At 36.1% G+C, this 72,089-nt stretch overlaps 1 protein-coding gene and 4 pseudogenes across 1 annotated transcript; all 5 read right to left on the bottom strand.

Moving 5' to 3' along the window:
- Positions 1–34,877: 34,877 nt before the first annotated feature.
- LOC149229728 (sister chromatid cohesion protein PDS5 homolog C pseudogene) lies at positions 34,878–35,273 on the bottom strand (annotated as a pseudogene).
- Positions 35,273–35,940, bottom strand: LOC149229727 (pectinesterase 31 pseudogene; annotated as a pseudogene).
- A 3,515-nt stretch (positions 35,941–39,455) lies between these two features.
- On the bottom strand, positions 39,456–39,851 carry LOC149229726 (sister chromatid cohesion protein PDS5 homolog C pseudogene; annotated as a pseudogene).
- Positions 39,851–40,596, bottom strand: LOC149229725 (pectinesterase 31 pseudogene; annotated as a pseudogene).
- A 24,452-nt stretch (positions 40,597–65,048) lies between these two features.
- Positions 65,049–66,418, bottom strand: LOC149229724 (GDSL esterase/lipase 6-like). Its single transcript, XM_089381115.1, has 4 exons — positions 66,335–66,418; positions 65,889–65,979; positions 65,478–65,602; positions 65,049–65,360 (listed from the first exon to the last, which is right to left on the bottom strand). Exons 1-4 carry the CDS (start codon positions 66,416–66,418, stop codon positions 65,049–65,051), a joined length of 612 nt encoding a protein of 203 aa, XP_089237241.1.
- Positions 66,419–72,089: the final 5,671 nt, after the last annotated feature.

Genomic DNA, 72,089 nt, shown 5'->3' with positions numbered 1-72,089 from the left:
TGGCTATTCGGCTCAAGTGGAGGTTGCAGTTATGGCAGGCGCATTCCAAGGTGAGGTAGTTGAGGCTATAAACCATGTCACTACGTCAGGTCAGGGAATGTTGCTGGTTCTTCCTTCTGGCAGGTCTCTGCAATCTCAGATGCCCTGCCTCTCCGTCTCTGCTGGGATCGTCTCGCTGTCTGTTTGGGTTATTCCGCAGTCTGTTCCTCACGCTGTCTGTTTGGATTATTCCGTGGTCTGTTTGAATTTCCTCTCCTCGACCCCTATAAGGATGGTGAGACCTCGACAGCGTATGCTTAGCCGTCGAGGCACTTCCAGGGGAGGAACCTCTCGCACTCACGTTGCTGATACTTCCGCCCACTGTTGTCATTGCCATAACATTCGCTCCACTGGAGCTAATCCCCTTCATTCAAGTCAATTCATGGACGCTGGTGCATCGAGCTCGGCTTCCTTGCCCGCCTTCGGCTCTGCTATTTTCAACTTTAGCAGTTCCATGAACAGCCCCCAGATTAGTGCGCACATTTCGGTCCTGTTCATTGAAAATTCCCAGGAAGACAATGACTCTCTGGATGAACATGGGCAGGGGAAAGCTGACAACAAGTTGCAAGAAGCAAAGGATCCTGATACTGGCCCGGAGAAAGAAGTAAAGGATCCTACCTCAGACCTGGAGAATGTCTCGAAAAGCATGCTGGATCAGAGGGCGAGGACCAGCGAAGCAGAAGACACTGCCCCCACTGCTGCTGAAAGGGAGGCTTACGGTTGGTGCCGGGTAGAGGAGGTGCAAATGGACGAATAGCGATGCCCGAGCTCAAGGTTTACATGGCTCTTCTGTCTGGTCTTCTGGTCTCTAATGTTGTCTGTATTAGCTTAGTTTTGGCATCTGTGCTTTTTGTTTGTGTCCTAGAAACTTCGTTAATGGGCTGGATAATGTCAGTCTCCCCTGCGTGGGATAATTTAGATTTCTGGTCGGCGCCCCTGCGTGGGCTAGCTCTTTTGGATGGTTTAGATTCTCTGTTTGGTGCCCCTGCGTGGGCTAGCTCTTTTGATTGGCCTCAGCTGCTCCTGGATGATATTCCCAGAGCCTGGTTCTCTCTGTTTTGTTATGATGTAAATTTTGTCTTCTGTACATAATATATTAGCATAGTTTTACCGAGAAAAAAAAAAAAAACAACACTCTACAATCCAATATGGAGAAGTTGATGTTACATTATATTATGTAAAATTACATTAAAATAATAATAAATTACAAGTATACAAAATTATATATAATTCATGTTAACATAACAACTTTGGATAAGAAGGGTGTGCTAAGATTAGAAATGGGAGACACCATTAAGTTCTTTGCAGTGTTAAAACTTTCAATTGTTGAGTCCTTCATTCCTAACATTATTGTCAAAAATAACATGGTCGATATCCCTTGAGAGTTTGAAAAGGGCACTCAAATATAGTCATGAGAGACTTGAATCGCTTCAAATCATATATGTAGTTACTAATAAATGATAGGCTGATCATCAAATGAAGGATATCCAAGCTCTAATAAGCACCAAAAATGGTGAATTTCTCATAGGCATCTCAATTGGTGCACCTTCTTTATCCTATTTTACAATTATGGGCTCAGGAAATGACCTAATATGTGTGCATTGCAAGCCCAATACTAATTACATTGAATTTAAATTGGTTACATGTCTCCATTCCATTAAAGGAAGGAATATAAAGACAAAAAAAAACAAAGGAATAGGCATAGGAAGTTAATGCTTGTAGCTAACAAAAAGATATGTAAATGCTAATTGTCCAACTCTAGAAATATCGACTAGGAGATATTGGATATGAGATGAGGATGAAAGTGAAGGAAAAAAATTCTCTACTTCACTCCAAGAAATGGGATGCATTGTAATTATATTGATTAGCAATGATGGATCCATTTAACCATTTAGTTGTACATATAGAGTTGTAGAATTCCATGTTGAGTTCAGAAAATAATTGTATTCAATTATATCATTTTTTTTAAATTTAAATTTAGATTTATAATAATGATGGTATTATTAATATTTTGAAGTTAATTTATTGATTTATCTTTAACAAGTCTACTGTCATTGTTGAGAATCAAAATCAAAATCAAGGAGGTTGATTTCTTTCCTTAGAATATGAATATGAATATGAATATATATATATATATATATATATATATATATATATATATATATATATATATATATATATATATATATATATATATATATATATATATATATTTCATCATGATCATAATAACATATCTGTGATAATAACCATATCATAATGGAAATTAGGGTAGCACTTATATTAATGATATACAAACATTATAGATGTTCGGAAAGCTTTTGTTCCTCAGGGTCCTTTCAAAGGAAAGAGGAGAGCATACACTTCTGAATATACAAAACGCAGGAAATAGAGCATACAATACAGAACTTAAGGACACAAGAGATGTAGAGGATACATTGACTCTCGAAAAACCTTTAGGATGTGATGCCTATCATGAATTATTCCTCTCCTTATATAGAATTCTTGAGGTGCTTTAGGAAGATTCTCGAGATTCCTTTCATAAGTGGAGTATGAAGCTAGTACAAAGTGGATATTGTACTTTATCATAAAATTCCATAGACACTGAATATTTACACAATGGATATTTCACTTTTCAGATAATCCCATAGACACTGAATGTTTACATATTGGATATTTTACTTTTTGGACAATCCCATGGAAACCAAATATATGCAGTGGAGATTTTACTTTTCAAAAAATCCCACATAAACCAAATATTTACACATTGGAGAATTTACTTTTCAAGCAGTCCCACGAAAACTGAATATTTTCATAGTGCAAATGGGTCCAACATGCTTCCTCATATGAAGATGTTAGTAATAAGCCTCTAGGATCATTGGTGTCATTTATGCAAGGCATAACATACATATTAAAATTCCCGAAGAAAGGTGACATATTCATGCTAGCCACATATTCATATGATGGAACTGTAGTTTCACCGAAGACTTCTGAATCTATAATGAGGAAAAGTAGGTGGTTGTTCATGACTTAGTTCTAATATTTATCCTTAATATCCAATTTGGAACTAGAACCATGCTTCTAATTTTGCATATTCCTCCATATCTTGGTGTAGTGAATAAATGAATTGTGGGGGAGTTAAAGATAAAATTGACTCGTCTCTAGGAAAATATTTGTATACTACAATTTGAAGCCATGTAATCAAAAGGGAGAAGGGGCTTGATACTTCTCCACATGGCTCATATACTGTGACATGCCTATAATTCTTTACATATCTTAACAAAGTGCAATACTCCATATAATTGATATATGGATAAGAAAACAAATATATATCTAGTATAAGGATCATGAGTATGACTATAGATTAATATAATCGACCTATAAAAAAGATAATTCAAGCTCTTATTAACCCAATAGGTCAAAATTTTATGAAGTAATAGAGAGAGAAAACTATACAATGTCTCACCAAAACATGACCAACACGTACTACTGAGAACTCTATAGGGCAGTATATAGGATGATTTCTCTTTCTATGATAATTTCTTGTGATATCTTTTTACTTTTTATTACTTATTAACTTCTTCTCTTATTATTATGTTTGTTTATCATCAAACAACTACCAAAACTAAGAAGAACAGTAGTACACAGGATATAGGCTGCAAGCCAAGGCCAAAACCTCTCCACTTGAGAGGAAACCCTGTAAATCTCTTCTCTTCTTATAGATTCTTCAATTGATGAATTCCAAGACCTCTAGACCAAAACCAATACCCTTCAACACCAAGTCTGACCTCTCCTATTGATGTGATTCCTTTTTTCCAAGTCAAACCTAGTCAAATCTCTTCCAGCGACACAATTTCGACCCCCAACTTCAAAATTTCAGCCTCTATTGTAGGTCTCAAATTTTTGGTCCTCAACAACTGCTATTGTATCCACGCATGTGAGCTCGATTTAGCCTTCCAAGGCATCCCAACAACTTTTCTTTCTTTTATTCCTTGTCTAGGGCTAGAATGAGACCTAGTAGACCCTTCTCCTAGCAACTTTGATCCTCTTTCAACAAATAGAGAATATCAACCTTGAAGCAACAAATCCTAGCCTTCCTTCTTCTCACATGTGAGATAGAATTAGCCCATAAAATTCTTCCTTCATCCTCTTCATTCTTCACTATCCTTTTTTTGCTCCTCCTTTTCTTGAATGAGATATGTGATGAATGTGTCTCAAGGAGGTCGAGTTCCCTCCTTTATATAGGCTTCTCAAGGTGGTTGTGGCTCCTCAAAATAGGTTTACTTCTTAGCTGTCAAATTGACTTGGTATTGAAGGGTATTTTGACACTTTTAATTACAAAAATAATTTCATTTACAAGTTACAATGTGCCCGATGGGGTCTTCAACTTATGATAATGACTCCATTGACTTCTTGACCTAGGGAAAACCCTAGAAACACTCAATGGGTGTTTGAATTCTAAAATAAAATACCTTGAGCATGTAATCCATTCTCCAATAACAATAATAATTTTTCTTTTATTTACAAAATACAAGAATCAAAAGTACATTTCATATTTATGACGATTGAGCCTAGTTACACATTTTTCAACACTCCCTCTTAACTAGGGAGGTATTCATAAATGGTACATGGACATTTTCAATCTGAAGAGATCTCATAAGAAGAGTCGGATTGGTAACCCATCTATTTAGAATCATAACAACCAACATTGTCACATAGTAAGGCCTTGACTAACAACTTTATCTCTTCACAAGATTAGAGCACAATGCTGGTGAGACCAATGATTTATAGACACCATCATCATTGTCTCTCAAGGTACATACCCCACCCAGTTTTTCACAGAGTATGTCCTTCTCGAAATATTTTTATCTTGGATGGCCATTCCTCAAAGAATATCAGTTCTTGACTACTCTTATCTTGGATGCCCTACCTCATCCTCAAATAGTATCAGATGCCAAATGTTTACCCAATCCTCCATTCTATCTTCCCAAGAGAAGACAATCATAATGTGTCTATCTCTCCATCTCAACTAGGGAGGATATATCAATCAGACCAAGCTTGTCTCTCAAGTATACAAGATTTTATTAGGAAGAAATTTTGTCAATATGCCAGCTACCCGCTCATCTGTGGAGATATATTGTAGCTGCAACACACCATGTTGTACTAGCTTCCAAATGAGGTGATACTTGTTGTTTATATGCTTTGTATTTCCATGAAACATTGGTTCTTCAGAAAATCTTATACAACTAGTGTTATCACAATGTGTCACTATAGGGTCCATTGGTCCTTTAAACAGGTTGGACAACAACTTCCTCAACTAGAAAACTTCGCTACTTACTTTGTAGGTTGCAATATATTCAACCTCAACACTACTCAAAGAAATTTATTCTTTATTTCTTCTCATCCATGAGACCATGGAGGATCCCAAACTAAAACATCTTCATGTAGTGCTCCTTCCATCCTACTCACTGCCCCCCTAGTCGAAATCTATATATCCAATCAAGTGGACATCATTCCTCCTTTCATATTTCAGGAAGTAGTGGATTGTACTGTGCATATATCTTATAATGTGCTTGGCTACTACCCAATGATAATTCTTTGGCTCAACTTGGAACTGACTGAGAACATTTACTGCAAAACATATTTCTGGTCGAGTATTCACCAAGTACATCAGTGAGCCAATCAATTGTCTATACTTGGTCAGATCCACTAGGCTTGATCTAGAACTTCTTAGCATTTTTAATTTTGTGATCATCAGGGTTTTTATTGATTTGCAATCCATCATGTCAAACCTATTCAACATATCGATCACATACTTCCCTTGTCCTAGATAGATCTCATCAAGACGCTACCATAATTCTAGTTCCAAATAGTAGTGTATCATCCCAATATCCTTCATATCAAATTATGCTACTAGTTTCTTCTTGCATTCTTGGATTCAACCTTCAACACCTATCAAGAGAAAATCATCTACAGACAGAAGAACATTCACAAGCTCTTTTACAACCTGAATATAGAGATTCAGATCAACATAAATATTTGTGAAGCCCAATCTTTGTAGGTATGCATCCATTCTAACATACCATGCCCTTGGTGCTTGCTGAAGACCATATAATTCCTTCTTCAACCTGAAAACATAAGCCCCTCTATTTTCGAATTTAAATCCCAAGGGTTTCTCTATACATACTTCTTCATCAATTATGTCATTCAGGAATGTAGTCTTGATATCCATTTGACGTATATTCCATCCCATCGATGTTTCTAAAGTGATTAGTGAGCGTATAATTGTATACCTTGTTTTTGGAGCAAATGTCTCTTCATAATCAATGCCTTCTTGTTGAGAGAAGCCCCTAGCCACAAATATTTCCTTATATGTTTCAATACTTCCATCTGTCGGATGTTTAATCTTTTAAATTCACTTGGAAGTTACCACATACTTGTCTTCAGGGTTAGGTATGATCTCCTATACCCCATTCTTCATTATCGATTGATATTCTTCATTAATGGCACCTTTCCATTAGTGATGATGGACAACTTCAAAATTGGATGGATATGCTTATATTAAATTTGTCATATATGTTTCATACCCTGAATATATTTTGGTCTTTTTCCTTTCTCTAAATGTGCCTTTAGCTGCTCCATGACCCTTTGCATCTAATAGAGTAGATTTCAACTAGTTAGGTCTCTTTCTAGTATCGAGAATAACCACAGGTTGTATAGGTTCACTGTGACCTTCACCTTCATGATTTGTTTCTTCTTCCTCCCTTGTAGCTTGCTCTTGAAATACCGAAAGTTATTCATCATCAGAGTCCACAGGGAGATCCTTTGATTTCTTGAATCCAATACTTTCTTCAAATATCACATCTCGACTAACTTCTATTCAATTTCTTTCTTTTATGTAGATCTTATAGGCCTTATAAGAATTAATGTAGCCAACAAATGTTCACTGAATGCATGATGGATCCAACTTCTTTCTCTTGTCCTTTGGTATATGAATATAGTAGGACAACCAAATATTCAAAGATGATCCACGCTTGGTTTCTTCTTAATAAATGCTTCTTAAGGAGTCATGTTATCTAGTGACCTGTGGAGACTTTGATTTTGTATGTATGAATTTGTCTTCGTAGCTTCCACCCACAAAAATTTTGGCAAATCTTGATCATGTAGCATAGTTTTTACACTTTCTTCAATGGACCAATTCTTTCGTTTTGCAACTCCATTTTGCTTGGGATTATAATGGACTATGAGCTCCCTCTTAATCCCAGACTCCTTATAGAAGGCTATAATTTCCTTGGATGTGTATTCTCCTCCATTATCAGACCTTAATATCTTGATTCTCCTTTTTGTAAGGTTCTCTACTTCAGCTTTGAATTCTTGAAATTTGATAAATACTTCATCCTTGGATTTGATTAAGTAAACCCAAGTTTTCCTTGAATGGTCATCTATGAATGTGACATAATATAGATGACCTCCAAGTGACTTTTGAATCATAGGACCATAGACATCAGAATGAATAAGATCCAAGATTTCTTTTGATCTTGAAGCACTACTTCCAAATGGTCTCTTAGTGTTCTTACCCAATGCACATCCCTTGCATACTCCTTCATGATCTTCTTTTTTTTTGGGGATATCATTCACTATTGAATTTAGGGTTTGTAAGACTTCATAGTGAAGATGATCAAATATTCTATGCCAAAGTTCACATGGGCTAACTTCAATGTGAACCAAGGCTTGAATGAGGAGTTAACAATTTGTAAAGTCTTCCTTCATGGATCCCAATCATTTTTCATCTTCTATGGTTGAGTTTTTACCCCATACTACCACCTTTCCATTAATGAAAGCAATTTTCTCACCCTTGTCTTGTAGACATGAAACAGAAAGTAATTTCTTGTGAAAACGTGGAACAAACAAGATTGTTGAGATGAATGTTTTCTTCATTCTCCATCTCAAGTGAAGTTGATAGAATTCCTCTCATAGGGTAGCTTTTATTGTCACCAATCTCTATAGAGTAAGAGGACTTTCCTTTTGATTATGTCTTATTGACGGTGTTGGAAATTCATCAACCAAAGGGGTTTCTCTGATGTGAAGTCCCAACTAGACCTCACATTGTTTGGAGTAGGAGCTCCATTCGGAGTATCGGCCTAGCTGCCATGTATCCTTGTGGATTTTCCCTTGCTACAAAGTTGAACAAAAGAGATTTATAAACATGTATTTTCAGATCAACAAGTGAGTATGCCTTGTGAAATGTTCAACTGTGGAAAGTACCAAGATCATTCTATCGAAAGGGAAGAGAAAAGTGGGCCCTTTAAAAAAACTAATAGTACTAATCTAGAAAAGGCACATGAGCATATTCGAATCATCGATAAACCAATGAAATAGTTCACAAGGAAGCAACGATTGTTAAAGAAAATACAACACACCTTCAACAAGATAAGTAACAAAGCCACCAAAATAGTTCAATTTCCTTAGTATAGAAGAAAACAACATACATCGTAAACATTCAAAGAATAGTCTTACAATATTCACAACATATGCATGAAAGCATGTCGGATGAATGGGCTTCTGAATTAGGTGAAAGTTCCAAGATACATCAAGATAATGAACACGACTAGGACCCAATAGTGGAGCATTAGAGCAGTCACTCGCTCCTCCAAAACAATTATCTTCCTCTCTAATTCCTGGTAGGAGGAGCCAAGGTGAAAATTCCTTTGCATGAGAAAATGAGTGTGTTTTTATATCAAATGGGGTGACCATTCACCTCCCTTGTGACCCTTGGACTACCCTCATGAATGTTTGACTTCTAATTGACCTTTCAACTTCCTACGTGACTTTTCATATTACATGGGTGACTCTTGGACTTCCACTTTACATTACATTTATCTGATATTGAATTTACATAATCCACAAATGATGTGGAAAATAATGACTCGTGACAAGATATGACATGACACTATGACATGGACTTCATGATGAGATGGTCATTCCAATCTGTCCTTCTTTCTTCTTTTTCTTCATTAAAATATGTATCCAATACTTTATCTTCATGAGAGATATGCTTTGTTCTTCATATATTCCCTCCAAAGGGTTGTGAATCATATGGAGTCTTCACGCAATCCTGATCTTTGGTCTTTTGTTGTAATCCAATGTTCCTTCGTCTTCTTGCCTCATGAAAATCTTATCTCCTCATATCCTTAGGTGTCTTCTAGCATGGTCTCCTTCTTCATCTCCATCATCATCCCATCATGACATAATATAATACTTGTGACTACAATCCACTTATGACAAGACAACATCAGTCTGATAATCCCATAGCCTAAAATGCTTCATGAAATTGCTTGTTAGGGATAGGACTGGTGACTAGTTGAGTGACTAACTCAGGGAATGCATAGTTTGAAAGGCCAAGGTTTGGTATTGAGGCTTGAAACTGCACAATGCGTTGTTCAGGATTGCCAAGGTCAAAGGATTGCACAGTTGAGGAACTTAAGGACTCAGGCTGGATGCTTGAGCCTTCAGACTGTGTAATGCACAGTTCAAGAGGCTTGGGCAAAGGGACTGCATAGTTGAGGGAATCAACGGATCAAGATAGAGGCTTTAGGCTTGAGATTGTGTAGTGAATATTTTTGAAGGCTTGCACTAAGTGACTATGAAATTGAGGAACTCAAGAGGTCAAGCTTAAGGCTTGAAGTTGCCCATTGCGTAATTCAAACACGAGAACATGTTGGGAAATTGTGCAACTCAGGGGTTCAATGCCTCAAACTTGAGGATTGAAGATAGAAGCTACCCAATGCATAATTGTGGAGAGAGAGAGGCCAAGTAATTGCGTAGTTGCATAGTTCAAGAGCTTAAGGCAGAGGCTTGTGCTTGAGACTGCGCAATGCGCAGAAAAGGCTGGCTTGAGGCAAGGATTGCGCAATTTTGGAGCTCAAGGATTCAGACTAAGAACTAATACTACGTAATGCACAGTTCCAAGAGGCAAGGTTAGGGTTTGAGGGTTAAGTCTGTGTAATGTGCAGTTCAGGAAGGCTGATTGAAGTCAAGTTGCCTAGCAATGAATTTTTTCAGATAAGGCTCAATGTGGAATTAGTGAGGCTGAAGTGAGCAGAGACAAAACTAGATCATGATCACACACTCAGAACAGTCGATGACACAACATTGATCACTAAAAAAAAATAAGAACAACATGATACCCTCAATGCGACAACAATGCAACATACCTGTCCAAGTGTGATACAAAAGATACACTTTGCGACAAAAGTGACGACACTTGTGCGACAATGCATGAAACTTTGGGAATGAGTGTAAAACATGTATACATTACTAGTAGGATTAATCAACACCAAATTTACCCCTTTAAACAAGCCAAAACTACACTTTACATGATAAGCAGCACTTCCCATGCCAAAAGATGACATTTTCTATATAAAGTGAAAAGTGTGATTGACACTTGCAATATGCGAATCACGGCGAAAACAACACATGCCAGAGACAAGATAACATGAAAACAACAGTAATTAAGATGAGAAAAAGTGAAGGTGACAGTCTAAAACATGAAAGCGACACTCATGAAAGTGAAGGCGCACAAAAGCGACAATTTGGAAAACTCACAAAAACAAAGTACAATCACAGCCAAAAGTGAGATAATATCAATGAAAGTGTGCACTAATTGTTGACATGGGATGATCATTGCACATGCAGAATCTTGATGGACCATGTTATGCCTGCACAAGATTGCATAAAATAACACGCTCATGAACTTGTTCCAGACTGAGCATGTGCGAGAAGGTCACTTTGACACTTATAATCCAAGAGGGAGCTCAAAAAATTAACAAGGAATCAATCGATCAAGAAGTGACTATGGAATGACCGGTCACAAGATCCCCAATAGGCTCTTAAATTCAAGTGTAGGCAAAATTTTGGAGGGTGTTTGTTGTAGCAACAACACTAGTAGAACTCCAACTTCTCTACCATGGTAAACTCTTTGTGCAGGGTCTAGTTCTTCAAGAAGTATTGATTCATTGTTCAGATTAACCCGTCTTCCCCACTTACCCCATGCATAAAAAAATTCCCCTTCACTCCTTCCCAGTTGAACAGAAACATAACACCAGTAATATCACAAATGTTTCAAGATAACGAAAGGGTAATGTAACAATACACGAGTTTTAGATATTCATAGTATAGTTTTTTTATCTCTGGTGTTGCTCTGCTACTAGAAGGCCTGGACACTACCACGATGGTGTCACTTTAGGAAAACAAACATTGCTCTACTGCCAGTGATCCTGGACAGTACCTCAGCGAAGTTGATAGTTTCAAGTCCCTGCACAGAAAGCCTTTCTCTTCTTTCACCCTTTATTTACTTATTTTATATACAATTGTGCACTGGAACTTATTTATTTCATGGGTGGGAAGAGGGATCCCGAATTATTGAGTGCAGAAGAGGTTGTCCTTTAGAGGCGTATGTATAATAATTCTGATATTAATTTTATCATTTAAATTTTCCCCTTATCCTTCTCTACTCAATCAGATCAACATGGAGACCACTGAAACATAAAGAACCAAGTGTAGGCATGAGGTTTCCATAATAGACACAAATATCATGGGTTGAAAATAGAGCTTTCCACACACAAGGATCATATTTTCCATCAGAACATCACTGACCAAAGGGATAACCAAGACGAAGAAGGAGGTTTGCAAATTAGGCAAATGTTATAGTGTCACAAAACCCTTTTCTACTTTCCACATTGTCTTTTGAGCTAAAAGGAACATATTTCATGCAAAGTCTTATTTGACAAAACATGAAAGAAAAGAAAATACATGACAAGAAAATAAAACCAAAAAGGAAAATCAAAAAGAGGGTAGACAGGAAAGAAAGTGCTAGACAAATGTCAGAAAATTCAAAACAAAATACAAAAAACGAGTGCAAGATGAGTGTGCAGGTAAACCAATATGCAACTATACCTACTCTTAAAATAAATGGCTAGAAGGCCACGGTTACATATAATGAAATTTCCAATGTAACCACCATAGCTTCTCCTGACCTACATCCACAAAGATACGAACAATTAAAACAAATATAAAAAAATGTGCAAAGGAAAATATAAGAGCTTGAATAACTTGCACATAAAATTGAAGGTATTTCCTGTTAGCAGAAAAATGTGTCATAGTCACTACTTCTAACAAGTTTGTGATCTTACCTCTTCGATGAAAATAAAAAATATACAAACCTCAAAAGTTTCTTGTGAATGCGCCTTCATATGTTCCATCCTTCTTAGCAAGCATGAGAAAATACCAAAACTTGTTATTCATGACGGAGCTTGCCAAGTAGGATTTCTCCAACCATTCAATGATTGGATCGTAAAATTCAAAATAGTCCTCTTGAGAACCTTGAAATCTTTGAAAAGACGAATTTTCAATTAGAAACATAGGGTTAGTATGAGAATCTTGTGAAGGAAAATGGATCTGATCATATTCAGTTGGCATGTCAAGACAGTGAGGATCTGACATAACCATCAACGAAGGCTGAAGTGCTTCAACTGCTTGGCTAGTATCTCTATATTGAGATGATAAACCGTAAAGATCAAGGGAATTAAAACAACTATCATTTGATGTGCCGATGGGAAAATGGTAAGTTGAATGACAATCATCAGAGATAGAATCATGATCAGATGGGCTAATTAAAGCATTATATTCCCATTTTGCAATTAAATACATTAATTTGAACAACTCTATGAATGCTCTGAAAATAGAACCAACTTCCTCACATGTCAAATGTGACAAAACATTTTCATGTAACTGGTGAAAAATTGTAAACGCATCAAAACCATCGAAATAATTGAAAAGCAATTCTAGTATAGAAAATATAAAAAATCAATCAGGATGTAATGGATGAAAAAGAGGAACTTAATTCAACAAATAACTCAAGCACTTGCTAACACTTAAGAGGATTTTTGGTGTCATGAAGAGATTCACAAGCAAAAATAGAAGCTAATTATTCACCATAGCACTCAACAGATATGAATTCTTCAGCCAAAGGTAATCCTCAAATTGATATGCTTCACAATTCTACACATTCTTAAAATGTATATGCTCCAAACTTGAATTAGATACAAGAGTTTTGCATGAGGATGAATTCACTACAATACTATGATTATAAATGTGATCTCGAGAAATAGAAAAGTCGTAACGAGAAATCCTAAAATCCATCAAGAACGAGTTTGCATCCAGTGAAACAATACAATAAAATAATTCTGCGAGAAAATCAAGATCTGACATGGTTCAAGAATTTTACCAGGATCACGAGAACTTGGCATAACCATCAACGAGAGTTGAAGTGCCTCAACTTCTTGACAAATTCCAGAACTTTGAAAATACAGATAAGGACATTTTATAAATTGAGTCAGACCACAAATTGAATGTGGACAACTGCTATTGATTAAGTTAACATGATCACCATTATCTGTATGGCAACTATCTACATCACTAGTTTGATCAGATTTTACAACTTCAACAAACAAATTACTCAAGTCATAATATTTCTCTGATCGCAAGTCTGAGGATGTATGACTCGGAAAAATATCTTGATCACACTGATTCGACGAGTTTCCCCCAAGAAAAACCAGAGATGTTAAGGAATGGAATGGATACTCTATAATTTCATTACTTTCCTCATGGATAATCTCACTACCTTGTGTCAATTGAGAAGTTAACTCATTGGATGAATAACTTGAAGAGCACGGAGTATCTTTATCGCAAGTTGGTGTCTTACAAACAATAGGGCACAAGGGATAGGGAGGTGAAGAGGAGGAAGTGTTCATAAGTGAATATTCTTTGACCAACACATATTTGAGATATAAATCTTTTGAAACAAAATATTCTTGAGAAGCTGAAAAATTAGATAGTGTACTTGGGAATTCATCATCATATGTATCAACGAAGGAATCCTCATTAGAATAATTTTTGCCCAAGACTTGAGATTGATTAGGAAAAATGATCACATTTGATTGACTACCAAGATTACCAGATTCAATATTAACCAAGAATGAGGAAACACCATCTTCACATGGAGGATTTTGAAAAAGAGAAGAAAGATTGAAAGAACATTCACCTTTCTACTCCTCTACCTGTGAAATGTGACTACCTTGTACTTGATCACTGCTTCGATTTCAAAGAGATTATTTGGGAAGATCAAGGGACAAGGGGTTGTGAAACATAGATGTTAAAGGATGACAGGTATCTGAATCAAATTCAAGAATTAAGTTATGAGCAGTAATATCATCTTGCGGAAAGGAGGAGTTAGTCTTTACCATAGGATTCATGAACCATTCTAGGATTTCCTTCATGGGATCTGAATCATGAAAAATGGAAGGAGGATGAGAAGACGGATTAGGAATTTCATTTTCATATTTCCCAACTTTATTATCATTACAAGGAGGAACCCATATCGGGAATGAAAAAGGAGGAGGAAAAGGAACAAAAGGAACAGTATATTCCTCCTCTGAAATTAGAGGTGTCTCATGATTTACAAGAGCTGGTGAAGTAGAAACATGAGAGGGTTGATGTTCACCATCCAAAGATATATGAATAAAACATTAAAAATTTTGTTCCAATAAATCCCAATCCATACCTTCTTCAAGAAATTCACAACAAAGGTGAAGAAATCAATCAAAGAAATCCTCAACTAACTCATTAGGCTTCATTCTTGACAGATTAATTCTTTTAAAAACATCTCGGTAATCATACCTATCGAAGGCTTGATAAATATACTGGAGGAAAAGGTGAAAATAATGGAAGGAAGAATATGGTAAGGTATTCCACCATCTATTAGCACGACCTTCAATGGCGAGGAAGAAAATCACACAAGCGAAATCTTCATCATTGATTTCGTAAGACTCACAAAATTTAAGAAAATCAGAAATGTGCTTGACTATGTGATAAAGAGGCCCATCAGGGATTAAAAAATGATAAATGGATAAATTAAAGAAACACCTCAGGAGTATGATTTGAGAATGAGCCATTAAAGGTAAGAGATTGAGAACATACTCAATGTGCACAACTTGTCGTCTGCCCCTCCCTCTAGTGCCATTTTGTTGATGATGGTGTAAATCTGTCAACCAAGGGGGTATCCCCGATGTGAAGTCCCAATTAGACCTCACATTATTTGGAGTAGGAGCCCCATCTGGAGTATCGAACTAGTTTCCATGTATCCTTGTGGATTTTCCTTGGCTAAAAAGTTCAGCAAAAGAGAGTAATACATGGGTATTTTCGTATCAGTGAGTGAGTGCGCCATGTGAAATGTTCAACTGCAAAAAGTATCAAGGTTATTCTACCAAAAGGGAAGAGAAAAATGGTCCCTTTAAAGACAAGTAATAGTACTAATCTAGAAAAGGAGCACAAGCATAACATATGAATGAAATGTGGATCAACCAACGAAATAATTCACAAGGAAGCAATGATTGTTAAAGACAATACAACACACCTTCAACAAGATAAGTATCAAAGCCATTGAAATAGTTCAATTTCCTTAGTACAAATGAAAAAAATGTTGGGTGTGGAGCCTGATTATCTTCTATACTCAAAGGTATCGCCACATAGGACCCCAGCTCGAAATGGGGGCGGCAACGCCGCCCGTAAAATGTTCGCTGCAGGGGGGGTCCAGGGGGGGCGGCTGCGACCTTTGGGATCCCCCCCCTGGCGGGGGGTTTTGGGGGCAGCGCCCCCAAAGCTAAAAACAGCTGTAAAATTGCCTTGTAAAAGTATAGTAATTTCTAGTCAATCTGGGCCGTTCATTAGGCGGATGATCTGACGGTAGAACTTATGTTTAGTTTAGGGTTTTTTGCCCTAGAAGGAAACCCCTCTCTTTGTATGAGGGTATTGTATTTGAGGCTGTGTGATAGATGTGTATTCTGTGAGTGAGAAACAGAGAGGTGAGACTGTGAGAGAAAACAGAGGATATTACAGCGGATTTGCTGTAGGTTGTGTCTCTTCATTTTGTTGGATAATAAAAAGGAAGGACTGGCTGTTCGGGGTGGATGTAGCCCAAACTGGGTGAACCACGTATATCTGTGTCTCTCTTGTTTTGTGCGTTTTCTGTGTTTATATTTCTGCAATATTTTATGTGTTCCATTGCTCCGTAATATATAATTTTCTAACAAAAAACACACATCACAAACATTCAAAGAATAGTCTTACAATATTCATGACATATGCATGAAAGCGTGCTGGCTCAACGAGCTTCTGAATTAAGTAAAAGTTCCAAGATACATCAAGACAATGAACACCACTAGCCCCAATAGTGGAGCATTAGAGTAGTCACTTGCTCCTCCAAAACAACTATCTTCCTCTCCAATGCCTGGTAGGAGGAGCCAAGGTGAAAATTCCTTTACATGAGCAATGAGGGTGTATATATAACAAATGGGGTGACCATTCACATCCCTTGTGACTCTTGGACTACCCTCATGACTGTTTGACTTCTTAATGACCTTTCAACTTCCTACGTGAATTTTCATATTACATGGATGACTCTTGGACTTCCACTTTACATTAAATTTCTCTAATATTGAATTTACATAATCCACAAATGATGTGGAAAATAATGACTCATGACAGGACATGACATGACATTAATGACATGGACTGCATGATGATATGGTAGTCCCAAGTTGTTCTTGTTGCTGCTTTGTCTTCATTAAAAGAAGTATCCAATAATTTTTCTTCTTGAGAGATATGCTTTGTTCTTCATATTTTCCCTCCAAAGGGTTGTGAATCTCATGGAGTCTTCATGCGATCTTGATCTTTGATCTTCTCTTGCAATAAAATGTTCCTTCTTCTTCTTGCTTTATGATCATCTTATCTCCTTAGCTCCTTAGGTGTCTTCTAGCATGGTATCCTTATCTATCTTACTCATCATCATCTTTTCATGACATATTAGAATACCTGTGACTACAATACACCCATGACAAGTTGACATCATTTTGATAAACCCCTAGCCTAAGATGCTTCATGAAATCAATTGTTAGGGCTAGAACTAGTGACTGGTTGAGTGACTAACTCAAGGATTGCATAGTTCTAGAGGCAAAGGTATGAGAGTGAGGCTTGATACTATGCAATGCACAGTTCAGGATGGCGAGGGTCAAAGTATTTCATAGTTTAGGGACTCAAGGACTCAACGATGGAGGCTTGAGCCTTGAGACTGCACAATGCGTAGTTCTTGAGGCATAGGCAGAGGGGTTGTGCAGTTGAGGGACTCGAGGGCTCAAGCTAGAGGCTTGATTCTTGAGACTGCACAGTGCAGTTCTCAAGACCTGGGTTGAGTGACTGCGTAGTTGAGGAACTCAAGGGGTCAATCTTGAGGCTTGAAGTTACCCAATGTGCAGTTCATACAAGAGAAAAGGTTGTGAGATTCTGCAATTGAGGGGTTCAAGGCCTCAAGCTTGAGGATTGGATATTGAAGTTACCTAATTCATAGTTGTGGTGGGAGAGAGGCCAAGTTATTTCACAGTTTAAGAGCTCAAGGCAGAGGCTTAATGCTTGAGACTGCACAATGCATAGAGAAGGCTAGCTAGAGGCAAAGATTGCACAATTTTGGAGCTCAATGTCTGGGATCGAGCACTATGACTACAAAGTTCACATTTCAAAGAGGTAAGGTCAGGACTTGAGGGTTGAGACTATTCAATGTGCAGTTCAGGAAGGCTGAGTGAAGTGAAGTTGCCGGAGAACGAAATTTTATGGATAAGGCTATCTGTGGGATCAGTGGGGCTCAAGTGAGAAGAGACAAAACTAGAACATGATTAGACACTCAACACATTTGATGACACAACATTTATCACTCAAAAAAGAAAAAACAACATGATACCCTCAATGTGACAACAATGAAACATACCTCTCCAAGTGCGACACAAAAGATACACTTTGCGACGAAAGTGATGACACTTGTGTGACAATGCATGAAACTTTGGGAATGAGGGTTAAACATGTCTACATGACTAGTAGGACTCATCAAAACCAAAGTTACCCCTTTAAACAAGAAAAAACTACACTTTACATGATAAGTGACACTTCCCATGCCAAAAGATGACATTTTCTATATAATGAGAAAAGTGTGAACGACACTTGCGATATGCTAACAACGGTGAAAACAACACATGCCAAAGCCAAGATAACATGAAAATGACACTAATTAATATGAAATCAAGTGAAGGAGACAATAAAAAACATGAAACCAACACTAGCAAAAATGAAGGCATGCAAAAGAGACAATTTGGAAAACTCAATCAAACAAAGTAAAATCACAGCCAAAAGTGAGATACTAATACTATCAATGAAAATGTGCATTGACTATCAACATGGGTTGATCATTACATAGGCACAATATTGATGGATTGTGCTATGCCTGCACAAGATTGCGTAAAAGAATGTGCTCATGAACTTGTTGCAAACTGAGCATGTGTGAGCAAGTGACTTCGACAATTATAATCCAAGAGGGAGCTCAAATACTTAACAAGACATCAACTGACCAAGAAGTGACTACAAAACGACTGATCACTAGATCCTTAGTATGCTCCAAAATTCAAGTGTAGGAAAATTGTTGGAGGGTTTTTGTCACAGTAACAACATGTCTTTAATTTCTTGTGTTGACTAGTCATATGTCTTGAGGCTCCGCTGTCGATCACCCAAATATTTTCATCTTGAAATGTGCCATTGAGTGCTAACAATAGTCATTCGTCCTTTGTAGATGTCTTGGTAACTTCATTCTTAGAAGAAAATAGGAGATCCCATATTTCTTTGATTCCATTCTTGAATTGACTTTCCACCTTCGAACACTTCTTTAGAAACTTCTTCAGTGTAGTAGATATATTCATTATTCTCTTTTCCAACCTTATCTTTGATACCATGTTGAGAACTCTATAGGGAAATAGATAGGATGATTTCTCTTTCTATGAAAACTACTTTTGATATATTTTTACTTTTTCTTATTAATTTCTTCTCTTATTATTATGTTCGTTTATCATCAAACAACTACAAAAAGGAAGAGGAAGAATAGTACACAAGTACACATGATATAGGCTGCAAGCCAGGGCCAAAACCTCTCCACTTGACAGAAAAACTCGTAAATATCTTCTTTTCTTATAGATTCTTCAGTTGATGAATTCCAAGACCTCTAGACCAAGACCAATACCCTTTAAGACCAAGTATGATCTCTCCTGATGATGTGCTTCCTTTTTTCCAAGTCAAACCTAGTCAAATCCCTTCCAGTAACACAACTTCGACCCCCAACATCAGAATTTTGGCCTCTATTGTAGGTCTGAAATTGTAGGCCCTTATTAATTGCTACTGCATCCACATGTGTGAACTCAATTTAGCATTCCAAGGCCTCCCAACAACTTCCCTTACTTTTCTTCTTTTTCCAGGGATAGACCGAGACCTAGTAGGCCCTTCTTCCAACAACTTTAATCCTCTTTCAACAAATAGAGAATCTCGACCTTGAAGTAGCAAATCCTAGCCTTCCTTCTTCACATATTTGAGATATAATTAGCCCAAAAACTTCTTCCTTCGTCCTCTTCATTCTTTGCTAGCCTTTTTTTGCTCCTCCATTTCTTGAATTAGATATGTGATGAATGTGTCTCAAGGAGGTCGAGTTCCCTCCTTTATATGGGCTTCTCAAGGTGGGTGTGGCTCCTTAAAATAGGTTGGCTTCTCGGCTACTAGGATAACTTGGTCATAAAGGGTATTTTGACAATTTTAATTACAAAAATAATTTTCTTTACAAGTTACAATGCTCCCGACGGGGTCTTCAACTTATGACAATGAATCTTTGACTTCTTGACCTAGGACAAACCCTAGAACCACTCAATGGGTGCTTGACCTCTAAAATAAAAGACCTTAAGCATGAAACCCATGCTCCAATAAATACAAAATTATAATTTTGTATTTACTTTTGATTCTTGTAAATATTTACTTATTTACTTATTTAATGGTCTAGAAATAAATAAATATTCCCTTTACTTATTTATTTAATCTTACAAAATACAAGAATGAAAAGTAAATTTCATCTTTATGAAGATCAAACCTAGTTACACATTTTTCAACACATACAATATCTACATGACTCACAAATGAGAACCCAATGAAAACCATGAGGGGCTTTAGTTGGTATAGAAGTAACCCAATTTTCTCCTATCATTACTTTGATGTCTTTTATTTGTGAGCCTTTAAAAGTGAGTAGATCCACAAGACAATTATCTTTCCCAAATTTGTATTCTTATCAAAATCATACCCATCAAGCCACAAAATACATCGAAGTATTCTATGATTTCCTTGTTCTAGAAATGTTCTATTTGTCAGTGTTCCCTTCATATGCTTTAAATCTATTCTAACAATAAAATTTACTGGTTTCAGGAACAATTGAACCTTTTAATACCATCTTTAACGACTAGAGTTTCTTTGTGTGATGATGGATATCTTATTTATGCATCCTTAAAATCCCTCGATGTATACACACATACATACATCTTCTCTCTTAGTATGTTTCTGCAACAACACTCCTACCCATATTTCATCAAAGACATCAATTTCTAAGATGAATGGGAGTTTTGTATTTAGGAGATGTAGTTGAGGAAGATTTACAATATTTTTCTTTATCATTAGCACTACTTTTTTCATTTCTTCTTTCCACGGGTTACCTGGCTTCAAATTTTTTTGTTGACAATTGACATCTTTGGTTTGATTTTCATAAAATTGGTGAATATAATTGAGACTTCTAAGAAACCTTTGCAAATGATTCTTGTCTTGGATTTTATTTGGAAAATTTAGTAAGGGATTTCAAGACATGATCTTGAATCTCAACCTTTCCTTGTGCTAGTATCAAGATAAGATACTCATTCCTTTTTTTGCCAATGATAAATTTAGATTCTATTTTAGAAAGAACCAGTCCATGATCATAAAAAAATCCTCTCATGTACAATTGATAAATGTTGATGATGTTCCTTTACATCTTTAGAGCATGCTAACAACTCATCAAAATATACAACAAAAAAATTTAAGTCTTGAAATACATATTCCATTATTTATTGAGATTCAGAAGGGGTATTCTTTAGTACAAAAGGAAAAAAACACCATTGGTATTGGCCAAATGGAACAAAAAAGTTTTTTGAGATGATTTGGAGGAGATATCCAAATTTTCCAAAAACCGGTCTTTAAGTCAAATTTACTAAAGATATTATTCTGGCTAATTTTAGTAAATGAAAGCTCTTTTTTTGGAAGAGGATACCTGATGGGTAGAAATGAATCATTTAGGGCCTTATAGTTGATACCAGTCACTTTTTTCCCCTTTTCTATTCTAAATGCTTGTTAACATAAAAAGAAGAACAAGCCCACGAGATTCTTGTTGGCTTGATCAAATTTCTTTTAAGTAGTTTTTTTATTTCTTCCTTTCAAAGCTACAACTTCCGAGGATACATGGAATTGGCCAAATCCTTTTGCGCTCTACCATTAAATCCTTCCTTGAAAGGAAGATCTACAAAATATTTTTCTTCTAGAAAGCATCAGGATATTCAACTATACAATGATGTTTTGATTTGTTACTTATTTCTTTGAATTCTTCCACTCCATGCAATTTTACATGTCTAATCATATTGTTAAGTTTTAATTCGTTTAAGGAATAAATTAGAAAATTATAAAAAATTAATAATATTTTTAGACATGCAAAATTGCCTGGAGTAGAAGAATTGAAAGAAATAGCTAAAAAATTAAAACAAGATAGTATAGCTGAATATCTTAATGCTTTCTGGTTGAAAGAAAAGTATTTTGTAGATATCCCTTACAAAGAAGGATTTAATTCCAGAGCAAAAAAGACGTCAGCCAATTTTGTCTTTCCTCACGAGTTGCAACTTTGCAAAGAAGAAATAAATGAGCTACTTAAATGAAACTTAACCAAGCCAAGAAAAATCCCGTGGGCTTTTCCTTCTTTTTATGTTAACAAGAATTCATAATAGAAAAGGGGAAAAAGTGAATAGTTATCAAATATAAGGCCCTAAATGATGCATTGCTACCCATAAGGTTTCCTCTTCCAAATATAGAGCTTTTATTTTCTAAAATTGGCCAAAATATAAGTTTTAGTAAATTTGACTTAAAAAGTGGTTTCTAGAAAATTGGGATATCTCCTCCATATCATTTCAAAAAATATTTTGTTGTTCGATTTTTCCAATACCAATGGTGTGTTATGCCTTTTGGACTAAAGAATGCCCCTTATGAATTTCAAAAAAGAATGGAAGTTATCTTTCTAGACATAGAATTTGTTGTTGTATATATTGATGATTTGTTAGTGTGCTCAAAAGATGTGAGTGAACGTCAAAAACATTTATCGATTGTATATACGAGGATTTATGATGATGTCCTAGTTCTTTCTAAAATAGAATCTAAATTTACCATTGGCCAAACAAGGATTGAGTATCATTGGCTTGATACTAGCACAATGAAAGGTTGAACTTCAAGCTCGTGTCTTCAAAGGCATACTAAATTTTGCAGATAAAATCTAAGATAGGAAGAAGTTGCAAATTATCCTGGAAGTCTAAATTATATTCACAAATTTCATGAAAATAAAGCCAAATATGTCAAATGTATGTGAAAACATTTGACGCTAGGTAACTCGTGGACATAAGAAATTAGAAAAGAAATGCATGTGATAAATCAAAATATTGTAATAAACTACATCTCCCAAATACAAAACTCCCATTCATCTTGGAAACTGATGCATTTGATGAAATATAGGTAGGACTGTTGTTGGAGAAACATACTAAGAGAGAAGTGTGTATGTATACATCAAGGAATTTTAATAATGCAGAAATAAGATATCCATCATCATACAAAGAAATTCTACCAATTAAAAATGGTATACTAAGGTTCATATTATTCATCAAACTAGTACATTTTATTGTTAGAATATATTTAAAGCATATGAAGGGAATGTTGAAAAATAGAAGGCTGCTAGAATAAGGCAATCATAGAATATTTCGATGGAGTTTGTGGCTTGATGGGTATGATTTTGATATAGAATAAAAACTCGGGAAAGATAATTGTCTTATGGATATACTCACATGTGAAGGATCAAATATAAAAGATATCAAAGTAATGACAAGAGAAGATTGGGTTACTTTTGCAACACCTGAATCCCCTCATGGTTTTCATTGGGTTCTCATTTGTAAGTCATGTAGATATTGTATGTGTTGGTCATGTTTTGGTTAGACATTATATAGTTTACCCTCTCTAGTACTTCGTAAAATTTTAACCTATTAGGTTAATAAGAGCCTGAATGATCTTTCTTATAGGTTGATTAGATTAATTTGTAGTCATACTCACAATCATTATATATATATATATATATATATATATATATATATATATATATATGGATTATTGCACTTTGTTCAGATATGTAAAGAAGTATAGGTCCCTTCTCGCCTTCAAGTCCATGGTTTGAAATTGTAATGTACAAATATTGTCCCGGAGATGAGTCAGTTTTATGTTTAACTCCCCTACAATTCATTTATTCACTACACCAAGATATGGAGGAAGTTGCAAAATCAGAAGCATGGTTCTAGTTCTAGATCAAATATGAAGGATCAAAATTGGAACTAACTCATGAAGAACCATTTGGTTATTCTCATTATAGAAATAGAAGCAACTTCTTCGATGAAACTACAGTTCTATTAGATGAATATGTGTCTAGCATGCATATGTCACCTTTCTTTAGGAATTTTAATATGTATGCTTTGCGTCGGATAGATGACATCGATGATCCCGTAGAATTTTTACTCACATATTTAGACGATGAAGCATGATGGACCCATTCACACTGTGAAAATATTAAGTATTTGTGGGATTTACTAAAAGGTAAAATCTCCACTGTGTTAATATTATGTTTCTAGGAGATTGTCTGAAAAGTAAAATATCCATTGTTTAATATTCAGTTTGCATGGGATTGTTTGAAAATTAAAATCACGAGTATGTAAATATTCAGTGTTTGTGGGATTGTCTGCAAATTAAAATATCCACTATGTAAATATTTAATGTTAGTGGGATTTTCTGACAATGTAAAATCTCCACTTTGTACTATATTCTTACTCCACTTAAGAAAGAAATCTTGAGAGGCTTCCTACAGAACATCAAGAATTCTATATAAGGAGAGGAATACTTCATTATATGCATCACATCCTGGAGAGTTTTCGGGAGTGAGTGTGTCCTTTGCATGTCTTGTGTCCTAAAGTTTTGTATTGAATGCCCTATTTCTTGAGTTATGTATATACAAAAGTGTACGCTTTCCTCTTGCCATTGCATAGACCTTGAGGAACAAAAGTTTTTTGAACATTTGTAATTTTTAAAAATCATTAATATAAGTGATACCCTAATTTTCATTATGACATGGTTATGATATCTACTTTGTTAGTATGATCCTGATGCAATTTCAAAATATTCCAGAAACCAATACATTTTATTGTTATAATATATTTAAAGCACATGAAGGCAATGTTGACACATAGAAGATTGCTAGAACAAGGAAATCATAGAATACTTCAATGGAGATCGTGGCTTGATGGGTATGATTTTGTTATAGAACACAAAGTTTGGAAACATAATTGCCTTGTGGATCTACTCACTGGTGAAGGCTCAAAAATAAAAGAAATCAAAGTAATGACAAGAGAAAATTATGTTACGTCTGCACCACCTGAGTACCCTCATCATTTTCATTGGGTTCATATTTGTGAGTCATTTAGATATTGCATGTGTTGGTCATGTTTTGGTAAGACATTGTATAGTTTAACCTCTCTAGTACTTCATAAAATGTTAACCTATTGGGTTAATAAGAGTCTAAATTATCTTTATGATACATCAATTAGATAAATTTGTAGTCATACTCACAATCCTTATGCTCTATATATATATATATATATAATAGATAAATTTGTAGTCATACTCACAATCCTTATTCCATACATACATATATATATATATATATATATATATATATATATATATATATATATATATATATTAATTATATGGATTTTTGCGCTTTGTTCAAATAAGTAAATAAGTATAGGTATGTCACAATATATATGTCATGTGGAGAAGTATAAGATCCCTTCTCACTTTGGAGTCGTGGTTTGAAATTGTAATGTATAGATATTGTTCCAGAGATGAGTTTGTTTTATCTACAACTCCCCCACAATTCATTTATTCACTACACCAAGATATGGAGAAAGCGGAAAAATCAGAAGCACGGTTCTAGTTCCAAATCAGATATGAAGGATCAAAATTAGAACTAACTCATGAAGAACCACTTGAATATCCTCATTATAGAATTATAAGTAACTTCTTCAACAAAATTACAGTTCCATCAAATGAATATGTGTCTCGCATGTATATGTCACCTTTCTTTAGGGATTTTAATATGTATGCTCCACCTTGGATAGAAGACATCAATAATATCCAAGACTTCTTACTCACATCTTCAATTGAGCAAGCATAATATACCCATTTGCATTGTGAAAATATTTGGTTTCCATGGGATTGTCCAAAAAGTGAAATATCCATTGTGTAGATATTCGGTTTCCATGAGGTTGTCCAGAAAGTAAAATCTCAATTGTGTAAATATTCAATTCCCGTTGGATTGTTCGAAAAGTAAAATCTACATTGTGTAAATATTCAGTGTCCATTGGATTGTTTGAAAAGTAAAATATACACTATGTAAATATTCAGTTTCCGTGGGATTTTATAACAAAGTAAATATCCACTTTTACTATATTCCTACTCCACCTATGAAATGAATTGGCTTCCTAAAGACCTCAATAATTCTATATAAGGAGAGTAATACTTCATGATAGGCATGGCATCTTGGAGATTTCTCAAGAGTCAGTATGTCCTTTGCATGTCTTATGTCATAAAGTTCTATATTGTATTCCTTGTTTCCTAAGTTCTATATATTAATAAGTGTATGCTCTCTTCTTTCCTTTGAATGAACCCCAAGGAACACAAGATTTTTGAACATGTTTAATGTTTCTAGATCATTGGTATAAGTGCTACCCTAGTTTTGATTATGATATGGTTATGATCTCTACTATGTTATTATGATCATGACATAATTGGTACCAGAGCTTAGATTTAATTGTTATTAGTCATCAGTATTGGGAGTAAACATGAAAATGGTGGAATTGTTGTAGGCTATTGCCAAAGAGTTAGAGATTTTTGACCAAGAGTGCCATTGTTGGTATTCGACTCAAGTTTGCAAGTGCATTACTTCTTTCTTTCTCTTATAGGTGTTGGAATTATGATACAGGTGTTGTCCTTGATGACAACTCACTCAGATGAAAGATGACAATACAACATGTCAATAGAAAAGAATTACAGATAAGACTACAAAGCACGAAGAAAGAAAGGTATACGCAGGTTCATCTTGACCAAGCTATGTATACACGCAGGTTTACTGAACACAAGTAGTGTATACGTACTGATCCAAAATGGATCTAGTATAGACTTCTAAGTCTAAAAATATTCCTCACAGAGGAAAATGAAAGTCAAAGGATACTCCTAGAAATAGTCTCATTGCATAGATCTCTTCATTCTGAATCTAAGGCAATTTGAATGGACCAAAATGGACTCTGGATGAAGGAGTTATTGTAAAATGAAAATTGTCCAATGTCCTTAGAAAAGGAGGCAATTTCATTAACCTTCAAACTATATTGAAAATGTTGATTTTTTTGTATAGGCTCATCGGCCAATCCACAGCTGACACATGGCAAGCCAGGATTGGGCCACATGGCCCTGTTTGATTGGTCAAAAAGGAAATCGGGCAATATTATATCGCATCGCAAATGTGCCAAAGGGAAGGACTTAACCATAGGCCTTAAGGCATTGCGATATGTGATTACCGCTTTATCGCATCGCAAAAAAGCCAAAGGGAGGACTTAACCAAAGGCGTGAAGACTTGCGATGGGCCGATTGCGATGAGCATTGTCAGCCATCAGATCAAAAGGAATCAACGGTCGAGATGTGAATGGTGATCACAAATCGAAGAGGCAAGACTGCGGGCCATGGAACCAGTGATATGCTGACCGCCGATATGCCGAAATGTCGATGGGCTGATGCGTCAATAGCTGATGAGGCGCCGATCGGAGTGATCAGAGATCGAAGATCAGATCACAACAAGGCAGAAGGAAGTGCTATACCACGATAAAGGAACGGACCCGAAAGGTTTTATGAACACGATTTCATTTCATTTGAAATCCGGTTTTGGCGTTCAAACAATGTATTTCTTTGTACTTTCGTGGTAATCGGTATTTCAGGCAGGCTTCAAGCGATAAGTGGTATTGGAAGGGCTTCACCCGATTCCATACACCAGCTGACACGTAGCACACCCCAGGAGAGAGAAAACCGTTTTTTCGGGCAGGTAATCTCCGTGCAAGTGTGCCACTAGAAATGATCGTCAGCCGTTGATTATCGTTCACTGATCGGACGGTGGACGATGAACGAGCTATTTTACAAACCCGAGAGGGATATAGATGTGATTCTATATTATTTGAAGTCCAGTTGAATGACTAATAATGTGTTTTTCATGCATTTCTCTGTGTATTGCCATGACGTGTTGGAATTTGGGATGATTGCAGGAGGAGGCCAAACGACCGGGTTTCTTGTACCTGCCAGTGTGTTTCAATGGGAAAATTGATTCTTTAATGAATCAATAGGTCTTCCATGCTTACAGAGGTGAAAAATGATGCACGATAAATACACAGAGAGCACAATTGACAGGGGGTCGCTTGGAGGTCGAGAAAAACCATAATCGCGCGTATGCTGAGAGAAACACAGACAAATAGAGAGTGGTGAATTCTCAGAGGCAGAGGCAGCATGATGCTCAGGAGAAGCCCTGAGAAGCTCATAGAGGCCCGTAATGCTCAGTGAGTGCTTGGGCAGAGCAAAGATACTGGGGAATCCATTGGAAGGCCCAGTGAATGCTTAGAGAGTCAGAAAAAGCAGAGCGCAGAAGGCCAGAGAGTGCAGAGGGCCATAGAGTCCCAGGATTCACAGAGGGCCACCAGAGGTTGGGAGGACAATGAAAGAGCCACCAGAGGTTGGAGGCTCGACAGAGGCATAGCCACCAAAGGTTGGAGGCAGAGCCTCAGAGCCAAAGAGCTCAAAGAAGACTTCTAAGAGCCATGGAGCTGTAATGAAGTTCAGAACAACAAAGAGATCAAATGACCAAGCTATTGCTGGTGTCTGATGTGTGCTGAAGATAGAAGAAGCAATTTTAGAGTCAGTAAAATAATTCTGAGGGAGTTGGTGCAAGCCAGGAGCTCAAGATAGCTCGGAGCACTGATTGAAGGAATCTAGTCCAGAGAAGTCTGGATCTCTCTGCAGAGTATGGACAACCAGCGAGATAAGATGGCATTCTAAACCCATAGGTGTAATTGTAAACCAATGGAGTTAAGTGTGGAACTTGTAAAAGAAGCATTACCATAATCCCAAAGAGCCTAGTCGAGTTGATTAGAGCTCAAGGAGACGTAGCCCAAGATATTAGGGTGAACTCCATATTATATTGTTGTCTTATGTGTTTGTTTATTTGCTGCATTATTTACTGTTATGTGTGTGTAAATATCAGTAAAGTAAATGAACTTAAGGCATTTGGTCAGTTAAAGGTAAACAAAAGGCATACACCTATTTCAAGTTATTTATTCCGCAAATTATCAATCATAAGCATAGATCATGGACATTGTTTAAGATTTGGAGTGGGAGAGGTTCCTGTAAGCATGACAAGAAGCCTTTAGTGCCCCATTTCGGATCAGGTGGTATCAGAGCTGGTTATATCAGAGAAAGTTATACCAGAGCAGGTGGTATCATGATGCTTGATTGATCAAAACAGGATGCTTGATTGACAAAGCAATCTATTTGCTTGCTTAACTTGAAAGGTGTTTAAACAATCGAGGATTGATTGTTTGACTTTTTGTAAACCGACTGTTGTTTGAGTTTGCAAAGGTGAAGGGAAAGCTACTGATAGCTAAGTCTAGGAGAGGACAAGAAGGAAGAAGGGCTGAAGGCATTCTTCTTATCCCAAAGGACCTCAAAGCAATCCTTGAAGCACAAGAGGTTTGTTGCAAAAGGTTGCTTGAATAAGCCCTTTGTTAATATTGTTTGAAGTTATTTTGTTCATTTTGATAATGACTACTTCTACAAGTGAGTCCTCAAATTCTTCCTTCATCACAAGATTCTTTGATGAAGACATGAAGCAAGACTTGTTCATCATGATGGATATGGTGATAGAAATGAGTACCGAACTTCGAGAGCAGTTGAATTCCATGAAGGAAGAGAAGCAGTCACTTTCTAACAAATTGTAGGAAATGAAGAGACAAATTCATAATGCAAATATGAACCTGGAAAGGGTGCATGAGTTGGAGACACAACTCTTTTTTGCCAAAGAATCCTTAGTCAAGTATCAGCTTGAAGAAGAGGTAAATAATTCTAGTTTGTCTTCAATTTCCTCTAAGAATGATTATGTTGGTTCTTTTGAAAAACATACCAGAGGCAAAGAGTCCAAGTTAATGTCCAAAATGGGCTATGAAGGAAAAGGATTGGGCAAATATGCATAGGGTATTGTTGAACCAATAATGGTTGAGGAAAGGCATAAGTATTTGGGTCTTGGCTATGGACAATCTTATGGAGAAAGTTCCAAAGCTACCACGAAGACAATTGAAACAATTCCAAGAAGGAGTTTCATTTCAGGTCTTCTACTTCAGAAGTGTAAAGATTGTATTCATGGGGAATACAATAGCTTGAAACATCATTTGCAGGAAGAAGGTGTTCATAAGCATACACTTGAACTAGAGAGTTATGGCATTGAAGAGATAGATGGTGTTCCACAGGGAGCTACTTTATTTGATTCACCTCCTCATAAACGTAAAAGAGGTGAAAGAGAAAGGTATAAATCTGGTTCTAATCATATTCCTTCTAATTATGTTAAGCATGATAAATTTCCATATAAGCATGGGAAAAGAATTGCATGTTCCTTTTGTGGTTTGGTTAACCATAATGTTTCTAGATGTTGGAAGAGAATGGCCACATACCAGAAAATTTTGAAGGAAAAGAAGCAAAGAGCTAAAGGTCCATTGGACAAGGCAAATCATGCTGTTAAGAAGATGCACATTTGTTGCACTTATTGCCATAAGCAAGGACACATTTCTGAAAAGTGTTGGACTTTGAATCCAACAATGCTTCCACGAAACTTAAAGAAGGTGGAAAGAGAGAATGGCAAGAATGGAAAGAAAGATTCCATGATTGATGTGTTTCAGGATGATTCACATGTTGATGCTGATGTGCAGAGAAAGGTAGGACCTTTGAAATGGATTGGTAAGAAATGGTTATAGTTCTTATCCAATTAAGGTTGCATGTCTTTTGAAAATGCATCAAATCAATAGAATGCATTTCTTTGTTAATAGAATGCAAGTTGTAGGGTTTTACCAAGGAGGTGAATGGAAAAGTTGAGTAGGAGACTCACTTTATTGCTGCAACATTATGTTCATTTCAGCTTCAAAAATGCAGTGTACTTAAGCGAAAGTTGAAGGATGAGATGCATGCATGAGAATGATGTGCATGAACACAGGGATGTTGATGATTTCCTTGTATTTGAACATGTATGTGTAATTAACTTGAAGGTTTGATTGCTTTGTTTCTAAGCATGCATGTAATGTTAACGTTGACTTGGAAAAAGTTGATTTGGTCTCCAAGATGGAGATAATGATGAAGTGTTTCATCTTTGAGAAAATAATCCTACAATTCTTTTTCTATATGCTTGACTTGAAGGGTCAATGGTCTTAAAGGCATGTTTTGTTGGCTTGTTATCTAGTCAATCATTTGTATGCAGATGTAAAGACATGGAGGTGTTCACAAGATGTGAAATATGTTTCTTTTGATGAAGCAAGAGTTTAGGCCATCCAATTGTTTTTCGTAATTCTGTTGTTGTTAACAGTTGTTGTTGGCAATATGTCAAACAGATACAAATGTAAATTTTTGTGAAGAAGATGTAACTTCACATTTGTTTGAGCCACCTTGGATCAATGACCAAGGAAGAGAAGTTCAAACTACCTTCTGTAACCTTCTTAGCAAGAGTTCTTCATGAAGTCAAGGTGCAAGATACTTCTTCCCAGGAGGACCAGCACATCTAGGAAGGAAAGTGTTCAAAGGCTTTGGTTCATAGGCACTATGCAAGGCAAGTGTATGGAGGCTGAAATAAGAGGGTGACGTACTCTCAGTTACTGTTCAAACCAGTATATTAGTATTTTGGAGTCAAAAATCTTTTTAGTGGGAAGGTGTGATCCAAAATGGATCTAGTATAAACTTCTAAGTCTAAAAATATTCCTCACAAAGGAAAATGAAAGTCAAAGGATGCTCCTAGAAATAGTCTCATTGCATATATCTCTTCATTTTGAATCTAAGGCAATTTGAATGGACCAAAACGGACTCCAGATGAAGGAGTTATTGTAAAATGAAAATTGTCCAATGTCCTTAGAAAAGGAGGCAATTTCATTAAACTTAAAACTATATTGAAAATGTTGATTTTTTTGTATAGGCTCATGGGCCAATCCACAACTGACACATGGTAGGCTGGGATTGGGCCACATGGCCCTATTTGATTGGTCAAAAAGGAAATTGGGCAATATTATATCGCATTGCAAATGTGCCAAAGCCTTAAGGCATTGCGATATGTGATTACTACTTTATCGCATCACAAAAAAGCCAAAGGGAGGCCTTAACCAAAGGCATGAAGACTTGCGATGGGCTGATTGTGATGAGCATTGTCAGTCATCGTATCAAAAGGAATCAACGGTCAAGATGCGAATGGTGATCGCAAATCGAAGAGGCAAGACTGCGGGCCATGGAACCAGCGATATGCTGACCGCTGATATGCCGAAATGCCGATGGGCTGATGCACCGATAGCCGATGAGGCACTGATCGGAGTGATCGAAGATCGGAGATCAGATCGCAACAAGGCAGAAGGGAGCGCTATACCGCGATAAAGGCGCGGACCTGAAAGGTTTTATGGACGCGATTTCATTTCATTTGAAATCGGTTTTGGTGTTCAAACAATGTATTTCTTTGTACTTCCATGGTAAATGGTATTTCGGGTGGGCTTCAGGCGGTAAGTGGTATTGGAAGAGCTTCACCTGATTCCATACACTAGCCAACACGTAGCATGTCGTAGGAGAGAGAAAACCGCATTTTCGAGCGGGTAATCTCCATGCAAGTGTGCCACCTGAAATGATCGTCAGCCATTGATTATCGATCACTGATCAAACGGTGGACGATGAATGAGTTGTTTTACGAACCTGAGAGGGATATAGATGAGATTCTATATTATTTGAAGTCTGGTTGAACAGCTAATAATGTGTTTTTTGTGCGTTTCTCTATGTATTGCCATGACGTGTTGGAATTCGGGATGATTGCAGGAGGAGGCCAAATGACCGGGTTTCTTGTACCCGCCGGTGCGTCTCAATGGGAGAACTGGTTCTTTAATGAATTGATCGGTCTTCCATGCTTGTAGAGGCGAAAACCGATGCACGATAAATACACAGAGAGCACAATTGACGGGGGGTCGCTTGGAGGTCGAGCAAAACCAGAATCGTGCGTATGCCGAGAGAAACACAAACAAACAGAGAGGTGAATTCTTAGAGGCAGAGGCAGCATGATGCTCAGGAGAATCCTTGAGAAGCTCATAGAGGCGTGCAATGCTCAGTGAGTGCTTGGGTAGAGCAAAGATACTGGGGAATCCATTGGAAGGCCCAGTGAATGCTCAGAGAGTTGGAAAAAGCAGAGTGCAGAAGGCTAGAGAGTGTAGAGGGCCATAGAGTCCTAGGATTTGCAGAGGGCCACCAGAGGTTGGGAGGACAATGAAGGAGCCACCATAGGTTGGAGGCTCGACAGAGGCATAGCCACTCGAGGTTGGAGGCAGAGCCTCAGAGCCAAAGAGATCAAAGAGGACCTCTAAGAGCCATGGAGCTGTAATGAAGTTTAGAACAACAAAGAGATCAAATGATCAAGCTGTTGCTGGTGTCTGATGTGTGCTGAAGACAGAAGAAGGAATTCCAAAGATAGTAAAATAATTCTGAGGGAGTTGGTGTGAGCCAAGAGCTCAAGATATCCAGGAGCGCTGATTGAAGGAATCTAGTCCAGAGAAGTCTAGATCTATCTGCAGAGTATGGACAGCCAGTGGGATAAGATGGCATTATAAACCCATAGGTGTAATTGTAAACCAATGGAGTTAAGTGTGGAACTTGTAAAAGAAGCATTACCATAATCTCAAAGAGCCTAGTCTAGTTGATTAGAGCTCAAGGAGACGTAGCCGAAGATATCAGGGTGTACTCCATATTATATTGTTGTCTTATGTGTTTGTTTATTTGCTGCATTATTTACTGTTATGTGTGTTATCTCAAAATCAGATCCTGATAGGCTGCTGGTCAGGTTGACTCTAAGTAACTATTTCAGACCTACTTTAGGCTGAGGCTTAGCCTCCTCAACCTGAGAGGGCTCTCTCTTAAAGGATTAATGATTTTGATTAAAGATAAGATGGCTAACTCTTATAGAACAACTGTGAAAAATATGAATGCTGGAAATACATTAAACAACTATCCATTGGGCTTATGGAGTCAACAACACCTCAATATAACAGTGAACTCAACCTTACATAGAAGTCAGGGCACTAAGCATTTAGACATTCAGAACATAACTCATATGGGACCACAATTTATAAATGTATACAGGAAATCAGAGCACATTCAGTGAATTCTGAGTGATTATACATCTATACCACTGTAAAAATTATGGAAAGGACAAGATCACATATTATGAACATAAGAAATCCTTCGTGAATCCTGAGAAGTAAAGTCAAAATTATATTACTGAAATTGAGTCTTTACATAAGCCAAATACAAGCTGTATCATAAAAATTTTCCAACCCTGATTACATTTCTGTTACAGCTATATATAGAGCTCTTATTCTAACTGATCGATATTCCTCCTCAAACATGAGGGGAATTCGAAAACTACTTCTAATGACACCTATTAACCCTTTTAACTAACTAATAAATACAACTGACTACTAATTGACAGCTCTAGAATCCTAAAACAATTAGGATTCTAATTCGTCATCATGCTGAACATAGCATTTATTACAATCAAGATGGTGCTCCTACGAGAAAAAGGAGAAAACAGGCTCATTCTCTGACAATTGGTCTTTTTTAGTTTAGCTGTGATGGATGCTCGAAGCTTCTTACTGGTCCTTAATGTCGTATCCCTTTACCTCTGCTGAGAAACAGGAAACTGTCCCTGTTTTTATGCCTTTGTTTTCCTCAAAGATATTTGGAAGTAATTAGCCATGTTCTTTATCCTTTAATTACCCAAAATGGAGCAGACTGCCACGTCCTTGATGTGCTGTAAACCTTTCCCATGTACCTGTGTGATGACAAAACCTTTCAAAAAGATTTGCTGCTTTGTCAATCATAATTGATGAACTGAATTGTAACATGCAGCTACAGCAGTTTCGTAGCGCGCTACGAAACTGCTGTGTAATTTCAAAAGCACAGTCTTCTTCCCTGCCTTTAAAAATTCACTTCGCATAGTTGATGCTTTGGACAAGGTTATGGGAACAACCTGTAAATGAGCATGGTTATTAGCCTCAACTTTTCTGCACAACGTTTAACAACATTTACAGCTAGTGCAAGGGCAGCTGGTGAAGCTTTTTGCTTGTCTCTTCTCAAGCTATTCAGTAAAACAGATAACAGTTGTTGTGATATGTCTTCACTCTCATTCAAACCGAACTCATAATTGTTTGCATTGAAGCAGATACGTTTTCAGTGTGATTTTCACTAGCACTGGCAAGGAAATGTTGAAACATGTCAAGGATGAGATTATCACACTGAAGGTTCAGCATGACAACGCATGACCTGACTTTTGCGACAGTTTCTAAAATTGTTACCCTCCTTCCAAATGTGGGACTATTCATTTGATCTAGTCCCTGAAGGCTTCCAACAATCAACTGAAATATTTCCCTCATTAAATCATCATTATATGGTGCTTCAGGTGCCGTTATTCTAGTGATTTCACTAATGCAAGTAACAACAATGAGCCTGACATCTTTGTCTTGGTGCCTTAGAAGCTCTGGCTTTACCAACGCACTTATGGATGGAATCACTGCATCCTGCATTATAATACATAGCCTGTTGATTCTTGAGCAGACTTTCGACTTTGTGCAGTAATATAACCTTGTGACTTGCAGTGAATGTGGCAATGTTCTAGCAATGCAGTAGCATTCCCAAAAATAAAGTCACAATTGCCTTCAATGTAACAGTCTCTTAGGTAGTGCTTCCCATAATGTAGATATGCAGTGTCCTGCCACCCCAAAAATCTGCAACTATAAAAAGCACACCTGTCAGCTGTTACTCGAATAGCTACAGCTTGACCTGAACCCTCTGGAGCAGCATTTTCAAAGGTGATTCCCTCGGCAATAAAATCCTCTCCTTCAACAATAACAGTACCACATCCAAATGTTCTTGTACCTATTACACTGGTTGCCTGATGATGCTCAATGCGAGTGGCTGTGTTATTCCATGTCAAAACTGTGTCCTCTGCACAAAATCTCCGCAATGTGATCATATTCTTTGGCTTGGGCACATAAATTGGCTGCTTGTAAACCCCGGGCAAGACATCGATAGTAATTCTCTCGTTATTGCGGAGAGGAACTGTATCTATGGCGGCCTGCACGTTAGTGAAATGCCCTCTCCCGTCCTGTGCTACTACCAGCACCTTACCACCCGCGATCCGCGCCATGAAAGCCTAAAGCGGTTTATAGTTCGAAGAACTTTTGCCTCAAATTATTGGGAGAATTTTCTGGCGTCTGTTGATCTGGCGAGGATGTGGTCAAGCTTATAGCTGCATAAATATCCTGCAGTATTCAAGATGCCTTTTTGGAACAGAGTTGATTGGGTGTCAAGATTGTTTACAAGGAATAGTTTCAGACTGCTCCAAATTCAAAGAATAGAAGCAAAACCCACAAGAACATTTCCCCGATTGCTCTGATACTATTTTGAAAACCCTGATTGAATGACCAAAACCGCTGAGTAAAATACAACTGCAAACATGTGCCAGTACCAAGACACCTAACGACCTAATGATGAGGATAAGCGGTCAGATATGATAGATGAAGTGTATAGGCTGACAACTGTTGATGGATTTTGATGGATATGACAGCTGTGAAAGAATGGCTATGGATTCAAACAAATACCCAATTTCGTAGCGCAGCCAGTGCAAAATATGAATTATGCGCTACGAAATCACTTAAAGCATGTTGCGTTGCGAAATTGCTGAAAAGGATTTATGTGCTGCAAAACCACTTTAAAATGATTACAGGCGCTACGAAATCACCTAGACAATTTCGGCTTTGAAATGAGTTTGGACATATGATATCCATGTGAGATGTGAGACCAATGATAGACTAAGACAGAGAATTGACCCCTTTATACATACCAACAATACTCTTAACAAGACTCCTATTCAAACTATTTAGACTCTAAAACCAGATGAAAAGACTAGACCCAAAATTGACACCAACCCTTTGGCAAACAATCGAACTGATGTGAACAATTTAGAAATTTTTCTTGAGTGATAACAGTGGCTCCACTTGGGATAGTGTGCTCCTGCGGTACACTAAGAACATGCAGGTCCAGTGCTTTGTCTTCTTTATTACAAACGGAAATTTGCTTGACAAACATCCCTTTCCAGCGTCTTGGGCCTTCACCTCGGGCTTAAGCTTGATGATCACTGTAGGAGAAAGAAATCTACATCTACTAAAAAAAATGCTCAGTCAACCTTGAGCTTATTTGCATTTTCCTACCTACCTACCCTAACAATTCAAATTTCTTTCAGCTCAATCAATGTGAAATTTCCAATGTAGCCAATCATTTGTCTTATCTGATATTTGAGTTTTTTGACTGCATCGGAGTTCAGAGCCACAATGATATTGTGATGACCACTGCCACTGAAATTGCCTCTGATCTTCATATAAAAACTGAAACACTGGAGAGTAAAACTCTTCCATGTATTTAGCTATAGGATCCCAGAATACATGATTAGCTTGATGATTCCTGTAACTTTCTGGTTGTGCAAACTGATCTTCAACAACAGTGTACAGTTCCTCAATCGTGAAAGAGAAAGGAAGCAACACTCTCTCCTTGTGTTCTGCCATAGAAAGCTTCTGAAAATAATGATCATGATTATGAAAACTATATGCCTGAATTTGACCTTCTAAACCTTCAATGTCTTTCTCAATGTCTTTAGCAACTTCATCCAAAAATTTCATCTTATCCTCTGCCTTACACTCAAATGATTTTAGATATGAAGACAAGGACAAAGAAAAATTTTCATTTGTTTCTCCATTACTATGATCATTATTCCATTGTTTGAAACCTTGAATTGAAGGAGAGTTTGCCACCGCATCTGATCTATCTATCCATTCCTCCAAAAACATAAGCCAAAAGTCTTCAAATGACTTAATGGATTTGGTAGAAAAGCTTTCAATCCATTGTTTACATTTCCCTTGAAATGAATCATAGAACAACATAATGCAAACATCCTCATGTTTAACTCTAAGAAGTTCTGTAAAATCACAAAAATCTGATATATGCTTCAAAGTTAAACTCAAATCTTCTCCATTGAATTTTGGACCATTCCTTAGAAAATATGCATCCTTGGGAAAATGATTTGGGAAACCATGAATTCCTGAAAAATTTATGCATGCATACCTTGAAATAAGAATGGTAGCATCTGGGTCCTTCATAACTCCAGTGGAATCACCATGAATCTATGAATTTCGAATTCTTCAACAATGGAGTCGCCAAGGTAGATTTGCAGCCTCAAAAAACCTTCTGAGCTCCTGCTACCTTCAGAAGTTCAGCTTCATGATTTCGGGAATGAATAATCTTCAGGCTCCCGGCAGACGCACCAAAATGTTATCTCAAAATCAGATCCTGATAGGCTGCTGGTCAGGTTGACTCTAAGTAACTATTTCAGACCTACTTTAGGCTGAGGCTTAGCCTCCTCAACCTGAGAGGGCTCTCTCTTAAAGGATTAATGATTTTGATTAAAGATAAGATGGCTAACTCTTATAGAACAACTGTGAAAAATATGAATGCTGGAAATACATTAAACAACTATCCATTGGGCTTATGGAGTCAACAACACCTCAATATAACAGTGAACTCAACCTTACATAGAAGTCAGGGCACTCAGCATTTAGACATTCAGAACATAACTCATATGGGACCACAGTTTATAAATGCATACAGGAAATCAGAGCACATTCAGTGAATTCTGAGTGATTATACATCTATACCACTGTAAAAATTATGGAAAGGACAAGATCACATATTCTGAACATAAGAAATCCTTCGTGAATCCTGAGAAGTAAAGTCAAAATTATATTACTGAAATTGAGTCTTTACATAAGCCAAATACAAGCTGTATCATAAAATTTTTCCAACCCTGATTACATTGCTGTTACAGCTATATATAGAGCTCTTATTCTAACTGATCGATATTCCTCCTCAAGCATGAGGGGAATTCGAAAACTACTTCTAATGACACCTATTAACCCTTTTAACTAACTAATAAATACAATTGACTACTAATTGACAGCTCTAGAATCCTAAAACAATTAGGATTCTAATTTGTCATCATGCTGAACATAGCATTTATTACAATCAAGATTGTGCTCCTACGAGAAAAAGGAGAAAACAGGCTCATTCTCTGACAATTGGTCTTTTTTAGTTTAGTTGTGATGGATGCTCGAAGCTTCTTACTGGTCCTTAATGTCGTATCCCTTTACCTCTGCTGAGAAACAGGAAATTGTCCCTGTTTTTATGCCTTTGTTTTCCTCAAAGATATTCGGAAGTAATTAGCCATGTTCTTTATCCTTTAATTACCCAAAATGGAGCACACTGCCACGTCCTTGATGTGCTGTAAACCTTTCCCATGTACCTGTGTGATGACAAAACCTTTCAAAAAGATTTGCTGCTTTGTCAATCATAATTGATCAACTGAATTGTAACATGCAGCTACAGCAGTTTCGTAGCGCGCTACGAAACTGCTGTGTAATTTCAAAAGCACAGTCTTCTTCCCTGCCTTTAAAAATTCACTTCGCATAGTTGATGCTTTGGACAAGGTTATGGGAACAACCTGTAAATGAGCATGGTTATTAGCCTCAACTTTTCTGCACAGCGTTTAACAACATTTACAGCTAGTGCAAGGGCAGCTGGTGAAGCTTTTTGCTTGTCTCTTCTCAAGCTATTCAGTAAAACAGATAACAGTTGTTGTGATATGTCTTCACTCTCATTCAAACCGAACTCATAATTGTTTGCATTGAAGCAGATACGTTTTCAGTGTGATTTTCACTAGCACTGGCAAGGAAATGTTGAAACATGTCAAGGATGAGATTATCACACTGAAGGTTCAGCATGAAAACGCATGACCTGACTTTTGCGACAGTTTCTAAAATTGTTACCCTCCTTCCAAATGTGGGACTATTCATTTGATCTAGTCCCTGAAGGCTTCCAACAATCAACTGAAATATTTCCCTCATTAAATCATCATTATATGGTGCTTCAAGTGCCGTTATTCTATTGATTTCACTAATGCAAGTAACAACAATGAGCCTGACATCTTTGTCTTGGTGCCTTAGAAGCTCTGGCTTTACCAACGCACTTATGGATGGAATCACTGCATCCTGCATTATAATACATAGCTTGTTGATTCTTGAGCAGACTTTCGACTTTGTGCAGTAATATAACCTTGTGACTTGCAGTGAATGTGGCAATGTTCTAGCAATGCAGTAGCATTCCCAAAAATAAAGTCACAATTGCCTTCAATGTAACAGTCTCTTAGGTAGTGCTTCCCATAATGTAGATATGCAGTGTCCTGCCACCCCAAAAATCTGCAACTATAAAAAGCACACCTGTCAGCTATTACTCGAATAGCTACAACTTAACCTGAACCCTCTGGAGCAACATTTTCAAATGTGATTCCCTCGGCAATAAAATCCTCTCCTTCAACAATAATAGTACCACATCCAAATGTTCTTGTACCTATTACACTGGTTGCCTGATGATGCTCAATGCGAGTGGTTGTGTTATTCCATGTCAAAACTGTGTCCTCTGCACAAAATCTCCGCAATGTGATCATATTCTTTGTCTTGGGCACATGAATTGGCTGCCTTTAAACCCCGGGCAAGACATCGATAGTAATTCTCTCGTTATTGCGGAGAGGAACTGTATCTATGGCGGCCTGCACGTTAGTGAAATGCCCTCTCTCGTCCTGTGCTACTACCAGCACCTTACCACCCGCGATCCGCGCCATGAAAGCCTAAAGCGGTTTATAGTTCGAAGAACTTTTGCCTCAAATTATTGGGAGAATTTTCTGGCGTCTGTTGATCCGGCGAGGATGTGGTCAAGCTTATAGCTGCATAAATATCCCGCAGTATTCAGGATGCCTTTTTGGAACAGAGTTGATTGGGTGTCAAGATTGTTTACAAGGAATAGTTTCAGACTGCTCCAAATTCAAAGAATAGAAGCAAAACCCACAAGAACATTTCCCCGATTGCTCTGATACTATTTTGAAAACCCTGATTGAATGACCAAAACCGCTGAGTAAAATACAATTGCAAACATGTGCCAGTACCAAGACACCTAACGACCTAATGATGAGGATAAGCGGTCAAATATGATAGATGAAATGTATAGGCTGACAACTGTTGATGGATTTTGATGGATATGACAGTTGTGAAAGAATGACTATGGATTCGAACAAATACCCAATTTCGTAGCGCAGCCAGTGCAAAATATGAATTATGCGCTACGAAATCACTTAAAGCATGTTGCGCTGCGAAATTGCTGAAAAGGATTTATGTGCTGCAAAACCACTTTAAAATGATTACAGGCGCTACGAAATCACCTAGACAATTTCGGCTTTGAAATGAGTTTGGACATATGATATCCATGTGAGATGTGAGACCAATGATAGACTAAGATAGAGAATTGACCCCTTTATACATACCAACAATACTCTTAACAAGACTCCTATTCAAACTATTTAGACTCTAAAACCAGATGGAAAGACTAGACCCAAAATTGACACCAACCCTTTGGCAAACAATCGAACTGATGTGAACAATTTAGAAATTTTTCTTGAGTGATAAAAATGTGTATGTAAATATCAATAAAGCAAATGAACTTAAGGAATTGGTCAGTTAAAGGCAAAAAAAAAGCGTACACCTATTTCAAGTTATTTATTCCGCAAATTATCAATCATAAACATAGATCTTGGACATTGTTTAAGCTTTGGAGTGGGAGAGGTTCTTGTAAGCATGACAAGAAGCCTTTAGTGCCCCATTTCAGATCACGTACACACACACTTTCATAGAAGGAAAAGCTCGTATATCTTGGAAAACTAAGTTTTTGTTCTGAAGTATTTGGTCCAAGGTATTTTGATCCAAGTTATTGGTCCAAGGTATTTGGTCCGAGGTTTTGACCCTAGGTATTGACCCTAGGTATTTGGTCCTAAGTGGTTTTGGTCCATGGTATTGAGAAAGGCCTAAAACTATATAAGAAGGAGAAGATCCTTAAGCCAGGTGTGTAAGTATCGAATATCTAATAAAGTGCGATATCTAGTATGCAAGTCATTAGCTTATGGTGTCGTGCTTGAGCTGAATCAAGGATGAACCTTAGCGGTTGATGAAGGATAAGATCTAATGATGGATCAGGATCTTAAGGCTTGAAATGAATTATCATCATGTGGTTTGATCATGTATAGTCTAGATCTGAATACTAATGCATGTGTTATTCTGTAAATATTATGATCTAGGTATAACTAAAGTCCGGAATAGCTGCAGAATTATGAATTAATATTTGCAGATGTGTATGCTGGTTGGATTTGATAAAAGCGCGTATACACGTAGGCTCGACACATGGAAGTAGCGTATACCTTATAAAGTATGTTTCAGTTGTTTCTGTTTGCTGTTGCAGAGTTTTGGGTTCTGGTTACTATATTATGGTGACAGTATTCTGAATGATCAGATTGATTGTGATTTGATGATGGGTTGTCAAAGTGATTGATTGATTCAGTTGTGGTTGATTCAGAAAGTGATGATTGAGTTTCAGTGATTGGTTGATGCAGATGTATTTGATGATTGAATTGCAGTTATGATGTTGTTGATGGATCCAGTCTGAAAATTTATGAAACGTGGTCCTTGGAGGAAGAAAGAAGGTCGTAGCCTTCTGTAGGTCGCCACCTACGTACTAGTAAACATATCAGCGAGTACAAGAGTTAAGGGGTCGTAGCTCCCTTCCAGTAGAAGCTGGATAACGAGAGAAGGTTGTAACCTTCTATAAGTAGAAGCCTGCGTACTGGTATAAGTTTGCACCAGTACAAGATTGTAAACAAATTTTCTTATTATTCAAAGAAGATAGAGACGATAGCAGCAGGTGGTTTTTACCCACATTGGGTTTCCACCTTATATCTTGGTGTTCATGTTTGTTGGTTATGTGTGATGCTTTATTCTGCTTTTACTGCACTATCTAATAAATCTTTGATCTACTGGTTAAAGTTCAATGCATGATAAATTTGGTAAATCAAAAGTTATTTGCATATATGCTGGTTTCTTTAAGTACAATCGCGTGTACATGCTAGTTCACTTAGTTGAAGTAGCGTATACAAATCTGTTTGGGAAATAAAATTATTGATCTGATAATACTGATTCACCCCCCTCTCAGTATTATTTCCAACAATTGGTATCAAAGTAGGTCCTTCAGAAGAAGCTTGATCGCTTGAAGGGAGATCCATCATCATAAGTAATCAAGAAAGCGTGGGATCCATCAGACCATCAATCTTTGATGGGAGAAACTTTGTTTATTGGAAAATAAGAACCAAAGCCTATCTACAATCACTTGGAACGGATGTTTGGGAAATTGTGGAAGGAGGATATACATTTCCATCAACAATTCCTACAGATACGGCAGGTAAAAAGCAATATGAAACCAATGCCAGGGCTGTCAATACATTATTGGGAAGTCTGTCACAATCAGAGTTTGTCAAAGTTATGCAGCTCAAATCAGCCAAAGAAATATGGGACAAAATCGTTCTGAGCTACAAAGGAGACTCTTAGGTAAAATGTGCTAAACTTCAAACTCTCAGAATTCAGTATGAAACTCTTAAGATGCACAATGATGAAAGTATAGCTAGTTACTTCTTACGTATAGATGAGGTTGTCAATTGTATGAAGAATCTGGGTGAAGATATAAAGGAAGTTACCTTAGTTGAGAAAGTTTTAAGATCCTTGTTTGCTAAATTTGAATCAAAAGTGTCTGCCATAGAAGAAAAACAAGATCTGCAGACTATCACTATGACATAGCTTCACGAAATCTTAACTGCCTTTGAGATGAGAAAAGGAGGCCCATTAGATATGAGAGAAGCCACATTTAAAGCTTCAGCAAAAGGAAAGGAAGAACTCAATGAATCAAGACATATTTCAGAAGAAGAAGATGAAGTAAATGTTAGGCCCCTATACTACTAGTGTAACCCCTTATTCTTATTAGTATAACCCACTTATTTTATTGATGTACCCATCTAGTGCCCATATTGTTACTATTGTACCCCATAGAAGCCCACTATTGTTATTATTGTGCCCTTACATTATTATTGTTATGTCGGCTCTGGTTATGTTATGACCCCTTAGACTCCTATATATAGAAACGAGGTCTTTTCAATTGTATCATCCAAGAATTGTTCATTTATGTAATGTAAAGGAGGTTTCCCCCTCGAAGAGGCTGAATTCTAAGGCGTTGATCTTTCTTTTCTATCTTTTCTTGAGCTGGTTTCATAACATTTGGTATCAGAGCTTTGGATTCTAGGGTTTCGCTGCTCCAAACAGGTCATCGTGGAATTTTCGCTATAACTTTTTTTCTGTGACGTTTCAGAAGTCTCAAAAAAAACCCATTTTAGAAGAAATCGCGCTGAACCTTGGTTCCGAATTTCAGAGCTTTTCGCGTGATACATTCGGAGATATGATCTGAGGAAGTTGGTCTTTTTGCAGACTCCTGAATTACACTCAAAACAGGTGACCTGGAGAAAATCGTCATAACTTTCTTTCTGAGCATCAGATTGAAATTTTGTAAGAAGGTACAGAAAGTGGATGGACTGTAGTTTTCATTTATATATTTTTTAGAGTCAAAGGTTGAAACAATGACATGTGGCACTTCATACAAGTTCGCTCTACTGAACTAGTCTATAATCAGGTCACTGCGGGAGATTGTGCATAACTCTTTCTTGGAGAATCCAATTTGGATCATACTGGTGGCATTGGAAAGAGGACATAGAGGGCTACTATATTTCACAATTTCAGAACTTAAAGATCTGAAAGTACAGAGTTACAGTCGTTTCAAGGTCGAGCTCCTAAAATCAAGAAAAAGCAAGATGAGGAAGTTTGATGGCAAGGATCCGATAAATTGGATACTTCAGATGGAGCAATATTTTGATCTACATGGTGTACAACTGTTACAAAAGGTATGTATTGCATCTTCATATTTAGAACCAGATCAATTTTTATGGTATGAAGGGCTTTGTTCTCATAAAAAACTTGGTACGTGGTCAATTTTCACGGAGGAAATGATAGCACATTATGAGGATACAAAGAGCAACACCTTCTTTAGAGCAACACCACAACAATTGGAAAGAGTAAAAGGGCTTTGTGACATAATGGAAAGCAAAATTATGGAAACCAGGAAGCATACCCCTCACAACTATAAAGATGGAAGTGTTGTTTCTCCCAGCCTTCCACAACCTACAAGGGTTACACCACAACAATTGCAAGAAAAAAGAGAAAAAGGGCTTTGTTACAATTGTGATAGCAAATGCACTAAAGGTCATAGGTGTGCTGAGAAGAAATTATTTTACATAGAATATGAAGAGGAGGAAGAAAAGGATCAAGAAACATCAAAAGAAGAGGATATACGCCGGGACACCACCCCAGAGAAAGAAGAAATGAATCAGACCATATCTTGTAAAGCATTGACAAGAATTACCACTCCTCAAACTCTCAAGATAGAAGGACATGTCAAGAAGAAAAAGGTTCAAGCAGAGAAAGATCACATCGAGCATCAACAACAAGTTCTCCAACTTTTAAAGGATAACACCACTTTGGTGCAAAATAAAATGAAACAACAGGTAGATCAACATCGTAGTGAAAAATGTTTTGATGTAGGTGATTGGGTATTTTTACTGCTACATCTCAAGCAAGCTATTTATGAGAAGGAAATGTTGGCAATACTACATGCACTTAAAAAATGGCGACCTTACCGAATGGGAAGACTCTTCAAGGATGAGGATGTGGAAGCATTGTTTTGTGCTATTTATATTATCCAACCAAATTGAATAAACGAAGCAAGGGATGAATGGAAGAAGGACGAAGAAGTATGGTCACTTATTCAAAAGTTGCAAAAGATCCCAATTCAAGCAATATTGCCAGAAATTGAAGAGGAAGGAAAAATCATATTGGAACCTGGAGCAGTCACAGAAACAAGAACCCGATAGCTACGAAATCGATCAATTTCAGAGTATCTCATCAAGTGGAAGAACTTACCCACTGAATATTCCACATGGGAGGACAAGAATTTTATACAGAAGCATCAAGAACTACTCAAGCGTTGAGGACAACGCTTTTTGAAGGAGAGGGGCATGTTAGGCCCCTATACTACTAGTGTAACCCCTTATTCTTATTAGTATAACCCACTTATTTTATTGATGTACCCATCTAGTGCCAATATTGTTACTATTGTACCCCATAGAAGCCCACTATTGTTATTATTGTGCCCTTACATTATTATTGTTATGTCGGCTCTGGTTATGTTATGACCCCTTAGACTCCTATATATAGAAAGGAGGTCTTTTCAATTGTATCATCCAAGAATTGTTCATTTATGTAATGTAAAGGAGGTTGCCCCCTCGAAGAGGCTGAATTCTAAGGCGTTGATCTTTCTTTTCTATCTTTTCTTGAGCTGGTTTCATAACAGTAAACTTTGTCAAGAAGCTTCAACGGGGTTCTAGAAGATTCAGAGGTAAACTACCCTTCAAATGTTTTGCTGGTGGTAGAGTTGGTCATTATGCTACCAAATGTCCTCATAAAGATAAATATGAAAAAGGGAAGGAATATGCAAAATGGAATAGAAAACAAGTTGTAAATAAAAAGAGTTACTATACTCATGTAGATAGCGATGGTTTATCAAATAGTGATGAAGATGAACATAGTAATGACTATAGACTTCTAATGGCTTATGACGATCATAATTTTTGGGATGCTTTAGAAGAAGATGACCTTCATGAAGAAATATCTAAACTAAAAATTTGTTGAGAAGAAAAGAATATGATTATAGATACCTTGACATACCAACTTGCTGAAAAATAAAAACACAATGAAAAACTAGAATGTGAAATTGGGTCTAAGAAAGGATCTTGAGAAAATGAAATATCTCAATCTTAGATTTGCTAAAGGATCAGAAACCTTAAATGAAATTATCAAAGTGCAGCATTCTCCTTAAATAAAGACAAGTCTTGGATATACTGAATAAGCATCTCAATCACAGAAGTCGTCAACCTCCACTAAAAGCTATCTTGATGCAGCAAAGAACAGTGAACAATATGACAATCGTCAGGAAAGGCATAAAGTAGATCACCAGGTAAATCAAACTCAATTTTCTCTAAGGTTGAATAGAAGCCACAACCAACCTCACGTTAATCATACTCAATTTGCTCCAAAGATGAATATCAATAGAAACTACAATCACCAGGTCAATAGATTCGATAATCACAGGAACTTCTTTAATGGTCAATGTTTCTCATGTCATAATTTTGGACACAACATTGCTCAATGTGTTGCTTACAAAAACATCATGACTAGATAACGGAATCAAAGGAATGTGACAGGGATCAAGAAAAGTTCCTATAATAACTTTTCTCTTCTTGAAAATGAAATAGAATGCTCAATCTGTAACAATTTTGGCCATGAAGAATCTTGTTAGGTCCCTATAATACTAGTGATTACCCCATTACTATTGTAGTTATATCCCTTATTAATATTGTTGTGCCCATATTGTCCCCATATTGTTATTATTGTGCCTCATAGAATCCCTCTATTGTTATTTTTGTGCCTTTGTATAATTATTATTAGGTCGACTGGGTTATATTGTGACTCCTTAGACTCCTATATATAGAAAGGAGGTTTTGTCATTTGAATCATCAAAGAATCATTCATTTGTGTAATGTAAAGGAGGTTTCCCCCTCGAAGAGGCTGAATTCTGAGGCGTTGATCTATCTTTTCTATCTTTTTGTGAGCTGGTTTCATAACATTTGGTATCAGAGCTTTGGATTCTAGGGTTTCGCTACCCCAAATAGGTCATCGTGGCATTTTCGCTATAACTTTTTTTCTGCAACATTTCAGAAGTGAAAAAAAAACCCATTTGATACGAAATTGCACTGAACCTTGGGTCCAAATTTCAGAGCTTTTTGCACTATATTTGCGGAGATATGATCTAAGGAAGTTGGTATTTTTGTAGATTCCTAAATTACATTCCAAACAGGTGACCTGGGGAAAATCATCATAACTTTCTCTCTGAGCATCAGATTGAAGTTTCATAAAAAGTTACAAAAATAGGACAGACTGTAGTTTCTATTTTTAGAGCCAAAGGTCGAAACAGGGACACGTGGCATGTCATACAATTTCGCTCTATTGAACTAGTCTATAATCATGTCACTGTGGGAAATTTGGCATAACTCTTCCTTGGAGAATCCAATTTGGATCAGACCGGTGACATTGGAAAGAGGACATAGAGGGCTACTGCAGGTTGCAATTTTAGAAATGGATGATACGAAATTACAGAGATACATTAGAGGCAATATTGAGCTACTACAAAGTGAAAAAAGCTGTGTAGATTTTTTTAAATTTTTGCTTAAGCTTGGTTTGAAAAATTATTTTGAAGGAATTCAAAGGGCATAGTAGAGCATTATTATCGGTAACTGATGCTCCAAGGAAATAAAATGCAAACACCTAGTAAGCAACCTAAAAGCTCTAGCATGACTCATGAAGAAGAGGAAGAAATGCTACATGATATATCAAAATTACAAGACCAAGTGCAACAAATGTCACTCTCACAAAAGCTAATAGAAGCTAAATAAATGGCGTGGAATCTAAGATAAAGGGCGTGGAAGCTAAGATGGACGATTTGAAGATAGATTTGAAGACATATTTGAAGAGAGACATGACAGATTTGAAGATAGACATGGCAGATTTGAAGACAACTTTGACAAATTTTCTACAAGAAATACTTACAAATGGTGAAAGGGTAGTAAAGGAAACTCATGATGCGAATAAAAGAAATGTAATCATGATTTCATAGACTCTAATGTTGGATCTAAGACCCACCATATTCCAAAAATCGATATGAGGAAGTTTGATGGCAAGGATCCCGCAACATGGATATTACAGATGGAGCAATTTTTCGATCTCAATAATGTGAAAAACACACAAAAGGTACGTATTGCAACTTTATATTTGGAACCAAATCAGTTTTTATGGTATCAATGGCTTTGCTCTCGTAAAAAAATTATCACTTGGGCAATTTTTACGGAAGAATTGACAGTACATTATGAGGATACAAAAAGCAACACTTTTTTTAGCCAATTGATAAGTCTCAAACAAAAGGGTTCAATAATGGAGCACATTGAAGAGTTCCAAAAAATTGAACATAAGGGTAAAAAATATTCCAAATGAGCATAGGATTGATGTGTTCATAGGGACTTTAAAGGGTAATATCCAACATGATGTTCGCCTTTGGGAACCTGATTCATTAGAGAAGGCATTCAGGTTAGCAAGAAAAATGGAAAGCAAAATTATGGCAACCAGGAAGCATACCACTCACAACTATAAAGATGGAAGTGTTGTTGCCCCTAGTCTTCCACAACCTATAAGGTTGACACCACAACAATTGGAAGAGAAAAGAGCAAAAGGCATTTGTTACAGTTGTGATAGAAAATACACTAAAGGTCATAAGTGTGCTGAGAAGAAATTATTCTACATAGATTGTGAAGAGGAAGAAGAAAAGGAGCAAGAAAGGTCAAAAGAAGAGGATATACTCCATGAACAAAGCCTAGATAAAGAAGAAATGAATCCAACCATATCTTGTAATGTATTGGCGGGAATTACCACTCCTCAAACCATCAAGATAGAAGGACAAATCAAGAAGAAAAAGGTAATAGTGTTGATTGATTCAGGAAGTACCCCCAATTTTATTCATTGTAAGGTAGCAAAAGAATTGAATTGCTTCTTATATCCAGCACCAGAGTGTCAAGTGATGGTTGCAAATGAATGAAAAATAAATTGCTCTGGAAAGTGCCATAATATCAAGATATCCATGGGAGAATATGTAATGCTTAGCCCAATGCTTTCCATTCCAATGGGAGGTGCTGATGTTGTACTAGGAGTCCAATGGCTACAATCCTTGGGTACAATAGCTTTTAATTTTCAAGAACTTTTCATGAAATTTTCTGCGAAAGGAAAGGAAGTTGAATTAAGGGGTATTGCAGGGAAACCGGGAAAGATAATCAGCTCTAACGGTATGACAAAGCTTCTAAAAAGGAAACAAAGAGGTGTAATTGCACAATTATGTTCACTAGATGTTTCCACATCGAAATCATCTATTTCTCTAGATCTCCAAAAAGTCTTGGACAATCATTCCAAGGTATTTGAGACTCCCAAAGGTCTCCCACCTATCTGTGATCATGATCATGCTATTCATTTGATTCTAGGAAGTGTTCCTCCAAACATCAGGCCGTACAGATATCCCTATGCCCAAAAGAGTGAAATTGAACGTATGGTTGCAGAAATGCTAGAGGCTGGTATAATTCAACCTAGTCAAAGTTCTTTCTCTGCTCCAGTAGTATTGGTGCACAAGAAGGATGGATCATGGCGCATGTGTCCGGATTATAGGGAGCTCAACAAGCTCACTATTAAAGATAAGTTTCCCATTCCTATCATTGATGAATTACTGGATGAATTGCATGGATCAATTTACTTCACCAAGTTGGATCTTCGTTCAGGATATCATCAAATCAGAATGAAGCTGGAAGACATTCCGAAAACAACATTTAGAACTCATGAGGGTCATTATGAATTTTTGGTCATGCCTTTTGGCCTTACCAATGCACCTTCTACATTTCAAGGTTTGATGAATTCCATTTTCAAACCCTTCCTTAGAAAATTTGTGTTAGTATTTTTTGATGATATACTAATCTACAACAAGTCTTGGAAGGATCATGTTGAACATGTTGACAGGGTGCTACAACTTTTGGAAGAGAAACAGTTATATGCAAAAAGATCCAAATGTTTCTTTGGAGTACAAGAGGTGGAATATCTGGGTCATATTGTATCTCATGAAGGAGTTAAGGTAGACCCTAGCAAAATTAAAGCCATTAAGGAATGGAAAATCCCCACATCCATAAAGCATCTGCGAGGATTTCTCGAGTTGACAAGGTATTATCGCAAGTTTGTTAAAAATTATGGGAGAATAGCAGCACCTCTAACAACATTATTGAAGAAAGATGCATTTTCATGGACTCCAGAAGCAACAAAGGCCTTCGAACATCTTAAAGAGGCAATGTGCCAAGCACCAATCTTAGCTACACCGGACTTCACAAAAACCTTTATTGTGGAATGTGATGCTTTAGGAAATGGAATTGGTGTTGTTTTAATGCAAGATGAAAGTCCCATTGCTTTTGAAAGTCGTCCAATCAAGGGAAAGTTTTTACACAAAGCCATTTATGAGAAGGAAATGTTGGCAATACTACATGCACTTAAGAAATGGAGACCCTACCTAATGGGAAGACACTTCAAGGTAAAAACGGATCATGATAGCCTTAAATTCTTTTTAGAACAAATATTATCCTCTGAAGAGCAACAAAAGTGGGTCACAAAGATGTTGGGTTATGACTTTGAAATCATATACAAAAAAGGGAAGTAAAATGTGGTGGCAGATGCACTCTCAAGAAAGGATGAGGATGTGGAAGCGTTGTTGTGCACCATTTCTATTATCCAACTAGATTGGATAAACAAAGCAAGGGAGGAATGGAAGAATGATGAAGAAGTGTGGGCACTTATTCAAAAGTTACAACAAGATTCTAGTACATCTGATACATTTAGCTGGCAAAATGATTCGTTATGGTACAAAGATTGCTTATACCTCTGTAAGAATTCCCAACTGAAACAAAAGATTTTTATGGAATTTCACACTTCTCCCTTAGGAGGGCACTCAGGATTTTTAAAAAATTACCACAGGGTTAAGCAGGAATTATTTTGGGATGGCCTTAAATCGGAAATTCAAAATTTTGTGGAAGAATGTTTGGTTTTCCAACAAAATAAAGTTGAAACAATTAAGACCCTGGGTCTATTACAGCCTTTATCCATTTCAAGCCAACGTTGGGAGGAGGTTTCAATGGATTTTATCACAGGTTTACCCAAATCTGAGGGAAAGAGTGTCATCATGGTGGTAGTTGAGAGACTTACCAAGTATGCACACTTTTGTGCATTATCACATCCATTTAAAGCTAGTACAGTTTCTACTACTTTTATGGAAACAATTCAAAAGCTACATGGAAACCCAAAGATTATTGTAAGTGACAGAGATCCCATTTTCACTGGAAATTTTTGGACAGAATTATTTTCTTGTCTCAGTACTCAGTTAGCTCATAGCTCATCTTATCATCCTCAATCTGATGGGCAAACTAAGATAGTAAACAAACGTCTGGAAGGATATCTTCGTTGCTTTGTATCTGATAAACAGACACAATGGGTCAAATGGTTGCCTCTAGCTGAATGGTGGTATAACACTTCCTTCCATACAGCAACAAAAATGACCCCATTTATGGCACTTTATGGATATCAACCACCATCCATCACATCATATTTAGGAGAAAATTCTAAGGTTCCAGTAGTGGAACATCACATCAAGCATCAACAACAAGTCCTCCAACTCTTAAAAGATAAACTCGTGTTGGCGTAGAATAGAATAAAACAACGTGCATATCAACATCGCAGTGAAAGAAGTTTTGATGTAGGTGATTGGGTATTCATATGGCTACAACCATATAAACAAATGTCCCTCAAGCAAGCTAAGAAGGATAATAAATTATCACCAAAGTATTACTGTCCCTACAAGGTGTTGCAAAAGATTGGTACTATGGCATACAAATTGGAGCTTCCTGCAGCTTCTCGAGTGCGCCCATTTTTCCATGTTTCATGTTTAAAGAAGGTTATAGGCGACAAGCTCCCAGTTCAAACAATATTTCCAGAAATTTACGAGGAAGGAAAAATTATATTGGAACCAGAAGCAGTCACAGAAACAAGAATTCGACAGCTACGAAATCGATCAATTTTGGAGTATCTCATCAAGTGGAAGAACTTATCCGCTGAAGATTCCACATGGGAGGATGATAATTTTATACAGAAGCATCCAGAACTACTCAAGCATTGAGGACAACACTTTTTTGAAGGAGAGGGGCATGTTAGGTCCCTATAATACTAGTGATTACCCCATTATTATTGTAGTTATATCCCTTATTAATATTGTTGTGCCCCTATTGTCCCCATATTGTTATTACTGTGCCCCATAGAATCCATTTATTGTTATTTTTGTGCCTTTGTATTATTATTGTTAGGTCAGCTGGATTATATTGTGACTCCTTAGACTCCTATATATAGAAAGGAGGTTTTGTCATTTGAATCATCAAAGAATCATTCATTTTTGTAATGTAAAGGAGGTTGCCTGCTCGAAGAGGCTGAATTCTAAGGCGTTGATCTATCTTTTCTGTCTTTTTGTGAGATGGTTTCATAACAAATCTGAATGCAGGAGCAAATTTCAGCAAACATCCCAAAAGGAGCAAACTCCATTAAATCCCAAGATATGGAGAAGGAAAGAACCTCAAACAGAAAGATGTGGTATAGCTTTGTATGCAAAAGGACAGGAAAATTAGTGGTACATCGATAGTGGATGCTTAAAACACATGACAGGTGACAAAGAAAAACTTCACTCATATAATGCCTTAGAAAAGGAAAAGAATGTCTCATTTGGAAATGACACTCCTGCTGTCATAAAAGGTAAAGGCTCTGTTTTCTTGAAAGAAAAGGTTAAAGCTAGGAATGTTACATATGTAAATGGTCTAAAGCTTAACCTGTTGAGTGTTAGTCAAATGTGTGATCAAGGAAATGAAGTGGTGTTTTGATCAAACGGATGTGTTGTTTGTGAGATTGATACAGGAGAAATTGTGATCAAAGGTACAAGAACTCCAAACAACATATACATACTCAAGGGAGGACAACAACAATTCTATCTAAGCAAAAATGATGAAAACTAACTATGGCATAGAAGATTGGAACATCTAAGCTTTTCTCAAATAACAAAAGCATGCAGATTCCAGGTTGTTCGTGATCTTCTAGATATCAGCGTCCCTGAAAATACAATATGACAACAATGTCAATTCGGTAAGCAAACCGGATCTCACTTCATTGAAAAAGAAGGGTAAGTGAGTAAGCCTCTTGAACTTGTCCATACTGATTTATGTGGACCATCAAGGAAAAATTCACCTCGTGGAGAGGAATATTTTATTTTGTTCATTGATGATTTTTCTAGAATGTGTTGGATAGGTCTTCTAAAGCATAAAGATGAAGCATTTGCAAAGTTCAAAGCCTTCAAAGCTTTGGTTGAAAATGAATCATATTGCAAAATCAAATGCCTCAGATCTGATCAAGGAGGGGAATTTACCTCGGATGAATTCTTTGACTTTTGTGAACAACATGGAATAAAAATCCGTTCACAACCGCAAGGACTCCTCAGCAAAATGGAGTGGTAGAAAGAATGAACAGAATTGTTCAACAAATGGCTCAAGCTATGCTAGATGAGTCTATAACTCCTGCAAACTTCTGGGGTGAAGCTGCATTCGCCGCCATAACTATTCTCAAACAAGCAAATTTTCGGGTAAACAACACTCAAACTCTACATAAACTTTGGTATGGTAAGGCTCCTACTGTAAAATACTTTAAAGTTTTTGGAATCAAATGTTATATCAAAAGGACTGATGAAAAACTTGGTAAGTTTAAGCCCAAAGCAGATGAAGGTATTCTTCCTGGTTACTCTTCCCGAAGTAAAGGATATAAATGTTATAATAAAAGACTTGGGAAATTTTTTGAAAGTATTGATGTTGTAGTTGATGAAGCATGCAAAAATCCAAAACAGATAAAAATCGAAGATTATGACAATGAAGAAGATGGGGATTATTTTCCCACAAATCACAATGATTCTGAAGAAGAAACCAAAGCAATAAAAGAAGAGATAACGATATAACAAAAGACTCTGTCCAGGTATGTTCAGAAAATCCACCCAGAAACTCAAATTTTAGGGTAAAAAGAGGCAGGTGTACAGACAAGAAGAACTATTATAGAAACCTCAAGCTATCTAGCATTACTATCCTCCACCGAACCTCAAAATGTAAATGAGGCATGCAAAGATGAATGTTGGGTCAAGGCCATGAATGAAGAACTTGAGAAAATTGAAAAGAATAATACTTGGGAATTAGTTCCTAGACCTCATGATAAAAATATTATAGGAACTAAATGGATATTCAAAAGCTGAATGAAAATGGAGAAGTTATTAGGAACAAGGCTAGACTTGTTTGTAAAGGGTATGCTCAACAAGAAGGTATAGATTTTGAAGAAACTTTTGCACCTGTTGCTAGACTTGAAGCCATAAGGATGTTTCTTGCTCTTTCTAGCTGTCAGAAATTCAAGGTATACCAAATTGATGTAAAATATGTCTTCCTTAATGGAGATTTAGAAGAAGAAGTCTATATTGAACAACCAGAAGGATTCATTCTTGGAAATGATACAAAACTTGTATGCAAACTCAAAAAGGCTCTTTATGGTCTAAAACAAGCTCCAAGGGCCTGGTATTACTGTCTTGACAAATATCTACACCAACAAGGTTTCTCAAAAGGGTCAGTAGATAACAATCTATATACAAAGATTGACACTAATAAATTGCTAATAATTTTTGTTTATGTTGATGATATCATTTTTGGTAGCAATGAAGAATCCAGGAGTCAGAATTTTGCTTCAGTAATGCAGCAAGAATTTGAAATGTCCTTGCTTGGTGAACTTACCTATTTTCTTGGTCTACAAGGTCAGCAAAATAATGATGGTATTTTTCTTTCACAAACCAAATATCTCAAACAGATCTTGAAAAGGTACGGCATGGAAGATTCTAAACCTCTATGTACCCCAATGGTAACAGGATGCAGTCTCATCTCAAATGATGAATCAACAACAGTACATCAACCAACTTACAGATCCATGATTGGCAGTCTACTTTATCTAACAGGTACTCGACCTGACATCATGCATGCAGTAGGAATAGTCGGAAGATTCCAAGCAAATCCAAAGGAATCACACCTTCAAGCAGTCAAAAGTATTTTCAAATATCTTCAAGGAACACAAAACTTTGGTTTATGGTATCCTAGAGATACAAATATTACTCTTCATGCATATACAAATGCAGATTGGGTAGGAAGTGTTGATGACAAAAAAAGCACTAGTGGTGATGCATTCTATATGGGTTCCAGGTTAGTGTCTTGGTTCAGCAAGAAACAAATTTCAATTGCGTTATCTACAGCTGAAGCAGAATATGTGGTTGTTGCATCTTGCTACACACAACTTCTTTGGATGATGAAAACATTGCAAGACATTCAAATCACATGCAATCCACCCATCTCCATTCTATGTGATAATACAAGTGCCATCAATATTTCAAAGAATCCAGTCATGCACTCCAAGACCAAGCACATACCCATCAAATACCATTTTCTACGTGAACAAGTGCTTGAACAAAATGTCAAATTGGAATATGTTCCCTCCAAGGAACTTGTTATTGATATATTCACTAAACCACTGCCCAGAGAGACATTTGAATATCTCAGACAAAAACTGGGAATAATTGCTGCATCATCCTGTTGTTAAATCAAAATTTTCAAAGAAATGTTATTATACGCATGTTTCATGAAGTGTAATCGCATACACACATAGGTTTCTGTGGTTCAAGGAGCGTATATGATTATCAAACAAGAAAAATAGTAGGGCAGGCTCTGATATGGGTGCTCTGACTGATATTGATGATTAATATGCTTTGTTCATTAATTTTATCTTACTAACAAATATGCCTTGATCTTTGACCTGTTAACAATGCACAAGTAGCACCGGTTCAGGGGGAGCATTAGCCTTCGCATACATTCAACATTGTTGGCATTATGGTTGTTGAGTCCAGCTATGGCTTCAGATATTTATACCATTTTTTTCTCAAGTCATGTAAAAGTATAGGGTGTGATATGTATTCTCATACATTTGAATGAGTCCTCTTGGACAAATGATGTAATTTATATCCCCACTTTACATGGGATGGATGATGTAATATTTCTTGTTTTTTTCATGTATAAATAATTAGTATATCCCCACTTGGTTGGGAGATGGATGTATGTATTAGTCGTTGATGATAGGAAGGTCATCCTCACATAGTTGAGTTATAGAGTCATGTTATTCTTTTAGAAAATATTTTTGTAGACTTTGCTTGTGCTCAAGGGGAGCATGGACAGTTTCAGTACATCTTAGCATGGGAGCTCAATCAGAGAATTCAGCATGTACTCAGGAGGAGCATGACCCTTTGCCCTTGATGTCAAAGGGGGAGAGTGACTTGGTGTTGCTGTTGCCATCAAGTCCAAAAGGGGAGATTTTTGGCATTATGATACAGGTGTTGTCCTTGATGGCAACTCACTCAGATGAAAGATCACAGTACAACATGTCAACAACAAAGAATTACATATCAAACTACAAAGCATGAAGAAAGAAATTTATACGCATATTCACCTTGACCAAGCTGCATATACATGCAGGTTCACTGAACACAAGTAGCGTATACATACACACACACTTTCACAGAAGGAAAAGCACGTATATCTTGGAAAACTAAGTTTTTGGTCCGAGGTATTTGGTCCAAGGTATTTTGATCCAAGGTATTGGTCCAAGGTATTTTGATCCAAGGTATTGGTCCAAGGTATTTGGTCCAAGGTATTGGTCCTAAGTGGTTTTGGTCCATGGTATTGAGAAAGGCCTAACACTATATAAGGAGGAGAATATCATTAGGCCAGATGTGCAAGTATCGAATATCTGATGAAGTGTGAGATCTAGTATGCAGGTCATTGGCTTATGGTACCGTGCTTGAGATGAATCAAGGATGAACCTTAGCGGTTGATGAAGGATAAGATCTAATGATGGATCGGGATCTTAAGGCTTGAAATGAATTATCATTATGTGGTTTGATCATGTATAGTCTAGATCTGAATACCGACACATGTGTTATTCTGTAAATATTATGATTTGGGTATAACTGAAGTCCAGAATAGTTGAAGAATTATGAATTAATATTTGTAGATGTGTACGCTAGTTGGATTTGATAAAAGCGCGTATACACGCAGGTTCAACTCATGGAAGTAGAGTATACCTTATAAAGTATGTTTCAGTTGTTTCTGTTTGTTGTTGCAAAGTTTTGGGTTCTGGTTACTGTATTCTGGTGACAGTATTCTGAATGATCAGATTGATTGTGATTTGACGATGGGTTGTCAAAGTGATTGATTGATTCAGTTGTGGTTGATTCAAAAAGTGATGATTGAGTTTCAGTGATTGGTTGATGCAGATGTATTTGATGATTGAATTGCAGTTATGATGTTGTTGATGGATCTAGTCTGAAAATTTATGAAACGTGGTCCTTGGAGGAAGAAAGAAGGTCGTAGCCTTCTGTAGGTCGCCGCCTATGTACTAGTAAACATATCGGTTAATACAAGAGTTAGGGGGTCGTAGCGCCCTTCCAGTAGAAGCTGGAGAATGAGAGAAGGTCGTAACCTTCTGCAGGTAGAGGCATGCGTACTCGTATAAGTCTGCGCCAGTACAAGATTGTAAACATATTTTCTTATTATTAAAAGAAGACAAAAATGACAGCAGCAGGTGGTTTTTACCCACATTGGGTTTCACCTTATATCTTGGTGTTCATGTGTGTTGCTTATGTGTGATGCTTTATTCTTCTTTTACTACACTGTCTAATAAATCTCTAATATATTGGTTAAAGTTCAATGCATGATAAATTGGGTAAATCAAAAGTTCTCTGCATATACGTTGGTTGCTTTAAGTACAGTCGCGTGTACACACTAGTTCACTTAGCTGAAGTAGCGTATACAAATCTGTTTGGGAAATAAAATTATTGATCTGATAATACTGATTCACCCCACTCTCAGTATTATTTCTAACAATAGGCTTTCTTACCTACTTTTGCAATATTGTGCATAGAGTTTGAGTACAAAAAAATGGCTAATAAAAGTTCAAGATATGATTTTGCTGAAAGCTATGGTTCTAAAAAACCATGTTATTGAATTCCTCGGATCCTTAAGAAGATTAGTCATGATAAATTATATGACTCCCATGTTACTAAAGAATTCCATCCCAATCCTAATTGGGAATTACCTCTTATTGTAGTAGAAAATATCTATGATTTACCTTTCTTTCAATTTTGTGTTGCAGACCTATTTTGATTTACCTCTATCAATGTCCCTATATCACCCACCCAACATGTCTATCAAATTCCCCTAATGAAGTAGGAAGATATTAATTGGGGGTTGTAACTTGGGTATAAATATATTCATCTTGGCCTAATACAATTTGGAGTAAATCCACTCGTTCTCCCTAGTCTGAATGTCTCATGTTTAGCATGCATCATTGGTTCATGACATAATAAGCTCTCAAATGCTATGTTTGGTGGTTTTGAGGCTCCACTTCATAATGGTCCAATGTGGTCATCTATTGTACCTCACCACCAAGTCTCACTCACAGACCCTCATATTAATGATCTTCAAGATTATTTTCATTTTTTCAGAATTCGATATGTCAAACACATCAGATATTTCCTAGTTACGTAGCACTACCATTCTTCAGTTTGTTTCTACTACAATGCCTCCTCTCAATTTCAAACTCCTCATTCTTGCAAACTCAAAAATCGTAGTGGTTGGCCCTAGAAATTTTACTCTTGTCTCTTTAGGTTTTACAGAACTAACTCTACTTGGAGAATGGTCCCATACTTATTAGCCTCTAAGTTAGAAACATATATTATAGATTGAACCAAAGAATATACAGGTTACATATTCAATTATAAGATTGAGGCCAACAAATTCCTTGATCAATGGATCATAGTCTGCTAGACTTCATGAAACCTTATTACAAATGACTTCAATTTCATTCAAAAGACACATCCAGTCTCATATATTAGCTCCTTTGAATACATGTACATATTGCCTAGATTCATCCAGAAGAAAGGCTCTTCTTTCTAAAAAGCCTACCTATGAAGTTATAGAAATCTCTTCATCTTCTGAACGACATGATGGCCAACACACTAACTATAAAGAATGTCTCTAGATATCCATACCTATCAAATATTTGAAGATGATTAGTTGAGAAAGGAATATATTTTCCAGAAATAAAGCTAGGTATAGGAAAATATGCTCCTAAATTCAATGATGGTTCTTTGATCTCTGATCTTGAATGTCTACATTATATAAGAACATCATTTAGTGATCCATTTGATTCTATTAAGCTTCAAAATTATAATAATTATCAATCTATTTGTTTAATGCAAAATATTGATGATATGGCTCGAGATGTTATCAAGACAAAAGAGCACTTAGCATAACTTCATCATGTAATTCTTGTTATGTATAATCAACAAAAAAATGTCTCAAAGGGTATAAATGAAAAATCAAATATTATTATGGAAGCTCTTGCAAATCTTAAGAAATATGTTCCTAGATTGGTTAAGCCCAGTTATCCTATAGACTATTCCGAATTTGAAAGGTAAACTTTCAAACTTGATTATCCTAAATATGTCTCCAAAGACTTAGCCCTCAAAAATATAAGTCCTCGGCATAGAGAATAAATTAAGCTCTCATGTTAGCACAGAAAAAAATTCCCTCCTTAAAGGAAAGATCAACGAGATTAAAGTGTTTGAAGTAAAACATGAAGAAGGTGAATCTTCAAGGAAAAGAGAGCATTATGGTTTTGAATATTTTGACACCAAAAACCCAAGGACCTCCGTTCAATAGAAAGGCCAAGAACCATTTGAGTCTGCTTGGCAAAAATGGTGCAAAAGTAAACATGGACATGATAAAAAAAAGTTCCTTTTGATCCTTTAAATACAAAAAATGTCCTACTTGGAGCAAAGAAAATAAATATTTTTCTCCAATGATTAATTTGAATTGCAAATCAAAAGATATGTTCTTATGATTATTCAAAAATTGGATGAATGGGTTTTGACATAGAAGGTCTAATACAAAAAACTTGTTTCCTCGCAACAATTAGCCTTAAGAATCACATGGGGTTTTACTAGAGTTGTAAGAATGTGGTGGGATAGGTTGAAACATGAAAAAAAAATTAACATAATGGAAACAGATAAGCCAATAAAAGAATTATCAAAAGCACTGGAAAAATAATTTTATGGCTTGACTTGTCCACCCACATAACATTTTTCCCAGATATTCATGTCACAGAGACTTTGCAATATAGAACATCTGCTTGAATTCTATTGTACAATGCAAAGTCTATTATTTCATAATCCAAACCCTGAGAATATTCCATATCTTCGCCATTATTTAGCAACTATGCCAGAAAAAATTCCTAAAATTGTTAAATATTATTTATATTTGAATAATATTCGTATTGAAATTATGTCACTTGCAAGATTACAAGATGTCATATTACAAGCCTTGCAAAAAGCTTGCCTAATGAAAAAAGTGCAAAAGAATGCAAACAAACAGTTAGGCTTTAATCCAAAGGTTTATGATATATATGTAGAAAACAATTTTGGATGTGGTAAAAAGAGGAAAAAAAAAAATATTTACAAACAAAAGGAAAACAATGTTCTTATTCTCACCCACAATACAAGCATAAGATTTTTTTGAAAAGACTCAGAATATAACCAACAAAAGGCGAGAACATTTTTCATGTGAAAAATAATTCAAACAAAATCTACTGTATGTTTCATCTCCAAAAGGAAAGGACATTGGGAAAATAATTGTCCTTTGAAGTCAAAACCCAAGCATCAACAAAAATTGATGGATCTTTTTAGTACATCATATGATCCAATTAATTGGGAAATGGTTTCCCAATATAATTCTGATGATGAACATGTTTCTGTCACTGATTGTTCTTCCAATTCTGATAGTGAACAACTTCAATGTCAAATGGCTCATAATACTATATCTGATAATTCAACCTCTCACACAGAAGAATATTTTCTTTATAATTGTTTTATGTTTTCTAATATTTCTCCTCTCCAACATTCTCTTGAGCGACTTCAAATATTGCGTGTAGTATTGAAACCTAATGATTTTCTTCTCTGTCGAAGATACGAAGATCAGATTAACCGTATTCAAGATCAGCTCCATAGTATCCAACAACCAAGTGTGGTGGATTTATTAGAATTATATGCCTCCTATGCTCCACCAAACTTGCAAAAATTATTGCGTGAAGAACAAACAAAATTTGATGAATAACAAGATACAAATGAATAACCAGAAAGGTATGATCCAAAGCTATTGGATTTTTCTAATGAAAGAGAACCAATAGAGTTTTGGCTAGAAAAACAAATCAGGATAAAAGAAAATTCAGTCAGAATGGAGAAAGCCAAAACTAAAGAACTAGTAGCATTAGTGAAAAACGATGTAGAAGACCTGTCTAAATTAAGAGCTCAACTTAGAAAATTATTAGCTAATCAGATAGTTGAACAATTTCAAGATCTAGGAGAAGATAATTATGAAGAACAAATTAAACTAGCAATTGTCCCAAAAGGTACAAAGAGAGGCCGATAGGATTATTAAATTGGAATTGTTGAATTTTTCTAGAAGAGATGTTGGTTCAAGCCTAACATATGAGTAATTTGAGCTGGCTAAAGGCTTTCTAATTGTTTTTTATTATGGTAAAATTATATTGATGATTCACTGGTTTTATTTTCAAAACTTTGATGGAATTTGAAGAGCAGGTATAGAATTGCTTTGTGGGATTTGATCCCAAAATCATTGATTTGTAAATACATACTCAATGAAATGTTAATTGGTTGAAACCTTGCACAAATGTTTGATATAAGAAAATAAGCCCAAAAGGTTGAAAGGCTTAGTCCATCTATTTATTTTTGTTGGATGTGCAGTCAAAACAATTTCAATCTCCTGTGACATACAGGCAAACAATTTAGAAGGAAATGCAACAAATTTAGTTAAAGTTAAGTTGAGATTAAAACCTGCTCACAAACAACGTTATAGAAATCTTCAGGAGATGTTCCACTTTGAATCATCTTGTTGAATATGTCATCACATGACTTTGACAACTGAACAATATTTTTTATTCTGCGTACCCTGTAGAAGAGTATGAATTTGTGCATATTAGGCCAGACTATCCAGATTATGGAATCCCAATTTCCCAGTGGGCAGTTCTGTGTATGGAATTTGTACTTTTGATGACTCCAATGACAATGAACAAGTATAATCAGTTGGAAAGCATCAAAGGAAACGATAGACCAAATCCACATTTTCCCAAATTACAAGTCAAACAACAACCCACATAAGGAAACAAATTTAACAACCATCACTTACTTCAATTTGAAAGGTACCTTACAGTGTGTATGCAAGATTGCAACGGATTTTGCCCCAAAAAATGTTACTAGATCTAAACAAGCAAAGCCATAAACCTAAAAAAATTTCAATAATAGGCCTTGATTGGGACAAGCATAATCCTTACTCCACTCCAAATAAGAGTTGCAGTATACGGATTAGGATATTATGCAGGAAAGCATGCCTTATGAATAGAAAAGGCAAAAGATAACAGTGTTTTAATTGCCATATGCAAGGCCTTCATAGATTGCCCCATGATAGCATAAAAGGAACTAAGAATATAAAACATGCATCCATTTGAAATGTTTTTTTGGATAAATTTAAATTATTTTTAGTTTAGTAAATTTACTGTTTATATAAATTACTCTTTATAAAATAAAATGATATTTTAATTTCCATCAAACTAATTAAAAATAACTTATGAAATCAAAAATAAAAATAAAAAATAATCTATGAAACCGAAATAAAAAGAAAAACAAATGATACAATCTCATCCAAATTCCAAGAAACCTTAGTATTAACAGATTCGCCAAAAAGGTAACATGTCCATGCCAAACCAATATTAGTCTAAAAATTATGTTTTTTGCTTTGAAAGTTATGGAAATTCCGGTCATATTTTGAAGAATTTTTGTAAATCTAAGTAAAAGTCGTCAAAATTCATAACCAATATTAATCTAAAAATTATGTTTTTTGCTTTGAAAGTTATGGAAATTCTGGCCATATTTTGAAGAATTTTTGTAAATCTAAGTAAAAGTAGTCAAAATTCATAATTTTAGGTGTCTTAGACGTTTTTTTGACCCTCAAAAACATTATTCAAACACTGCATCTACAAGATATTTTGAAATTTTTTGCCTGGATTCCAACTAGATAACAACAATAACTCTTCCACAACTAGAAACAGGAAAGCTCCACAATCCAAAAAAGCCCGGCCTGCACTGCCCTGACTCTTCCCGGTAAACCCTGACAGCTATTTTGTGTTTGTGAAAAATTAAAATTTGCACAAGTAAACATCACAGATATACCCCTGCACTGCCCTGACTCTTCCCGGTAAACCCTGACAACTATTTTGTGTTTGTGAAAAATTAAAATTTGCACAAGTAAACATCACAGATATACCTATACAGCTACATTGTTGATTGATATCTTTGGACGTTTAATAATTTAGGGTAAATTTATTTGCTATTCTGCGTTTGTGAAAAAATGAAAATTTGCACTAGTAAGCATCACAGATATATATAGCTAGATTGTTGATTGATAACTTTGGACATGCTTGATTAATGAATAATTTAGGGTATAATCTATTCCGTAAACAAAGGATCAAAGGGGGAAGGGGTGGGCTTTGTGTACTGGATCAAGCCTCTGAGATTCATGGGAGAAATGAAGGAAGAATCCCCGCCCAAAACCTCCTCTGCAATCATCCACTGTACTCTCTCAGTTGGATGAAATCTGTCCCAGTAAAAATATTCCTTGGGATCCTTGCAGATTGAGCACCCTGTATCCAACCCACAGCCTACACGGCCATTGTATGGACCATCTCCATAGCACGCCGAAATTGTATCACTAAAACCTACATACCCATTCATATATCATCAGTTCATCATAAACATATGTAAAAAAAAAAAAGTTTCAGATAAGATAATTTTGGGGAAAATTTAATGGATTTAACCAGTTAAATGTTCGTTACGATTTTTTTTGGAAAAATAACATTGTCAAACTATGTAATTCATTGTCAACAATATCCTCCGGAATCCCTAAAACTATTTTATATATTCATTGTTGTCCAGTGATAATTACCTAATGCCTTGCCTTTCCATTGTTAATTAGGTTGAGCATGAAGTCGTAGTTATTCACATAGATGAACATTTCTAAAATTTTTGAGCTAATAAATCGCCTAACCTCAACAAATTCTGGAATAAGGCGTACTCATATGCTTATAAACTTATTAAAAATGCTATCCATAATATGTCTTAGAATTCACATAAAATATCCCAAAAAAATTGGTACTGATACAGTTCCCAGCAAATAGTTTTTATAAACAAGGCCTGCACTAATACTTTTTCAGGGGGAAGTGCATCCCCACTGAAGAAGCATCATATTACACATATTCGCTGAAAGCAAGCAGATACAACACATATCGCCGAAGCGAGCAGATATACAGGCCTGCACTAATACTTACCAACAAATAGTTTTCATAAGCTTTTAATAGTGACTCCACAAACAATTGAGGGCCAATGGTCACCTGCAGAGACTCGTTCACCATGTAATTCCCTGCACTATCATTGGCCCCAACGTTGATTGCAAGAGCAACATTAGACAGAAAATATTTTGCAGAATAACCAGAATCATTCCGCAGCATATGAAAGAAATTTCTAAACTCCTTCACCTGGCGCTCAAAGGGAACGACGTTCTAAAGAAAATTTTATCAAAACTTCAGATAAACAGAAAAGATCATCCTAAACAGGCAAGAAAAGGCATATACTGCAATCTTTAAAGAAATCCAATCTCAAAATGAATGAATTGTTACGAGGCGTTGAAGAGAGGAATCAAGCAAGCCACTTCCAGCAGAAGCAAAATTAGCACCATGAGAGATATCCAAATACACTTTAGGTTGAAACCATGGAGCAGGAAAGGGTAACCCTAAACCAGAGGCTGCGAATCAAAGATCATAATATTAATTTCAGAGAAGAGGGATTTGTGAGAAGAGTAATTTTGTTCTTCCATATACAAATTATAGATTACTCACATCCAATTTTTTTAGTCAAATTGATCGCAAAAACTGAGATATGAGTAATCCGGAAAAATATTAAATTTATAGATCAGAAAACATAAAATATACAGGTAGCCATGTCAGTGCTAAAATGTTGTTGAGCTATCTATCTTCTTTAACAAAAATACCAGATAATGAAGAAGCAACCATATTGATCATGGAACTCACCTATGAAATCGAAAAGTGTTCGGCCATCAGAGAACCGACCAGTGGGTTTCTGGAAGAAAGATTGGCCATATGGAGCAAAGTAAGCCCGAGCCTTGATACTCGCATTCACAAAATTCTAGCATCTACTAATGAGTAACTTGATTTCATTTTCTGAATCCCATAGCCACCGGAATTTCCTTACTTTTTCCATTCTGTTCTCCCAACACATGATTGTCTGCATCTAAAATATTTGCAATCAAAAGGTTATACACTAAATTTTAGATAAGCATGAAGAGATTAAAATTTCTGAACCATTTCCAAATAAATCAAGGCAAAAAGAGAAGTGATCATCAACCATTGAACTTCTCCGCCCAGCAATTTGGTTGATCATTAACCACCCGAAGTCCAGGGTACAGTAACAATTTGATCGAAATAGTTTGACAGTGTCTTTGGCAGTCTCAGAGGACCTTAATCAACAACCACCTATTGTATCGCTTGGCCAAATAAATACCGCTGCACGGAATGGACAAAGAACCAGTTGTCAACGCCATTACAATATATTCATGAACATCTAAAGACAGAGATGCATACGCACTAAGGCTTTTAGCTTTTAATAATCCATTGAACCCATACAAGAAATTGTAGGGGTTGTATGAGCTATGCACATGCAAGCTCATTAGCTTTTGCGTCTTCTTGTGTTTAAAATTTTTGCTTTTCTGAGCTTTTTTCTTTCAATCCTTGCTTTTAATGAGTTTTTTTTGGTGCTTTCTTGATTTTCTGCATAGAATCCTTTTTCGCTTTTGTGCTTTCTTGACTTTTTCTGCTTTCTTGATTTTCCATTGTTTCGTTTTCTGGTTCAGATCAACGGTTGAAAGTGTCTCATCTAATCGAACGGATCAGGGTAAAAGTGTTGACAAAAAAGTTGATGCATAGGAAGGCCTATCGGCCTAATTAACAAAAAATAAAGTCTTAGATGACAAATTGGTAATTACTGTTGATTTTAATGTAAAAGGAATAAAGAAGTATTCTTTGGATGCCCAAGTAGATACAAGGGCTAAAAATAGTTGTGCAAAGTTCAATGTTATTCCTAATTATGGTTGGCAACCCATACAAGTCCATTTTAGAGAAGTTAATAAAAAATTAACGACCATAAGAACATTTTCCCTAGACTTTCCTTAGATACTAGATGGTCATGTTGTTAATGTAATTTTTTATTGTTTTGATGTAGGATGTGACATATTGCTTGGACAAGATTTTGTGAGGAGACACAAACCATTTACTATTGATAGTGATTCAGTACTAATTCATATTCAAGGCAAACCTATCGGGATTGAGTATAAAAATGATTTTATTGTAAGAGTTTTTGATAAACTGTGTGATCTTGTTAAGGAATCAATTAGCAAATTGTTAAAAATTAACAAGATTTTTAGATATGCATAATTGCATGGAGCATAAGAATTAAAATAAATAATTAAAAAACTAAAATAGGATTGTACAACTGAATATCTTGACGCTTTCTGGTTCTGAGAAATGTATTTTGTAGATCTTCCTTACAAGGAAGGATTTAATGGAAAAGCACAAAAGGCTTCATCCAATTCCATGTCTCCTCAAGAGTTGCAACTTTGCAAAGAAAAAATAAATGAGCCACTTAAAAGAAAGTCGACTGAGCTAAGAAAAAGCCTGTGGGTATGCCCAGTTTTTTATGTTAACTAGCATCCAGAATAGAAAGGGGAAAAAATCAATTGGCTATCAACTATAAGGACCTAAATGACACATTGATACCTATCAGGTATCATCTTCGAAATAAAGAGCCTTTGTTTACTAAAATTAGCCAGAATACTACTTTTAGTAATTTTGACTTAAAGAGCAGTTTATGGAAAATTGGGATACCTCCTCCAAATCATTTCAAAATATATTTTATTGTTTCATTTGTCTAATACCAATGGTGTGTTATGCCTTTTGGACTAAAGAATGTCCCTTCTGAATTTCGAAAAAGAATGGAAGCTATCTTTCGAGACTTAGAATTTGTTGTTATATATATTGTTGATTTTTTAGTGTGTTCAAAATATGTAAGGGAACATCAGCGACATTTATCAATTGTATCTAATAGGATTTATGATCATGACATGGTTTTCTAAAATAGAATCTAAATTTATCATTAGCCAAACAAGGATTGAGTATCTTGGCTTGATACTAGGACAAGGAAAGGTTGAACTTCAAGATCATGTCTTGAAAATCCCTTACTGAATTTTCCAAATAAAATACAAGATAGGAAGTAGTTAAAACAATTTCTTAGAAGTATCAATTATATTCACCAATTTGATGAAAATGAAGCCAAATATATCAAATGTCTGCAAAAACATTTGAAGCTAGGTAACCCGTGGACAAAATAAATGACAAAAGCAGTGCAGGTGATAAAGCAAAAGATTGTAAATATTCCTAAGCTACATCTCCCAAATACAAAACTCCCATTCATCTTAGAAATTGATGCACTTGATGAAATATGGGCAAGATTATTATTGCAAAAACATACTAAGAGAGAAGAAGTATGTATGTATACATCAAGAAATTTTAAGGATGAAAAAACAAGATATCCATCATCACATAAATAAATTCTAGCTGTTAAAATGGTATTAAAAAGTTAATATTATTCCTAAAAATAGTACAATTTATTGTTAGAACATATTTAAAGCATATAAAGGGAATGCTAACAAATAGAAGGTTGCTAGAACAAGCCAAACATAGAATACTTCGACGGAGTTTATGGCTTGATGGGTATGATTTTGATATAGAATAAAAAGTTGGGAAAGATAACGATGTTGTGGATCTTCTCACCTCTGAAGTCTAAAAAATAAAATACATCAAAGTAATGACAAGAGAATATTGGGTTACTTATGCACCATCTGAAGCCCCTCATGGTTTTTGTTGGGTTCTCATTTGTGAGTCATGTAGATATTGTATGTTTTTGTCATGTTTTGGTAAAACATTATATAGTTTACCCTCTCTATTACTTCATAAAATTTTAACCTGTTGGGTTAATAAGAGTTTAAATGATCTTTATTATAGGTCGATTAGATTAATCTATAGTCACACTCAAAATCGTTGTACTCGAGACATATATATATATATATATATATATATATATATATATATATATATTTATCCATATATCAGTTATATGGATACACTTTATTTGGATATGTAAAGAAGTACAGGTAGGTCACAATATATATGTCATGTGGAGAAGTATCAAGTCCCTTCTCCCCTTGGAGTCCATCGTTTCAATTTGTAATGAGAAGATATTGTCGCACATATGAGCCAACTTTATCTTTAACTCCCCCAGAATTAATTTATTCACTACACCAAGATATAGAGGAAGCTTCTAAATAAAAAGCATGGTTCCAGTTCTAGATCGGATATGAATGATCAAAATTAAAACTAACTCATGAAGAAACACAAGGTTATCCCCATTAAAAAATTAGAAGCAACTTCTTCAATGAAACTGCAATTTCATAAAATGAATATGTTCGTAGCATATATATGTCACCCTTCTCTAGGAATTTTAATAGGTACGCTTTGCCTTGGATAGACGACATCAATGATCCTAGAGACTTATTACTAACATATTAAAACGAGGAAGCATGATTGACCCATTTTCACTATGAAAATATTCAATTCCGTGGGATTGTTCGAAAAGTAAAATATCCACTGTGTAAGTATTCAAATTTCATGGGATTGTAGGAAAAAGTAAAATCTCCACTATGCAAATTTTTTGTTTTCGTGGGATTGTTTGAAAAGTAAAATCTCCACTGTGTAAATATTTGGTGTTTGTGGAATTGTCTGAAAGTAAAATCACCACTATGTAAATATTTAGTGTCTGTGAGATTTTTTGACAAAGTGAAATCTCCACTTTGTACTAGATTCCTACTCCTCTTATGAAAGGAATCTCAAGAGACTTCCTAAGGCACCTCGAGAATTCTATACAAGGAGAGGAATACTTCATGATAGGCACCACATCCTAGAGATTTTTCGAGAGTTAGTGTGTCCTCTACATGTCTTGTGTCCTAAAGTTTTGTATTGTATGCTTTGTTTCCTGAGTTCTTTATATCTAGAAGTGTATTCTCTCATATTTCCTTTGAATGGACCCTAAGGAGAAAAATCTTTTGGAACATCATTAATGTTCGTAAATCATTAGTATAAGTGATACCCTAATTTTCATTATGATATGGTTATTTTATCTACTTTGTTATTATGGTCGTGATGAAATTATATATATATATAGAGAGAGAGAAATCAACCTCCTTGATTTTTATTTTTATTTTTAACAATGTCAGTAGACTTGTTAAAGGTTTAATCAATCAAATAAAATTAAAAATATAATAACCACCATCAGTAATATATTTAATTTTAATTTTAAAAAATGATATAATTGAATAAAATTATCCTCTGAAATCAATCGGGCATTCTACAACTCCATATGATACAAATGAATGAGTAAATGGATCTATCATTGCTAATTAATATAAATACAATGCATCCCATTTCCTGGAGTAAAGTAGATAATTTTTTTACCTTCACTTTCTTCCTCCTCTCCTATCCTTCCTTTGTGAAATAATTTCTCTTGGTTGATATTGCTAGAGTTGGACAATTAGCATTTACATATCTTATTGTTCGCTACAAGCATTAACTTCTTATGCCTATTACTTTGGTGCTACTCCCTATATTTATGTTCTTTCCTTTAATGGAATGAAAACATGTAACCAATTTTAATTTAATGTAATTGGTACTTGGCTTGCATTGCACACATATTAGGCGATTGCATATGCCCATAATTTCAAAATAGGATAGAGAAGGTGTACCAATTGAGATGTCTATGAGAAATTCTCCATTTCCCATGCTTATTAGACCTTGGATATCCTTCATTTGATGATCACCCTATAGTTTATTAGTAACTACATATATGATTTGTAACTTTTTAAGTCTCTCATGACTATGTTTGAGTTCCCTTTTCAAATTCCCATGGGATGACGACCATGTTATTTTTGACAATAATTATAGGAAGGAGAGAATCAATGATTGCAAGTTTCAACACTACAAATGACTAAATGTTTTCTCCTATTTATAATCTTAGCACACTCTTCTTATCTGGAGTTGTTATATTAATGTGAATTACATATAATTTTGTCTACTTGTAGTTTATTATAATTTTAAAGTAATGTTACATAACATAATGTAACATCATCTTCTCCATATTGAATTGTAGAGAATTTTTGGTGTAATTAAAGAAAACAAAAACTTGTATTTTATAATCGATAAATAAAAAGTTTTTAATAAACACATGGGAGGCTGATTCTGGGAGTTACGAGCCCCCCTTCCCATCCTTCCAACTAACCTTCCTGCCACCCGATGCCACTTTACATATCCCTTGTCCATTGCTAAAATGAATGGGACACTTCTTTTAGTGGTGGATGAGGAAGATACAAGGTGACATGAGGGTGGGGTATACTACTCTTTTTGGTGGAAAACAAGGGAGATTCAGGGTGGCATGAAGGTGGGATGAGCAACAAGAAATTTAATTGTGGGGATGGAAGGGGGAGGGTAGTGTGATTCTTAGAATCACCATTCCATCCATTTGTTAATTTTTCTAAAACTCTCTCTCTCTCTCTCTCTCTCTCTCTCTCTCTCTCTCTCACACACACACACACACACACACACACACACACATATTCTCCGAGGAAAGAAATCAACCTCCTTGATTTTGATTTTTAGCAATGTCAGTAGACTTGATCAGAGATAAATCAGTCAAATTAACTTCAAAATATTATTAAACAACATGATTATTAAATTAATTTTCAATTAAAAAATAATATAATTAAAAAAACTTATCCTTAGAAATCAACAGGGCATTCTACAATTCCATGTGATACACTGAATGATTAAATGGATCTATAGTTTCTAATCAATATAAATTCAATGCATCCCATTCCCTGGAGTGAAGTAGAGAATTTTTTTTCCTTCATTTTCTTCCTCCTCTCATATCCTTCTTTTGTGAAATAATATTTCTTGATCGATATTGCTAGAGTTGGACAATTAACATTTACGCATATTGTTGTTCATTGCAAGCATTAACTTCTTATGCCTATTACTTTGTTATTGTTGTTCGTATTTATGTTCCTTCCTTTGACGGAATGCAGACATGCAACTAATTTTAATTTAGTGCAA

Source organism: Pinus tabuliformis, chromosome J (genome assembly GCF_031772625.1).
Source record: "Pinus tabuliformis cultivar Carrire ecotype Pingquan chromosome J, CPIR1, whole genome shotgun sequence".
NCBI classification, from domain to species: domain Eukaryota; kingdom Viridiplantae; phylum Streptophyta; class Pinopsida; order Pinales; family Pinaceae; genus Pinus; species Pinus tabuliformis.
This window is presented reverse-complemented; position numbering and strand designations above follow the sequence as displayed.

Coding starts and splice junctions, on each gene's coding strand:
- LOC149229724 (XM_089381115.1), bottom strand. CDS start 66,418: ATGGCGTTGACAACTGGTTCTTTGTCCATTCCGTGCAGCGGTATTTAT. Junction 65,603..65,888: donor AACACTTTTCGATTTCATAG/GTGAGTTCCATG, acceptor TTTGATTCGCAG/CCTCTGGTTTAGGGTTACCC. Junction 65,361..65,477: donor ATTCCTCTCTTCAACGCCTC/GTAACAATTCAT, acceptor AATTTTCTTTAG/AACGTCGTTCCCTTTGAGCG.